The 72,089-nt window shown below is 35.3% G+C and overlaps 5 protein-coding genes across 12 annotated transcripts in view; 1 reads left to right on the top strand and 4 right to left on the bottom strand.

Annotated features, from left to right (window-relative positions):
• Positions 1-9,512: 9,512 nt before the first annotated feature.
• LOC132103718 (FXYD domain-containing ion transport regulator 11-like) lies at positions 9,513-12,608 on the bottom strand. Of its 3 annotated transcripts, none has more exons than XR_009423446.1 (6): positions 12,521-12,608; positions 11,068-11,109; positions 10,396-10,590; positions 10,110-10,184; positions 9,987-10,011; positions 9,513-9,837 (listed from the first exon to the last, which is right to left on the bottom strand). XR_009423446.1 is itself a non-coding variant. In XM_059508810.1 (6 exons), exons 1-6 carry the CDS (start codon positions 11,099-11,101, stop codon positions 9,810-9,812), a joined length of 210 nt encoding a protein of 69 aa, XP_059364793.1. In that variant the 5' UTR covers positions 11,102-11,112; the 3' UTR covers positions 9,513-9,809. The 3 variants fall into 3 exon arrangements, 1 of the variants encoding a protein (XP_059364793.1); XR_009423445.1 differs by having other exon boundaries at positions 11,068-11,112; XM_059508810.1 differs by lacking the exon at positions 12,521-12,608 and having other exon boundaries at positions 10,396-10,410; positions 10,558-10,590; positions 11,068-11,112.
• Positions 12,609-20,502: 7,894 nt separating this feature from the next.
• Positions 20,503-34,910, bottom strand: LOC132103376 (serine protease hepsin-like). Its single transcript, XM_059508439.1, has 13 exons — positions 34,583-34,910; positions 33,746-33,849; positions 28,391-28,492; positions 28,269-28,310; positions 26,719-26,848; positions 26,472-26,588; positions 26,072-26,112; positions 25,818-25,983; positions 25,212-25,408; positions 23,909-24,004; positions 21,347-21,489; positions 21,030-21,194; positions 20,503-20,945 (listed from the first exon to the last, which is right to left on the bottom strand). The coding sequence occupies exons 2-13, from the start codon at positions 33,762-33,764 to the stop codon at positions 20,892-20,894; spliced, it is 1,272 nt and encodes a 423-aa protein (XP_059364422.1). The 5' UTR covers positions 33,765-33,849; positions 34,583-34,910; the 3' UTR covers positions 20,503-20,891.
• Positions 34,911-39,945: 5,035 nt separating this feature from the next.
• LOC132103719 (sialoadhesin) lies at positions 39,946-42,997 on the top strand. 3 transcript variants are annotated; one of them, XR_009423447.1, is made up of 4 exons: positions 39,946-40,063; positions 40,221-40,616; positions 41,948-42,299; positions 42,385-42,997. XR_009423447.1 is itself a non-coding variant. In XM_059508813.1 (4 exons), the coding sequence occupies exons 1-4, from the start codon at positions 40,009-40,011 to the stop codon at positions 42,389-42,391; spliced, it is 558 nt and encodes a 185-aa protein (XP_059364796.1). In that variant the 5' UTR covers positions 39,946-40,008; the 3' UTR covers positions 42,392-42,997. The 3 variants fall into 3 exon arrangements, 2 of the variants coding, with proteins under 2 accessions (XP_059364796.1, XP_059364795.1); XM_059508813.1 differs by having other exon boundaries at positions 42,200-42,299; XM_059508812.1 differs by lacking the exons at positions 41,948-42,299; positions 42,385-42,997 and having other exon boundaries at positions 40,221-40,746.
• Positions 42,998-43,440: 443 nt separating this feature from the next.
• On the bottom strand, positions 43,441-50,815 carry si:dkey-33i11.1 (B-cell receptor CD22). 2 transcript variants are annotated; one of them, XM_059508815.1, is made up of 12 exons: positions 50,540-50,815; positions 50,406-50,455; positions 49,819-50,175; positions 48,603-48,860; positions 47,783-48,052; positions 46,215-46,484; positions 45,456-45,725; positions 45,045-45,126; positions 44,911-44,959; positions 44,725-44,823; positions 43,987-44,088; positions 43,441-43,868 (listed from the first exon to the last, which is right to left on the bottom strand). In XM_059508815.1, exons 2-12 carry the CDS (start codon positions 50,446-50,448, stop codon positions 43,803-43,805), a joined length of 1,866 nt encoding a protein of 621 aa, XP_059364798.1. In that variant the 5' UTR covers positions 50,449-50,455; positions 50,540-50,815; the 3' UTR covers positions 43,441-43,802. The 2 variants fall into 2 exon arrangements, with proteins under 2 accessions (XP_059364798.1, XP_059364797.1); XM_059508814.1 differs by having other exon boundaries at positions 43,964-44,088.
• An 8,929-nt stretch (positions 50,816-59,744) lies between these two features.
• Positions 59,745-72,089, bottom strand: part of LOC132103377 (ral guanine nucleotide dissociation stimulator-like 2) — a 22,740-nt gene continuing 10,395 nt past the window's right edge. The window contains exons 1-20 of one of the 3 annotated variants that reach the window (XM_059508442.1): positions 70,350-70,472; positions 70,028-70,120; positions 69,476-69,523; positions 68,646-68,732; positions 68,397-68,563; positions 67,544-67,597; positions 67,260-67,453; positions 66,894-67,003; positions 66,542-66,757; positions 66,358-66,461; positions 65,607-65,691; positions 64,970-65,029; positions 64,202-64,288; positions 63,914-63,946; positions 63,708-63,829; positions 63,541-63,630; positions 62,920-63,013; positions 61,858-62,085; positions 61,539-61,653; positions 59,745-60,805 (exon numbers count right to left, since the gene is read on the bottom strand). In XM_059508442.1, coding sequence (XP_059364425.1) covers positions 60,624-60,805; positions 61,539-61,653; positions 61,858-62,085; positions 62,920-63,013; positions 63,541-63,630; positions 63,708-63,829; positions 63,914-63,946; positions 64,202-64,288; positions 64,970-65,029; positions 65,607-65,691; positions 66,358-66,461; positions 66,542-66,757; positions 66,894-67,003; positions 67,260-67,453; positions 67,544-67,597; positions 68,397-68,563; positions 68,646-68,732; positions 69,476-69,508 — 2,061 coding nt within the window. In that variant the 5' untranslated portion in view covers positions 69,509-69,523; positions 70,028-70,120; positions 70,350-70,472 and the 3' untranslated portion in view covers positions 59,745-60,623. Of the gene's footprint in view, positions 60,806-61,538; positions 61,654-61,857; positions 62,086-62,919; positions 63,014-63,540; positions 63,631-63,707; positions 63,830-63,913; positions 63,947-64,201; positions 64,289-64,969; positions 65,030-65,606; positions 65,692-66,357; positions 66,462-66,541; positions 66,758-66,893; positions 67,004-67,259; positions 67,454-67,543; positions 67,598-68,396; positions 68,564-68,645; positions 68,733-69,475; positions 69,524-70,027; positions 70,121-70,349; positions 70,593-72,089 lie in introns of those variants that run through there. The other 2 variants (XM_059508441.1, XM_059508440.1) reach the window with 2 other exon arrangements.

Below are 72,089 nucleotides of genomic sequence, written 5' to 3' on the forward strand. Positions count from 1 at the left end.
ACTCAGTTCACTTCAAACGACTCCGCATCAGTGTGGAAAAGCCTAAAGAAGATCACCAATTACAAGACACCACCCCCCAGCACTGTGGAAAATCAACGACTGGCAGACGATCTGAACGAGTTTTACTGCAGGTTTGAAAGAACACCCATCACCTGCCCTGAACACCTCTCCACACAACCGTTCACACCAATAACAACTCCTGCAACCAACCCTGAATGCCTCTCCAAACAAACGTTCACACCATTCACAGCTCCTGCAACCAACCCTGAATGCCTCTCCACACAACCGTTCACACCATTAACAGCTCCTGCAACCCATCCTGATCACCTCTCCAATCAACCGCTCTCACCATTCACAACTCCTGCAACCAACCCTGAATGCCTCTCCAAACAACTGTTCACACCACTCACAACTCCTGCAACCCACCCTGAACACCTCTCCAATCAAGCGCTCTCACCATTCACACCTCCTGCATCCCCCCTCTCCCCCACACCTGCAATACAGATCAGCGAGGATGCGGTGCGCCAGGTCTTCAGGAAGCAGAAAAGGAAAAAAGCACCAGGCCCAGATTGTGTTACACCAGCCTGTCTGAAATCCTGTGCTGACCAGCTGGCCCCCATCTTCACAAAGATCTTCAACAGATCGCTGGAGCTGTGCGAAGTCCCTTCATGCTTCAAACGCTCCACCATCATCCCCATCCCAAAGAAATCCAAAATTACAGGACTAAATGACTACAGGCCTGTGGCTCTAACGTCTGTAGTCATGAAGTCATTTGAAAAACTGGTGCTGGCCCACCTGAAGGACATCACTGGACCCTTGCTGGATCCTCTTCAGTTTGCCTACAGAGCAAACAGGTCTGTGGACGATGCAGTAAACATCGGACTGCATTATGTTCTGCAACACCTAGACAGACCGGGGACCTATGTGAGGATCCTGTTTGTGGACTTCAGCTCTGCCTTCAACACGATCATCCCAAACCTCCTCCTGCCCAAACTAACTCAGCTCTCCGTGCCCACCTCCGTCTGTCAGTGGATCAACAGCTTCCTGACAGACAGGCAGCAGCTAGTGAGGCTGGGAAAATACACATCCAGCACCCGTACAATCAGCACCGGAGCTCCCCAGGGCTGTGTTCTCTCCCCACTGCTCTTCTCCCTGTACACTAATGACTGCACATCTAAGGACCCCTCTGTCAAGCTCCTGAAGTTTGCAGATGACACCACACTCATCGGCCTCATTCAGGACGGTGACGAGTCTGCTTACAGACAGGAGGTTAAAGAGCTGGCTGTCTGGTGCAGTCTCAACAACCTGGAGCTTAACACGCTCAAAACAGTGGAGATGATCGTGGACTTCAGGAGAAACCCCCCTGCACTCCCCCCACTCACCATCATGAACAGCACTGTGACTGCAGTGGAGTCATTCAGGTTCCTGGGCACCACTATCTCTCAGGACCTGAAGTGGGACATTCACATTGACTCCATTGTGAAAAAGGCCCAGCAGAGGTTGTACTTCCTTCGCCAGCTGAGGAAGTTTAACCTGCCACAGGATCTGCTGAAACAGTTCTACTCCACCATCATCGAATCCATCCTCTGCACTTCAGTGACTGTCTGGTTCAGCTCAGCTTCTAAATCGGACCTCAGAAGACTACAGAGGGTAGTCCGGACTGCTGAGCGAATTATCGGTACAACCCTCCCATCTATTCAAGAACTGTACTTATCCAGAGTGAGCAAAAGGGCTGTTAAAATCACTCTGGACCCCTCACATCCAGCACACTCCCTCTTTGAACTGTTGCCATCTGGTCGACGCTACAGAGCACTGAGCACCAGAACGACCAGACACAGGAACAGTTTCTTCCCTCAGGCAATCCATCTTATGAACAGCTGATAATAACTGTGGGACACACTACACTATTTATATTTATATACACTACACTTTTTATCCAACACACATACTTAGCGTACACGTACATCTTTTGCACATAATATACATGTACATACATGGAACACACTATACTACTTATATTTATATTTATATACACATACACTTATTTATCCAAACACACATACTTAGCGTACAGTTACAATTTTTCCACATAATATACATGTACATACATAAATGCTCTTTTTAATATACCTGCCATACATTGTCAATTTGTATATTGTCAATCCTTACCCACCTATTTGTATTTTTTTGTATTTTTTATTCCTTATTGTGTTTTTTGTTCTGTCGCTGTTATGTTGCACTGCGGAGCTCTGTCATGAAAACAAATTCCTCGTATGTGTGAACATACCTGGCAATAAAGCTCATTCTGATTCTGATTCTGATTCTGATTCTGATTCTGAGCCTTGGACCCTAAACCTCTTGTCTGTTTCTATCAGGCGTCCTATTGGGACTTTTCTGCAGAAGGAAGGTGGTCACGACAGATGCCTCCAACTCGGGTTAGGGAGCTATGCATGAATGCTCCTGGTCAAATCTCGGAGTAGTGCTTACACATCAGCTGCCTCAAGATGATGGCAGTTTTTCTGACTCTAAAAACTGTTCTGCCTACCTTAAGGGACAACATTATGGTGGTAGCCTATATTCATCACCAAGGCGAGTTTATTATGATGGGAGCTCGGAGATTGAATCTGCCTCGCCCTTATACTGTGTTGACTTGGGACTTATCTATAGTCCTCAGGACCCAATGGGCCCTCCCTTTTAACCACTCTAGTGGGCCAACTTGCAGCCCCTGTTGCTTAAAAACACACTCCATTTGGCTTGGTCAGTCAGAGCTTCCTGTCTTGAGTTTGGGCCTAATATATGTAGAGTACTCAATAAACCGAGAAACGGTTATGTGCAGAAAGTGCTCTCCACTCCGTTAAGTCATCACCCCTCTAGTGTTTAGAGCACAAGTCATGACCCCAATCCATATGGTAAGCAGGGTCCCAATCCACTCTGCCCAGTTTGGGCTTTTATAGTGTATGTTGAGCACTCTGGCCTGTTTAGGCACTCAGAGCAGCTTTTTGTGTGCTTTGGAGGCCCCTCTAAAGTGCTGCCAGTTACAAAGCAGAGAATATCTCACTGGATAGTGGATGTTATAGCCTTGGATTACGCCTCAGCAGGCTTGCAGTCTACCAGAGGAATGGCCTCCTCCTGGGATTGGTCCGGTGGGATATTTGTGCAGCCACTGGCTGGTCGTCGTCATCTACCTTCACCAGGTTTTATAACTTGGAAGTCCCTGCCCTGCAGGCGTGGATATTGTCCACTTAATTCTACCTAATACCATTTGGAAATGGAGAGGGTTATGTTATGTGGTCCTATGCCTAAAAGGCCTGGGTGTAATTATTGGCTCTTGCTTACAGGGGTGGGCTCACAGAGTGGCTTTGTTCTGCACTTGCACATAGCACGGTGCTATTGGACGCTATCCCCATAAGCATGTCAACACAACGGGAGACACCATTCGAAAGGGAATGCTCCGTTTATTAACCTAGCCTCAGCTCCCTGAGATAAGGAAATGAGTGTTGCATAGGCTGTTGTACTATAAGGCTGCATGCAAATTGGTAACAGTCGCTTCAGTCAAAAGATTATGACAAAATGGCACTCAGAGCCAATTTATATAGAGGTCAGCTCGTCCCCTTTTCACAGGTTTAAGTGTCATTGGTTCAAGCAGCTACACAAATGTGAACAAATCAGACTTCAGTATCAGAGTAAACAGGAGTTTCCCTTTTCTCAGGGAATCGAGGTTACATTAGTAACCTGAGCATTTCTGGGAGTAGGTAAGTTTGGTTAGTCCGCAAAAAGGGCAGATTGTTTTATGGCAGCAACAAATTCACATGTACAGCAGTGATCCACTGTAATTATGACTTAACTGTATGGGGTTCCAAAGTCACATAACTATATACAGTTGATTTAAGCAAAAATTAATAACTTGTTCCACCTCTCAAATGACTTTCCTTTATTGCTGATGTAAACCAAGCCCTATTATTTTTTTTTTATACCTCCACTCCAGCCACCAGGATTTATGATCGATTCATTTTCAAAAGCATTTTTTTTTCTCATTGAATATCCTTTTTTCTCTCTGACATAAGTCAGATTGACTAATGTCAAATGTCTTAATTGTAAATTTTTCGAAATTGAGATTCATCTGAAAGGTGAATAAATAAGTTTTCCACTGATCTATGGTTTGTTAGGATTGGACAATATTTGGCCCGAGATACAACTATTTGAATATCTGGAATCTGAGGGTGCAAAAAAATCTAAATACTGAGAAAATCTCCTTTGAAGCTGTCAGAATTCTTAGCAATGTATATTACTAATCAAAAATGTTTTTTTATATATTTACAGTAGGAAATTTACAAAACATATTCTTGGAACATGATCTTTATTTGATATCATAATGAATTTTTTCTTTTTTTTTTGGCTATTGCTAAAAATATACCTCAGCAACTTAAGACTGGTTTTGTGAGATCTGTAAAATTTTCACATTTAAACAAAAAAAATTATACTGTTATGATCAATAAGAAGATTGTGTATCAGTTGTGTACATGAGAGCTAATTATGCTCTAAATATAACATGATTCCCCTTAATGCCTGAATTATTGTCCTCTGTCAGCCTCACATCAACAAAATGGGGGTAAATCAAATTATCACAATCCCTGCCAATGCATCTGATCTACCGGAACAACAAATATCAGCTCTGAGAAAACAAAGCAGACCTGGATCAAATTTCAGCAAAGGCCTGGGACATCTCAGCAACAAAACATTCATACACTAAACAAAACAGCTGCCAGGAAACGCATCAAAACACTAAACCCTTTCTTACAAAAGATGATTTTGAGCACATTCTCAAAATGCTGGACATTTACATGACTTGTCAGATGTAGATGCTGACTTATGTCTACATCATAATTAAAAGTGCATTGTGGAAACATGCTGGAGCACCTTTTGAGCTTAGCTAGGATTTTCCATTTCGTTTCTGAGAGACCAGAGGGAATTCTGTGCCCATCCCTACCAACACAAGATGATGTAACAATCTCCACCTTCAACTTCCAACCATGGTGGCAGAGAAGAGGCAAAATAAAGGGTTCACCAGAGACATTCTGAGACAAAATAACATCCAGTATTTCAGGCCTTTCAGCAGAGCAGCCTGGCTAAGCGTGAGGAGTGAACAAGGCAGCAGTCAATCTAGCTTTTCAGAGAGGTTTAATAAATCCCTGTGTCTGTTTTATACCCTATTCTCTTGACTTGAATGATTTAATTTTCTTCTTCCTGTAAACATGGATGCCAGATTCTTTTTTGTGTCATGAACAACTTATTATGAATTGAATTTATTATATAGTAGGCCTTCTCCATTAGATTAATCATTGAAGCCTGACCAGTTTGTTTATGTAAATCAAGTCAAATTAGATTCTGCATGCAGAACATGAAATTTGCAAACAGGTGCTTCTCTGATGGCGCTAGGAGTAGTGCACAAATTCTGTCATAATTTACTGATTCTCAAATATGGTTCCAAATGTTTATGCTGTTATTTTGTCTGTTTAACACAAATAATGTCTATGTACATTTTGGATATACCGTAGTTCAAAACTGTAGCCCTACTACTTATGTCCATTTTTTGTTCCTTTTTTGAGTTGGCAGATGTGGTTATTATGAACTGTCAGCATTGTGGTGATGTTTATTGTCTGCAGGCTATGTGGTTTCTTGACGACATGTGACAGTATTTTGTTTATTATCATGATTCATCCATTCATTTTCAACTGATTTGTTCAAAAAGGCTGATTCATCCATTTGATGCTTCCTCGCTTCCATGTTTTCTCATTTGAGACAGACGGTTTTGTCTTTTAGTGTTTTTACTAGTGAATATTTCTGTAAGTTGCATAATTAAACCAGCATGTGATGACAAGTGACTGTAATTTGGGTATTATTACCAAGCCACTGAATCAATCTTAACCCGAGTCATTCAAAAACAATGATTCATCCCCGACCAGGTACAGTATGTAACACCGTGCTCTTTCTGGGAAATGCCGATCTACTGTACCTGTTTGGATTAGTCTGAAATTATTTTCGGTGGCATAACAACAAAAAAAAAATAACTGTCAATATTGTGTCTAAAATGTAAGAAGATTATGTTGTTTATTAAATGACATACCGTATTTATCACAATTCTGTTTGCCTGACACCAAACTGCTTATCTACTATAAAGACTTTCCTTTTTTGAGCAATATATAAAAACTGATTACTGAAAGAAGAAAGTTTACTGAAAAAACATAGGCTAATATGTAGGCTCGTAACGTTCTGTAATGTCTAGACTACTAGGCTACATCCAATAGGTTAAGTGAAATAGCAGATAGAGATAGTTCTTTATCCAGTACCAAGGAGTGCAAAGATAATTCTGCCAATAATCTGGCAAGAGAGGCTGTCTTTGTATTTTACAATCATTTCAGGGGAGTCTTAGAAACACTTTTTAAATCATTATACTGTACAAAAAAGCTGAGAGAAAAGGAGAGAACGTTTTATTGCATGATTCTTGTTTTTGGCTTGGATGGTTTGGCACCTCCTGTCAGGCAGAATCACCCAGGGTGCATGGAGAAAATAATGAAAGTCTTGTAATAGGCAATGGTCATGTTGGCTTGCCAGTAAGTGTGTGTGTGTGTGTGAGAGAGAGAGAGAGAGAGAGAGAGAGTGTCATGAGAAAGAATGAGGAATCACATCCTCATCTCACATTACAAACCGACCCTCTCTTTTTCAATGTAATGTTTTGTTTCTTTCTTGACTGTTGCCATAGTACATTCATTCTACTAACAATACTGTCTCTTAGCCCTTTTTGCTCCACACTTGAAACATTACATCCTTATTCAGGAAATGAGAGATGTAAACGAGAGCCTAGGAATATTACTTACTCTAAGTGTCTGTCTTGTGCACTAGAAAAAAAAAATAGTTTTACTCAGTTTTCTTGTTTTCCAGTACAAACATCTAAAACATTCATAAATCAAGTAATTTACTTGAGAAAAAAAAAATTCACTATAGGTTTCTGAAAAAAAATATCAGGTGAGTTTATTCTTAAAATTGACCCTAAAAAAGTAAATAAGAAAAATAAGGGATAACAGGATGAGAAAAATAAACAAAATTCAAAGAGAAAACAACTAATTTTCTTAAATATTTTTTTCTAGTAAATTTGTCTTGAATTAAGCATTTTTAGACATTTATAATGGAAAACTAGACAAAAATGCTAATTGTATAGACTGTATAATGTATATCTTTAAAAACCTTTTGAATTGTCAGGTAAACTATGAATAAAAACCTTTTCATCTGCCTCATAAATACTGGAGTAAGCAGCAAATTGTGCATTTTATTGGTTTGAGATCTAATCAATATTCAATATTTTATGGACACACCTCCTTCTCTGCACTAATCAGTCTAGTAATTATTGCAAGCAACTGCTGATGTGAATGGTGGGTTGTTCTGTGCTGAAAAGATGAGAGAGTTATATTAAAGTAGCTACATATATAAAAATATACACTACTGTGCAAAAGTCTCAAAAACGTGCTCCAAAAGGCCATCTGTATTTATTTATTTCTATATATACATTGTATAGTGTGTGAGTGGTCGGTGTAGTATAGTTAAGTCACATTTGTTCTCACCTACTTTTTTATCCAAACAGCCCAACTATATATCCATATAAGACCATATACTTATACTTGACTCCATATACTTGACACAATCACATGGCACACAACGGATGCAAGCCATGTACACAGGAATCCAGACTGCAGCTATATTAGGAACAGGCTGTGAACTTTGAAGTATTGTATGATTATACACTCCAGCACAAACACACTGACAGATGCCCTTTAGTAACACAGGCCCTTTAAAATTGAGTAAAACCATCTACTGTAGTTGAGCAATGTTTTTACAGATTCACCTATCCAGAAACCTCTTCAGTATAGAACTAGATTGGCACTGAAAAGTACTTTTAAGCTCTTTGCTGCCCACGTGCTCAAAGTGACGCAGGAAGGAATAACACATTCTGTTGAAATGAATCATCATTCCAAAAATTACGATCACGCCCTTTCAAGTAGTTAAACTAATGCTGTCTTTGTGCTCCCTTCAGCTAACAAACATCAGTTTCCATGAGCAGATCATGCAATAAGCCTTAAATCTTTGCCTGTTACAAATATATTTTAGACCATTTTTAATTAAAATATGGCCATCTAAATGTAACCCTTTCACATTTCAGTCTTTCTCTTTGTGTCATGGAAAACTAGAGGAATCTGATTATAAAAGGTAAGAGGTTAACCAATCAAAACATGCTTTGATACAGGCTGTCATGGTTCATCTCAAACTTTAAACACCATGTTTATTGAAGGACTGGATTTCATCCACTTTTTATAAACAGCGAGCTCATAATTTGTTCTCCAAGATTTACACTCTTAAAACTGAAGCTTCCAAGAATGGGTTTTTGCTGCGATACGAAAGAAGAAACATATTATAGGTTCCTCAAAGTGAACAGTAAACAGTTCCTAAAATAAATGTTTTTCAGTATGAAGAAAATTGTAATAATTTGAAGAACCTTTTTACACTATAAAGAACTTTTTGTGGAATTGAAATATTGCATAGAATTTAAAGGTTCTTGGTGCAACCATAATTATTATATTTGAATATATGAACTTGACTATCCATCAGCCGTAACATATGTGTTACTATATAAACATTCAAATGGAATCAAAACTGATTACTTACCTTTTTCAAGAATAAAGAAAGTGAAATGTTGATGTTTGAAACGTGGTTGTGAAGGAACTACCCGTAAAGATTTGATCTAGACAGACTGAAACCAACACCCACCATCCGCTCAACAGGTTGGCTCAGTCCTGAGTGGGTTGAGCTTTGAATGAAGGATCTTTTCTCTGGGAGAGCAACGCTGATAGTTTTTAGTTTGTCATGCACGCTCGGGCTGAATTAAATCTGCTGGTGAGTGAACACAATTATCTAACAGAAACTGAGTGATGGAACTCTCAAAGAAGTCTGAAAAAGATGTGTATAATATAATATAAAGGAATTTTCAGTATAACTTTTTTTGTTGATGTTGTTGTTTTTTTAATTACACATTGTATTGTGTTTTGTTTTAGGTTTGGAGGAAATGTGCGTAAACATAAAGGAAAAGATACAGGTAATTTTATACCTGGATATTACCATTCTATGGATTTCACATTGAGAAACATGTCAAATCAATATAAAAATTAACAAATTTTATCTATCTATCTATCTATCTATCTATCTATCTATCTATCTATCTATCTATCTATCTATCTATCTATCTATCTATCTATCTATCTATCTATCTATCTATTTAGAATATTCCCTCTATGTTTTGATGATACATTTCAGCAATTGATTTTTCTTTGATTCCTACAAAAAGACATTTGACGTTCATCTTGCACAAGGCCAGCCAGTGTTCTCATCCAGCCAGCCAGCCTACAAATCTCATCCAAAATATATATATACTGTATATTCAGGCTTAAAAATGACAACAAATGCAATTTTGCAGACCCATAACTGAGAATCTTTATTACAGTAAAGTGCCACTTTGAGAGATTGCTCAAATTTATAGAATGAATCTACAAATTCAAAAGCTCAGTTTTTTCGGAAAGGGACTGTGATTAATGCACAAATTAAGTGGTTGAAAAATGTTGAAACTATGGAAAACCTACAGTAAAATACAGATGAGACGTGGAGCTAGTTAGTCATCAGTAGTTAGTATCAAGACTAAGAATAAAACAGTCTTCTACTCAATTAAAAACCCATTAGAAAGTTTCAGCAGATGAAGTCCCTGATCCTCAGATTTTGCTCGCGTCTTCAACATGCCTGTCAAAGAGATGTGGAACTTTTTAAATAATACCATTTTTTGTTTGTTTGTTTCTTATAATCATAAATAATATGTTTTGATTTCAAAGTGTACATAATTTCATTGAGATGTAAAAGTGTGAATATGACAGTGAGATCAGGTGACCTACTTTCTTTTTGGTTTGCACTGCCCCCCTGTGAAGAGAACAATCTGTTATTCTTTTTGCATAAAATGTCAAACAAGGTTTTTATTTAGTCAGAAAATGCATTTGTAAAAATTCAGAGCTCCTTACGACACAGAATTCCAACCCCTCCAGCTACTAGTACGCCTGTGAAGACCAAACCCCCGATCCTTAGCGCCTCATAGTCTAAAAACAGAAGCATTTTAATCTAGCTTAAAAAGTATTCAAAATTGTATATATCTTTATACATTCATATTTACCATATTTATACAATATATATATATATATATATATATATATATATATATATATATATATATATATATATATATATATATATATATATATATATATATTTATATAAGGATATCATGAGCATCTGCTTTAGAGTACTTACTATAAACAAAAGGATCTGCAAAGGCAAAAAAGAGGAGAAAACTTAGACTGCAATTGAAAACAGCAAAATGCAGCCATAGATCTTAATGTTGTCAATGCATGAGACTGGCAAGATTACACATTGAATAGCGATATAAGAAAGGAAGAAACTTTTCTGTCTTACTCGCTTCAGCTTGACTGAAGAGTGCCAAGAAGACTGTAAATGAAAAAAAATAATAATAAAGCTTTATGAAAAGTCATAAACATACACAAAGAATAAAATAATTAATGGAATTAACAAATGAATAAAATATAAGACATTTGGGGGGAAAAATAATACTCTCAAAATATTGCACTCTTTTTTTAAGATTTTAAATAAAAAATATTCATTTTGTTCTATAAAGTAAATAAGCAACTGAATTTTAAAATCATGATTTATGTATGTCATAAACTACTGTGTGCATATAGCTACTGTAATGAGAACTTAATTTTGAATTTTGAAAAGATACTAATTTTAATAACCATAATTTTCAATAATAATAATAATAATAATAATAGTAATAATAAAACAGTTAAAGTCAGCAAGTATACTGTAAATGTGGACTGAAAGTCTTTTTGGAATTCTTGACCTTCAGTCCCAAGGGCACAGATCAGTGTGTGACCTTTGCTTTGAAAATAAATAGTGATGACTTACCTGTAAGGAGAACTAGTTCTGTGAGTTGGCTCATTTTTACCCCTTCTGATCAAGGACATGCGCACACACACACACACACACACACAAACACAAACACACTAAATGAGTCATTACATTTTTTGGTCTTACAGTAATAATTCACTCAATTTACTCCCCCCTATATTTTTAAACCCAATATAGTAACAGTAAATGACTGGGGTTCCAAAACTGACTTGAAAAGTAATAAAAGATTTCATAGCAATGTCAATGTCAAAAGTAACCATGTTCAATATGTGAACCAATCTTTTGTGTTATATTTTTTTAACAAATCAGTTGATTCCGATCACACAACAATTATTGAATCAGACTGATCCAGTTCTCTTAAACCCACTAAACATAGTAAACAGGTTTAGTTTGAAGTCATTTTTCAGTATTCATCAACATAATGCCAGTGTCGACTACTTTCAGCACATATAATTAGATCAAATATGTTCCGTTCCCATGTAGAGGTCAACAGTGAGACGCGGCCTACGAGACGAGGAATGTTTGTGAAGAAACTCCAGCTGTAAGTGCAGCTGAGAGAAAACAGCACTTGTGTTTTGAGAGTAAACATAAAAACGATGGGTCGACACAGTCGGGACGCAGCACGTTCCTGGACACTGCTGTGTACCCTTGAGTGCCTGGAGGTGTTTTGGAAAGTTTGCCCTCCCACCTTCTCTGGTTATATAATCATCTTGAAATTCTTTGGATCTGTTGCTCACTCACATGGGTCCTGAAGTCTGGATGCCATTTTTGGTATAGTGAGGTATCTTTTATTTGAATGAACGATTGAATAGATTTAAAGTGAGTTCATACAAGAATGAAAATTCTGACCATTCTCACACACAAGTTGTTCCAAACTTGCATGAGTTTCTTTCTTCTGTTGAACACAGAACGTATTTTGAAGATTGTTGATAACCCTTCAGTTGCTGGTAGCCATTGACTTCCATAGATTTCTTTTTATTATTTTTTTCAATGCTACCAGCAACTGTTTGGTTATCAGCATACATTCAACAGAAGAAATAAACCCATATAGGACACTTAAAGATGGGTTAATGATAACAAATATTTAATTTTTGCTTGAACCGAACAAGGCTTCCTCTAAATTCAGACTTTCAAGGGAATATTTACAGGACTTTCATGTAAAACCGTTCTTGAAAGGTCCACATATCCAAAATGGCAGGTGTGGGGTCACCTTCATCTAGCGACCTGATTCTAAGACAGAATCTTTATCTAATCGCTGTTAATTTTTACTTAAATTAATAACTCATAGCTCGGATTATGTATTAAATCATAAATGGCATTGAATCAAACATTAATGAAGAGTTTCTAAAGATTCACACTGGCATGCAAGCTAAGTAAATATTATTATTCATTGCATCATTCCCAAGTCACATTTAGGACAGTCCAATATATCAAAAGACCCTGATCTTACCTTAGCAGAGGAACTGATGGCTTTCTGAACAGTGGATGTTGGATGATGCTCCTCAGGTGTGCTAATCTCACAACCTTTCAGTATTTTCTATAACCTTTAATGAAAACTCCTCCTCACTGTATATATATAAACACAGCACAACATATCAAATTGATGCATTTTTGGTGTGTCTATCATTACGTCATCATGTCCACTGTTTAGCCCAAAACATGAACTGTGTGTTGATGAATTACAAAAGTTGTTTAAGAGTTAGCATGTTTAAGTTAACATGCGAACACCTACAAATCAGTGTCTATTAAATGTTCTTTCATTGACTAGGCATTAAAGCTAAAGTCCTTTATCCAGCAGTCACCAGTAATGTGACACTATGGGCAGAAGTGAGCAGAACTTCGAAGGGCAGAGCACATTATGTGAACACTTTGAAGGGTGCAAGGCATCACTGTCTCATATGTTTGGTTTTCCCTATACAAAGGCATAAATCATTGCTACATAGAATTAGAATGTAACCTTGATAAGGCAGCAGCAAAATTCATGTTTAAAAACATTTTAAAAACCATTTGAACCAAATATTGCAACTATTGCAAAAACATGAAAAATGTAGGAATATTAAAAAATCTCTAATAATAGTTACAAAATATATATTTTTATATCAAATAAACATTTATATCATATTATATAAACATTTATACAATATATAGTATACGTTCTAAAATGTTTTGCAATATATGTATATTGTATATATACAGACATGTGTATGTGTACATGTGTGTGTGTGTGTGTGTGTGTGTGTTTGTGTGTGTGTGTGTGTGTGTGTGTGTGTGTGGACATAGAGAGAGACAATATATATATGAGATTTGTACATTTCTGTAGAAATTTTGTTATTACATTTATGAAAAATATAATAATAATGTAATTATATGATCTACAGTATATACATATTTTTTGCAATGTATAAATAGGTAAATTGCATCATGACAATGGCAATTATTGTGTATGTATTAAATTATATATACTGGTGCATTGTATATAATATGTATCATACTTTTTTGTATTCTTAGGACCTTTCTACAAGAATGTACACTAATCTTTTGAATTTTATTTAAAGTCATATATTAAGGATTTTATATTTGGCAGTATGAAAAAATAACTATACCTCAATGTTTTGTCATGTAAGTCTGGCTAAAGTCTCTAGAAAGGCTTCAAGTCAAGTAAACAAAGAAGTGCCTATTAGAAAAATAATGCCTCTTTTTAGGGTGTGTGCATGAAGAATCATCCTAATCACTGCAAAGAAAATTTAGTAAAATTATGTGCTTTTGTAGTAAAGGAATATTTATTTATTAACAGTACCGATTACAGTCATATATATAGAGAACAACAATCTGCCCTACTGCACCATTCCAGAAGAAATGATATACCCTAACCGCAGTATTTAAGCCTGCACATGCAGTCAGGGAGCTGCTCTTTATAGGGCATCTCCAGCAAACACATGAATCAGGAGCAGACATCTGAAAGACTCCAAGGAAAAACTAAGCTTATGCGACTCTTTTATAAATGCTGTGCTGATGTCGTGAACACCATCAAAAATAATAAAGAATAAAATTTAAAAAGTAACGTATATCAAGATGATAAGATCTAGTTCTGCTAATCGATTGAGCTTTAAATGTTCAGCGTAGGGTGACTTCTCCTAAATAACTTTTTTTTTTCTCCAACATTTGATAAAATATCTTTTAGAAACACCATTGGTAAATATAATGAATTTTCACTTTTATTTATTTATTTTTTGATTGGTGTACACACTGTGGAAACACACACCTGCCACTTGTTGATTTCTATTTGTTTTATTGTGTTATTCTAAAATATATTTATACTTGGGTCAAACTGAGCCCAAATAAAAGTCTCTATACAAGATAATCACCTTTATGAAAAGTACATGCTGATAAAACAGAGAGTAAAAGCCTCAATGATATGTCAGTTGAACATATTACAAGAATTTGAAACGAAAATAATAGGTTAATTAAATTACTCTTATTAAGAGTAATTTTTATGTATTTGAGTCTCTAAAGAAAACAAAGCATTAAAATAAAGGCAAAATAAAAATAACAAAATAAATGGTTTAGATTTGACCGTCTAATCTGATTGAAAATGTTCTCATCTACATTTCAGATGTTTACAATAATGTTTACAATTTTTTTAATTGATATAAGCATATGGTTAAAATATCATACAACATTAAACTTAAATCTGACTGTGAGCTAAAGCAGATGGTTGTTGTGTGTTTACAAATGCTGGAGAACATACAGTATGCAAATAGTCAAAGCTTCAAAACAGGCTTAAACGTACTTTTTCAGAGCCAAACTTTAAAACTAAATGCTCATGGACTGAAAGCATAGTAGAAGAGAAACACGGCCGTTCCAGGGTGCAGCCAACCACCTGTGTCAATATTGACCCATCTACTATTGATCTACTCAATGCTACCCTCAGTTTGTGTGCTGTGAATTTTGTCATTCAGCCACTTGTAGCAGTATAAAATGAAATTAAATTAGTCAAAGTTGTGCATAATTTACATTAAATTGAAAATAAAAACTAACTCAATTAAATGTATATTGTAAACAGCATAACAATGACACAGAGTACTTGACTATTCATTGAACATCAGATCCTCAATTAAATAATCCAGTCTTTGCATTTGTTAGATATACATTATTAATAGGTGGAGTTGCTTGATGATTAAAGTGGATAAGCCAACAGAACATATTCCTGGATCCCTCTGACTTTAGTGTTAGTTAGGGTTAGAAACTGAAATACAGTTATGATAGTAAATTAAAATGTTGCTCAATGACCAAAAAAAAAAAAAAAAAATTTAACCAAGAACATTACCAGAGAAGTGAAGACGCCCTCTACTGGACAAGACTGAAACCTGGGAAACACCGGCCTTTCAAATCATGCTGTATATTACATATATTATATTATGGTGTGTGTTCTATATTATAATTATTATTGTCAGATCCACATTTTTTCATAAGGGGAATGAGAGGGGTTTCAATATTGCTTAGATTGTGCAGATTGCATGTCATCTTGGATTCCACCCACCGACCCTAAAAACAAGACCAAACTTTAGAAACTATCTGTCTTTAACTCAATATCTCTTCATGTAAATCAGACATATTTGACCTTGGACCACAATACCAGTCATAAGGGACCTTTTTTTTTAAAATTGAGATTCATACTGAATATATAAGCTTTCCACTGATGTATGGTTTGTTAGGATCAGACAATATTTGGCCGATTTGAAAATCTGGAATCGGAGGTTGCAAAAAAATCCAAATATTGAGAAAATCACCTTTAAAGTTGTCCAAATTATAAGCAATCTTAGCAATGCATATTACTAAACAAAAATTAAGTTTTAATATATTTACAGGAGGAACTTAATATCTTCATGGACCATGATCTTTAATTAATATCCTAATGATTTTTGGCATGAAAGAAAAATGTATAATTTTGACCCATAGAATGTATTTTTGGCTATTGCTACAAATATACCCCAGCGACTTAAGACTGGTTTTGTGTATATAATGTGCAGTACATCTGCAAGTATAAAAGTAATAGGAAACTCACTGAAGCAATGCTGTACTTTCTCTGATCTTTTCAACAGGATATAAGCCACAACAATGGTAATGAGGGCAGCTAAAAATCCCCCAATCACGTATCCAATGAGCTTTGCATAGTAAGAATCATTTGCTGAAAGGAACACAGAGAGACATGAAGACAAGTGGCTGTTTACATTCACACACACACACACACACACACACACACACACACACACACACACACACACACACACACACACACACACACACACACACACACACACACACACACTTAATTGCTAGTAACATACCATACACATAAAGATGTCCAATTTTGTCATTTAAACCATTGACCTTGCACAAAAAAATTGTGCTATTGTCATCTTCTGATGTTCCTGCAACTTCCCAAGCAGCTACATCTCCACTAGATTTTGTATAACAGTAAGCTTTCATTGACTGGGGAAAAGAAAAGAGTTATGGTCAGTGTAAGGGTATCTTTCATTTGTTAAATATAATAATTATTATTATTTATTATTAGGTATAACAATTAAAAAATAAAACATTCTATAAATTTATAGCACCTATGAAATTACATCATTTGGAAATATTCTACAGTGGAAAGTGGAGTAAATTATATTTGTATATATATATAAAAACTGTGGTGTCAGCTACTTTTTCAAGCGAATCCATTTAAATGTCATTGTAGAAAGTAAATGCTCATTAGTGACTACAAATGATTTCAAGAAAAAAAAATTAGACTTTACTCAACTCATCTGCATTTTTAAAAATAAATATTCTTTTTGGCATTGAATGTTCCATGAATAACTTTTCAAGAGAACCTTTCCATTCCACTAAATGTTCTTAATAGTGGATTCTGAAATGTTAATGTCATAATGATAGGTGTGTCCAAACACCAGTGCTAGTTTACAGTTTGTGCACCATAATAGTTTAAGCAGAAGTCACCTGAGCGGGTAAGTATTTGGTTTTGTCTCCTGGACAAGCCATAGAATCATTGACCTTTGAACCCATAATGTAAAACCAGATTTTTTGCCCATTCAATCCACTGACACCACATTCAAAGGTGACAGTTTTTCCGGTCTCTGAGGTCAAATTCTGAGGAACTATAAAATGATCCAGACCTAAAGCACAGGAGAGAAGGAACAGCATAAAGAGGAGGGTTTCACTCATTTGACTAAGAAATTATGAACTTGACTATTCTAATGACCACACCTGTACACAAACTAGCCAATAAAGTCTAAAAATGAATAAAGAAATTTTAAAATCCTCTCATTTTGAGCCAATTAAAATATAAAGTTTAGAAAATCCAACCAATTTACCAACAGCTATTTGTATTGTCCTATTAAACACAACAGCTTATTCAATGGAAGTTAAAAAGTCGAGGAACATGAACTATCCAAATCTATCACAAAAACTGCCATTTTCTTTAACCATAAGCATTAAAATGAAACCTGAAAACACACCTTTGGTAAGCGAAGCAAACTGCAGAACTAAAATCAGGAGCCACATCAGATGGACAGCGGTTTGGGTCTTCATCCTTCTCATTTCATCAGTTGTCACAGGGCCACGAAAAGCCCTCTCTGCTGGTCCAGTCCCTCGAGCGATGGCTCAGTAGTGGAGCAGATGAGAGCGGTGCTCTTTCTCAGTAGAAGCTGTGCTGAAAAACACCCTGTCGGATGGAGGATGCTCATTTGCAAGGACCTCTTACAAGAAAGTTTTAGGCTGGGCTGGGACATACCCTATTCCAACCTTTACAGCCACGAGTGTCGCTCTCTTTCCACTTCCTTGTGTGCTTAGCACTGATTTCTTTATGCTTTCCCTCCATCCTAGCATTACTGAACTGCCATTTGAGTATAAGGCATTTTACTGCCAAAACAAAAATTTACATCAGCCAGAAAGACACATTTTTTCCACCCAGCAATGATTCCATGGATGCCAAGTTTTTATGAAGGAAAGAGTTATCCTGTAAGCATTCAGATTTGATATGTGTTATATTAATTTGTACAAACCTATAATATCATCAGAAAACTGTGAAAATTAAAGCGGTTTACAGGATTGAAACAACTACAATACACATTATAATACAGGCATATAATAATAATGATACAATTAAGGACAATTATAAGCAAAACATTTTTGTGTATATACATGTTGAAATTAAATTAAAATAAACTTTTAACATGAACATTTACACATTTATTAATGTAGATAATTAAATGCTTAGATGTTTTTTGACCATTTTTAAGTGTTTTTAAGCACAAATAAAAATAACCAAATTTGTTTTATTAAAAATAAAATTAATTACTTTATTTCAGTATTTAAAGTCATGTATATACAGTAAAAAGTACTGTATAAGTGTAAGGTCAGAATTTGCTATATTGTACATTTATTCAACATTAACATAAAAACATAAGTGTGTGTGTGTGTGTGCGTGCGTGCGTGTGTGTGTGTGTTATTAACACACAGCTAAGTATGATTTATATATAAAAATCATTAAATGCATAGATGATTTTATGTCAAGTTTCTAAAGGACAAACAAAAATAACCACAAAGTATTACTATTAAAAAAGGCTTTATTTCAGTATTTAAAAGTCATATATGGGTGCAACACAAAAAAAAAATGAAATAGAAAAGTGAGATTACTATGTCAAAGGTCAGAAATTCTGTATTGTACACATATTCATATCAATTAGTTTCATGAACATGAAAACAGAAAAATAAGCATATTTATATATCAAAAGCCAAATGCTTTTTGAGATTTATTGTTGTCATATTCAACAGGCCTAAAGAGCTACCAAATTACTACAAAATGTTACTCAGAAGGTTATGGTACAAAATCTGGATAACAATATAGCAGCTTATCATAAAATTAGACATACAATTGAATTAATCAGTGCATCGCATTGTAAGGAAGCTATTCATATGTACAACAATATAAGCAACAATACTGACTGCCACGGTTTATTCACACTGCTTTCTAAACCAGTCTTTGGTTTGTAACTTTACATTTTGTGCATGTGACTTCAATGCTTAACCCATCTTTAAATTGCCCCTATTATGCCATTTCCAATATTGCTTTTCATGTATTATGTAATGTAGCTGTATGTGAATGTAAAGGATCAGCAATATTGTAAAGCTGAAAGTGCATGATAAATAAAGTTATTATTTCCAAAAATAAAGAATCAGCTCTCTAAACGAGTCGTTAGGAATTCGAATCCTACTTCCTTGACGTGGGTAATATATTTGTATAATGCACGCCTATGTTCTATGTTGGCCGGCCGTGAACAACTTGACCCTGCCCACAAACTTGTCATTTTACTGACAATTTCTTCTCTAATCTCAGGGAGTTCAATGCCAAATTCATGAAACGGTTGCTTTTGAAAGATGGCTAGGTACCCTGTTTATCTGGACCAGCTGCTTCACTGAATCACAACCTGTAAGTGTTATAAAAAATAGATGTTTATATTTTCAGTAGAGCGTTCAAAATACAGAACTACTGAAAAAGGCGTAGCATTTCTGACACCGCTGTACGCCGTAGACCAATTACAACAGACTGGGCCATCTGACCAATCAGAGCAGAGTATGCTCACAGAAAGGAGGGGTTTAGAGACATTGAATCTTTGAACTGCTTCAAACGAATCGTTTGAGAATCGCTGGAAAATTAGGTGATATTAAATGCATATTTTGAAAAAACAAAAGCGTTTTTTTGGCCTTGCATGTATGTAATACTATTGTAGGAGTCTGCCAAAATAATATTAGGAACTGTAAAAATGGCATAAAAGGGGCAACTTTAAGAAAAAAGAAGAGAAAATATAATATAATACATGTAAAATACATCAGATGTGTAGTTTTCATGAAACATTTTCAAATGTCACCATTCTTGCCATTTCAATTCATAAAACCTATTTAAGTACACATTTAATCATGGCACATCTCACAGAGGCCTGTATAATTCGGTGAAATGTTTCTTACAAGTACATGCACTACAGGTTTTGACTGGACCTGTGCCACTAGTAAACAAATTTGATATAAATACTGTAGATTGATATAAAGTTGTTATAAAGTTCTTGTCAGATTTAGGACTGTGATAAAATTGTATTTGTGTGTGTGTGTTACTGTCTGGAGTCCATGTTATGCCTGTTTGTATAGCATTATATTACTTAAATTAATAGATTCTTTTTATGTTTCTTTGTTTATTTTTTTTTTAGTAAATGAACTAGAGCTGAATATCAACATGGATTTAATTTGTTTTGCAATAAAGTAGGATAAAAATACCCTATAGCCTGAAATTATCAACTGGTTTTGTGTGTGAAAAAAAGTTTATATATACACACACACACACACACACACACACACACACACACACATATACAAGCACACAGGTATGTATGTATATATTTATGTGTGTATATAAATATATAGATATATATATACACACATATATTATGAGGGGTTTTGGGTTTAGCCAAAATTGCTAATTTGATTACCTTATATATCGTATTATACAGATTTTCAGAGAAAAATAGCATGTTTTATTGTAATGTTAATAAAACATGCTATGTTCATAAACATATCAAACCCCAAAAGTACAGCATCAGAAATTGTTCTTAGCCTCCGTGGGTAAGATATTGTCCTTGAGACAGATTGATCATCACAGAACATTTGATGAACACCAGAAGTCTGATCGCAGACTGATGTGAGCAACACATCTGACCTCAACGGGCAACATTTCAGTCTTATATTAAGCATTTGTCCGCTCTGAATGGCTATGGTGTAACCGCTCGTGCCATTTTGTGGACCCCTGGGGAGTTTTCATACATCTATGGAGAAAATGTTAGAGAATGTTTGTTTTGATGATATGTAGATATGCTGTTGAAAGTGTGACATCATCCTGCATCACTCACCCTCGTGGCTGTGGATAACCAAGGCAGAAAGCGTGACACACGTGTGTAGACGCCGGGCTTTTTGGCCATGGCGCAGCCTGTACCCCAGCTCACCACCCCCAGCAAACGATAACGGCTGGTCTTAGACAGGACATCTGATGCTACGAAAGGACCACCACTGTCCCCCTGACATCATATGAGAGACAGTATCACATCTCATATCACTTCACAATTCCACACAGCCACATCTTGCACATTAGGTATGAATGTCGCCCTCTAGTGGACATGAGATGCTCTTTCCATCTGGACTGATGATGTCATAGCTGAGTGGCGGATACCTGGCAGGAGTCGGTTCCTCCTTTCTCATAACCGGCACAGAACATGGTGGTTGTGACCTGGTTGTCATAATAATCCGGGCCATTGCAAACAACATCACTGATGATGGGCACATGGGCTTCCTGGAGGATGTTGGCTTGAGTGCCTTCAAGAGATATAAAGAGAAGTGAAAGAGGGTGTTTTTGTGAAACAGAAACTTTTCTGAAATCCCTTAAAAGGAATATTCATGCTTTTTCAAACGAATGTCTACTGTTGACTTCAAGTCTTGTTGGAATTATCATATTTAAAGGGATAGTGCACCTGAAAATGAACATTTTTGTCATCATTTACTCAACCTCACATCATTCCAAATCTGTATTACTTTCTTTGCTTTGGTGGAACATAAAAGAAGTTACTCTGAAGAATGTTGGTAACCAAACAAATTTAGTTACCTTTAACTTTGAATGTAAGTCGTTACCATCATTCATCAAAGCAGAAAAAAAACTAAATCATACAGATTTGAAATGACAAAATGGGTGAGTAAATAAAGACAGATTTTACATTTTTGGATGAACTATACCTTTAAAAGCATTGTTATTTGTAACAAAATTACATTACTATTATAAAAATCCATTAATCACAGTGTGTTGCATTGTCCCTTTTTATTGAAAGTAACTTTTGCTTTACCTTTTCTCACTGTTGGGACATAATACATAGGACAAAGATATAAAACATAAAAAATATATAATTGTGAATGCCATGACATATACTCAGCTAACAGGGAATGTTCTCACTCACTTTGGGTTTTTGCACAATTTTCTCAAAATTATGAACAAATGTTTATCTAGTAACATTAACAGAACATTTGTTCAAAGTAGGTCTTTAATAACATTGGCATTAAAATGGGCTGCAGCTAGATACCATAACCATGATGTTCTACGCTTTTGTGGGATTGAAAGGGTTAATATGCCACCTAGAGGGGGAGATCTTGAATTATTCTTACAGAATTAATACAAAGACAACAATACATGAACCAGTGTTATGAACAAACAGCAAGTGGGTAGCATCATAAATAAACATGCAACTTTCTAAGAGTATAACTATATTTTGTACAATTTCTTAAAAATTTAACCATAACTGAATAATGCTAGAATGATAATGATGCAGTGCTATTTATTATTATATATTATCTTAATACTTATTCATATTTTGAATAGGCTTTTATTTTTATTTAATATTTTTATATAATAAAATTTTATTCTGTTTAGATTTAATCTATATATCACTATTTTTCATCTAATATTTATAGTATATTTTACTTATTGTATTATTTTAATTAGCAAAGTTCTAGTTAATCTTGTGAAAAAGAAGTGCACTTTAGCATACTTTATAAAAGATTGAAATGGAAATAATATACTTTAAAAGAAAATACTAAAGTGTGAATCGAATGTAATATTTTCAGACTGTTAATTGCATGTTATTTACAATTGATTCGAATTATAGTTTACATTTATATTAAATGTAATTAACTGAATGTAAGAGTGCTTTTTTAAACCACTTAAGTAGGACTTCTTTATATGTGACCCTGGGCCACAAAACCGCTGGGGTATATTTGTAGCAATAGCCACAAAAACATTGTATGGGGCAAATTATTATACATTTTTCTTTTGTTAAGATATTAAGTAAAGATCATGTTCCATGAATACATTTTGTAAATTTACTACCGTAAATATATCAAAACTTATTTTTTTGTTTAGTAATATACATTGCTAAGAATTCATTCGGACAACTTCAAAGGCAATTTTTCTCAGTATTTAGATTTTTTTGCACCCTCTGATTTCAGATTTTCAAATAGTTGTATCCCTGCCAAATGTTGGCCGATCCTAATAAACCATACATCAATGGAAAGCATATTTATTCAACTTTCAGATAATGTATAAATCATAATTTCGACAAATTGACGCTTAAGACTGGTTTTTGTTGGTCCAGGGTCACATATGTAACTTTATAAATACTTCTTGTCTTTGTGTACTTTCTAATATACTTGTAATTTTAATTGAAACCTGTATGTCATGCTTTTAAATATATATTTGTAAATATACATTTCAACACATCAAGTGTACTTCTTAACAGTTTTACAAAGGATTGTTGAAATTATTTCAAATGACCTTTAAATAAAAAAAAAAATTCATTTGACATCATTAAAGTGCATTAAGAAACAGTCATTAATGTGTACTCTCTTTAAATAGACTAGTGTTGTGTAGTGTAGTGTTTTATGTCTTTTTATATCTTATTTGCAAGTACCTTTTTTATAAAATATTCTTAAAGATTTGTAGATTTGTACACCACAAGGGCACATTCAATACGATTAAGCACACTTCTTTTTCACAAGTGATAACAACACTGGAATGATGTGATACGCCTGTTAGGTTTCTATCACAAGTAAGTGTATTGACTCATAATCACTCACACAGCTCACTGACAAAAAAAGGCCAAAGCCAGACAGACAGACTAAAAAGAGACCATAAACAGTGGAATACAGCACTTCTGAGACGGTATGACAGCATGAGATTACTATTACTAACCATAATACTCCATGTTACCCCAGCCGGTTACTGTACCCATCTGCCCATCTCCCAAACGCTGGCCATAGGTAGGAAGACACACTGGCTGGACATAATCTAAAACACCAAAACAACTGATGTCAACTGAGAAGAAAACCATTTCACACGGTCAAACACAACACTATAAAAGTACACTAGAGGGAACGATGAGCAATTTTTAGCTTCTAATGCTCTATTTCTTTCAATTCACATTGGGAAAAGATACATTTTCAGAATCAAATCCAAAATATTCCCTACAACATTCTAGTTAATGGTTACAGAACACTGTGGAGATGAGGCAAAGCTTTGTCCTTCTAGAAAATTCTGCCTGTATTATCTTGTTTCAACTCAAGGCCACTTGGAAATAGAGGAGCTTTGTTCTCAGGACGAGCAACCTGAGACCGGAGCGAGGTTTAACTATAATGCTGTGTTCAGTCAGACAGACCTGTAACATACCAGAACCTAATGAAAAACAACTCATAACAGACTGTGATTAAACTGCTGCCAGTAAAGATTTGTCCATGTTCCACAGAGCCATTTCTTTTATGAATGTATTCTTTTATGCAAATACTTGTGTACTGAAATGCCTGGACACAACACAACACAACACACAAAAAAACTCAACATGACATTTACAGTAACATTTAAAAGATAAAAGATAAAAGATTTTAACCAGAGAGTAAAAAAATAAAAGTTTCCAATCATTTCTCTGTACAAACTGAATGCAAATATGCATAGTCACAGCCAGTCAGAACACATGTGATGTTTAATTAGGGTGACCATACATACTGTATGACACGTCCTGGCCAGAATTTCTAAATTGCCTCAAATATTTCAGTTTTGGCCCTGTTTTCCTGATTTCATACTTGCTGAAGGTAATGATCAAAAATTAGTTAGACCAATAACATGCAAGCATTGTGCATAATCAACCAATGTGTGTGTGTGTACAGTGTGTGAGCAGGTGGGATCTCTCAAAGTGATGCAAATACGCACACATATTAGGTGTGTTCAACTTAAGCGTACCGTGAGAGCGATTTGAAAGCATAAGTAGCTGTCTGCTCTCTGTAGCTCTCACAGTACTTAGATGTCACCATTTGGTCTGTGCAGCACAAACAAAGCCAAAACCTGGATATATTTGGCAATATAGAAATCCTGGTCAAGATGTGTCAGGTAAAAAGGACATGGTCACCCTACTTTAATATGCATCTATATGGAGCTGGATTTTGGCCAATGAACTTTGTAAAACTCAATGTAAAACTCAATGTAACTGAATGTAAAAACTTGCCAGTGAACTGCAGAGGTTTTGTCAGTGCCAGGACTGCTATGTCACGACTGTTGTCATCAATGTTGGCGTCGACGAAGGGCAGGTAGCTGCTGTGGTAGACAACCGTCTTCACCTCAGCGATCACAACGTTCTTACTGATGGGAGTGTTGTAGATCGTTCCCATCAGAACCCGCCAGCGTGAAACATGACGATACCTCCTGAGGATACAGGCACCAAATTTTGGTGTTGGTTTGAGAAAGCCTAGCCAGAAAGTGTGAAGTAGTTTAAAAATGGGTATGGTTAATGTTTTAAATAATTTTAAGATGAAAGTAATTTAAGAACAATGAAGTTTCAAGGTATTAAAGCCATGCAATCGGTTATTCTGTCATCCGATATCAGAGTCTGATAGCCCCTCGCCCTCCATTGCGTAACTAAAGCTAAACATTCCAGACTTCGCTTTTTTATGTTAATTAAGTGCATCATCGGGACATTTTAAGTGAATTTTCTTTTTACATTTTTCTATTATTATACATACTAAAAACAGCATAAAATAGTGTATATGTAGACAAATTGGGACACACCAGCATGTTTTAGAAAAGCTAGTAGTAAAAAGTGTATGTCACTCACTCAGGAAAGCAGTGTGCAGCACTGATGATCCAGCGATCTGAAATGATGGATCCACCACACTGATGAACTCCATCATACTGTAAACTGACCTGCCACGGCCACGAACCCTGGCGGGCATCCACTCCCCCCACGATCCGCTCTTCAGGCAGCATACGACGACCACAGTCTACAGCGATGGAGAGCAAACAAATAACAAACCATTTGCAGTGCAAATATTCAATATGCTACAAATATGCTTGTGTTGTAGCACTTACCCTGACAAATCACCGCAATTATCTGACCTTTGTCACATTTACTGTAACAGAAATTAAACAGAATGTTTTAGAGAGCTTACCGGTTTTTAGCCTTTAGTTATTGTTTAGTTTTTGTTAAAATTCAAAATGGAATTTTAAGCAACCATTACTCCAGTTGTCAATGTCACATGATCCTTAAGAAATCATATCTAATATGATGATGGATTTGATGGCCATTTAAAATTAGCTGTGTATTCTGATGAAATACATTTTTTTGCAAGCAAAATATTACTAAAAAAAATTTAATTATATTAAAACAATAGTTGATGGGGGTTTCAAAGTAGATTTTTTCATTTCAGTTTGGTAATGTCCATGCTGTGTATGTATTTAGTTTTAGTCATATGAAATGGCAATGTCTCACCAAGGATATAGGGCTGTTTTTATCTTCTTCCCATATGTTAACTCACTCTCTTTCACGCAGAAAAAATCATTGTCACCACTATTATCAGGAGCACATGTCACTGAGAAATTCACTGCTCTGAATATGGAGGAAAACACAAATCAAGACATGACTGAAACAATTATCAAATTCAGTCATTAATTTAAACCGGCTTGACAAAATTTCTCACAGTTAGCTGTGAACCTGGTAGGTGTTGTGTGTTTGTTACCTGACGAAGCCCATCTCCTCACAGCTGATGTTGGCTATGAGCTGGTTGGCGCTGGATGAGCAGATGTGTTTCCACCTCCGCTGGGTGGAGTCGAACACTCGCAGCCTCTGGTCTGCTGCGCTCACCTGCACTGCAAAACATGATCAAGACAGTGAGCATGTTCATACTGTTAAAGATGACCGGACACACTCTCTGTGTTGCATGGATATAGCATACAAGCAGAATGCACAGTGTAATACTGCATCATACGATGCAATGCACACTGCATGACCTCATTCAACATTTCCACTGTGATTGAAAATGTGAAATGCTATTTTATTTCTGAGATTATAACTGGATGCCATTTGTTGAATTATACTAGCAAGTAGTAAGTATGCTACTGAAGTAGACATAGTGATAACCATGGCAATATATGGGACAACATATGTGAAAATGCATTAAGACTAGAGCACATCTAATTTCAGAAGCACCCTCAGTGATTATTTCTGGAATCTGGTTGATACACTAATTGGAAAACTATATACAAAAACAACAAAATACAAATTTCAAATTGCATGCAAAATTGCATGCAAAATTATTGAATAAATCCATATTCATAATTTCAGCGCTTAACTAAAATAAGTAGGCTATTAATAAAATAAATAACTAGAGAAGGCTGACTATAATCAGCTCGCTTCCATAGTGAGATAAGCTTACTCCTCACCTGTATTAGAAAAAAAAGCTCTTCTGGTCTTCAGTAATGCGAAGACAATGTTTGAGCATGTACACACAATATCTGAGTGAGAGCAGAGCCAATTCATAAAAGAACATTGTATATTTAAAAGCACATGACCAGTTTTGTGAGAGTAACCTGGGGTTTCATGGGGGGCCAGTGCCACTCCTGACCACCATGTAGACACGCCCAAAATTATACATTTAAGAATATTAATTATACATTTATACATATACATTATACAAAATGTTAAATTATTAAATAAAATATAAATATAATAAATATATTATTTTCATCTACAGACTGGGCAGAAGGTTTATCTTCTGACAGGACAGTGACCCTAAGCACACAACAAGCGTGGCTTATAGACAACTCTTATGAATGTCCTTGAGTGGCCCAGCCACAGCCTGAGCTTGAACCCAATCACATATTTCTGGAGAAACCAGAAAATGTGCACCTGCCTGCCCCCATCCTACCTGACAGAGCTTGAGACTTAAACTTATGCAATGTACTTATTTCATTTTTTATAAATTTACGAATTTGTGACAATTCTGTTTTGCTTTGTCAGTATATGGTGTGTGGAGTGTAGATTGATGTGGGGGGGAAAGGTAATTTAAAGAAGTTGATCATAAGAGAGCAACATAATACATTAAATTAAATTAATGTTAAATTAAAGTTGTTATTGTATTTCAGAATAAATGCAGCATTATTTAAAAAACTAAGCAACATAATGTATATATCTTAATTAAATATATTATACATTTATATAATGTATATTAAATATAATACATATTAAATAGATATTATTTAAATATGAGTACAAATGAACAATGCTTACCATCAAATAATCCAGTATCTTCTGTTGTTCTAAGATACGTGACTGAAAAAAACAAAATCACATGTAAAGTGTCTCTGGAATGACTGCGGTATTCCATTAAATCAGCAAGCAGAAAGTCTCACCAAGGGCCCAGATGGCAGCTCCCAGCCCTCCCAGTATGATCAAGATCAGAGCTACAGCAGCTGCCACCCGACACCGGCTGAAGATACTCATCCCAGGACCTCCTGTAGGACAGAAACCAACACTTTCAGTACAGGACAAAACATATATTTAAAGCAGCAGTTTAAAATTTTGTGAATGTTAAAATTCATGCCTGTGCGCAAACACATAAAGCATGACAGCTGATGAAAGAAAAGTACAACCATGAATGAGATCAATAGTCCAAAGTCATCAATTCCTCATTGCTAAAGTAAACATAGGACATCATCTCAGTGCCATGATCAGCTATCTCTCCACAAACACACACAGACCAGCGTCAGCATGTTCCTAAAGATGTAACCAAGTCAGTGTTAAGTGACCAAACAATACATCCATTCCTGCATGCACTGAGCATTCACCACGGCTACTGTTTAAAGCACTGACCAGTATTGCTCATTCATAACCATTATCATTCCAAATAAAACACATCCACACATAAATATGACTTTGATATACAAATGACGTATGCATCCTGCTTCTTAGATGTTTATCCTGAAATAAAAAGACCCACATAATCTCACAAGAGTTTTCTATAAGATGCTATAGGTTCAGAGAAAATGTCAACAATGTCCTAGAGGCAACTGTGTTAAGATTTGCCAAGATACCAAAGTCTGGAATCAAATGATTTCAGTATGACCTCGAAGATATTCATAAAATTAAATTAAAAAACTATATATTGAGTGTGTGTAAACAACTTTTGTTTCTCCTGATTAATTTTTATTTTCTTGATGTGAATCAGTAAAAATGAAGGGGAAAAATTTTCCTTTATCTCTTTATCAATTATACAAATCAAAATTATTTAGGTATATATAAATAAATATTATGTATGTAATATATTATAGTTTTATATTGTAAAACATTACATATAATATTTTATATAATATATAAATATAATGTATTATTTCCATTGAATTATATATGAATATGCACATCTGACATCATAAATGCATATAATCCAGGTAACACTTTAGAATAGGTAACACTTGTTAACTATTAACTACGACATTTCTCTCAATAAATTCTTAATTTGCTGCTTATTAAAAGTTAGTAAGGTAGTTGTTAGGATTAGGCAATGGGTAAGATCAGGGATGTAGAATAAGGTCAAGTAGAACAAGGCATTAATATGTTCTTAATTAGCACTAACACATAGCTAATATTCTAGTAATATGCATGCTAATAAGCAAGTAATAGGTGTTACCTATTCTAAAGTGTTACCGATATGACAATATAAGGAGCATGACAGGTGGATTTCTGAACCAATTAGCCAAGGCTCCAACTAAACTACATTCCATCACAAGACTGATCAGGGGTAATCAGAATTAACTTTATATGGGCTATTTAATACAACCCGAATTCCGGAAAAGTTGGGACGTTTTTTAAATTTTAATAAAATGAAAACTAAAGGAATTTCAAATCACATGAACCAATATTTTATTCACAATAGAACATAGATAACGTAGCAAATGTTTAAACTGAGAAATTTTACACTTTTATCCACTTAATTAGCTCATTTCAAATTTAATGCCTGCTACAGGTCTCAAAAAAGTTGGCACGGGGGCAACAAATGGCTAAAAAAGCAAGCAGTTTTGAAAAGATTCAGCTGGGAGAACATCTAGTGATTAATTAAGTTAATTGATATCAGGTCTGTAACATGATTAGCTATAAAAGCTTTGTCTTAGAGAAGCAGAGTCTCTCAGAAGTAAAGATGGGCAGAGGCTCTCCAATCTGTGAAAGACTGCGTAAAAAAATTGTGGAAAGCTTTAAAAACAATGTTCCTCAATGTTAAATTGCAAAGGCTTTGCAAATCTCATCATCTACAGTGCATAACATCATCAAAAGATTCAGAGAAACTGGAGAAATCTCTGTGCGTAAGGGACAAGGCCGGAGACCTTTATTGGATGCCCGTGGTCTTCGGGCTCTCAGACGACACTGCATCACTCATTGGCATGATTGTGTCAATGACATTACTAAATGGGCCCAGGAATACTTTCAGAAACCACTGTCGGTAAACACAATCCACCGTGCCATCAGCAGATGCCAACTAAAGCTCTATCATGCAAAAAGGAAGCCATATGTGAACATGGTCCAGAAGCGCCGTCGTGTCCTGTGGGCCAAGCCTCATTTAAAATGGACTATTTCAAAGTGGAATAGTGTTTTATGGTCAGACGAGTGCAAATTTGACATTCTTGTTGGAAATCACGGACGCCGTGTCCTTCGGGCTAAAGAGGAGGGAGACCTTCCAGCATGTTATCAGCATTCAGTTCAAAAGCCAGCATCTCTGATGGTATGGGGGTGCATAAGTGCATACGGTATGGGCAGCTTGCATGTTTTGGAAAGCTCTGTGAATGCTGAAAGGTATATAAAGGTTTTAGAGCAACATATGCTTCCCTCCAAACAACGTCTATTTCAGGGAAGGCCTTGTTTATTTCAGCAGGACAATGCAAAACCACATACTGCAGCTATAACAACAGCATGGCTTCGTCGTAGAAGAGTCCGGGTGCTAACCTGGCCTGCCTGCAGTCCAGATCTTTCACCTATAGAGAACATTTGGCGCATCATTAAACGAAAAATACGTCAAAGACGACCACGAACTCTTCAGCAGCTGGAGATCTATATAAGGCAAGAATGGGACCAAATTCCAACAGCAAAACTCCAGCAACTCATAGCCTCAATGCCCAGACGTCTTCAAACTGTTTTGAAAAGAAAAGGAGATGCTACACCATGGTAAACATGCCCCGTCCCAACTATTTTGAGACTGTAGCAGAAATCAAAATTGAAATGAGCTCATTTTGTGCATAAAATTGTAAACTTTCTCAGTTTAAACATTTGCTATGTTATCTATGTTCTATTGTGAATAAAATATTGGCTCATGTGATTTGAAAGTCTTTTAGTTTTCATTTTATTCAAATTTAAAAAACGTCCCAACTTTTCCGGAATTCGGGTTGTAATATTTAGCAAACAAACATGTACATGTAGGAGTGAGACATGTAGGATTTTGTGATTGACAGGCTTCAGATTCTGCTTAGATGCACAGGAGGTTCTGCACATGCGGTTGTCTTGTGGAACATCACAAAACATGTGTTTTCCTAACTGTGAAGAGCTTGTGCAGAAGATCTGGTGTGATGATTAACAGTCATCCCATGCGACATCAGACAACAGCAGAGACTGTGCTGTCTGATAACCCCAGAGCAAACAAACACACACAACAGGTTGCTGCAGCTCTGCATCTGAACTGACAAGCCTTCGGGTCATAAGGACCTATAACCTAGAAACAACTCTTTACAGTATTATGATCCTCATGAATCAAACAAGCACAAAAAAAGTTATACAAATCTCTAATTCCCTGAAGGTGTAAAATTAGTCTGTCATAAAATTCTGTCATAATTTTTTCTTCTGTGGTACACAAAAGAATATATCTTGAAGAAATTTGGTAACCGAGCATTTTGGGTTTCATTGTATGGAGCACCACACATGACATGCAAGAAAAAATAAATAAATTGTGCTCACGATTTACTAATTCGATCCCTCGATTTACTAAAACATGCAAATGAATTTACTCATTTGTTCTCTCTATTTATAAATTGTGCACATCCTTTATAAATCGAGGGAATGAAATAGTAAATCGTGCGCACAATTTATAAATCGAGGGAACGAAATAGTAAATTGTGCAAACAATTTATAATTCAAGGGAACGAAATAGTAAATTGTGCGCACAATATATAAATCGAGTGAACTAAATAGTAACTCGTTCACACAATAATACTATTTTTTTCTGCATCCCGTGTGTGGGGCTCTGTACCACTGTCTTCCAATGTATGGACAAAAAAAAATACTATAGTAGTTAATGGGACGCAAAACTGTTCCATTGCCAACTTTATTAAAAATATCACCTTCTGTATTCCACAGAAGAGAGAAAAGCATACAGCTTTGGAATGACAAAGTAAATGAGTAAATGATTATATAATCTTCATTTTTGTGTGGACTATCTTATTGAGAACAAGGTGTGATGTGTTTGCTGGGAAATTCGTTCATTATAGAGATTGATGATCTATACTCTCTGAGGGAACCACAGGTCATGGTCACAAATATTACAGAAGGAAAGTGATGTTAGACTGATGTTTCTCACATGATGAGAAAAATGATGTTGGGCTTCTGTTTTTACTTTCTTTGAATTTAATTTCAAACACCAATAGCTGAGAGAATTAACTAAAGTCACTAACGTTATTTCTTACATACACTACAGTACGTAAGAAATATTGTACGCTCACAAAAAAATCGCACCGACCCCAAACTTTTAATTAATAGACCTTAGTCAGATTAATAATTGTAAAGGAACTTACAATCTATGGCACGCACTGTAAAAAGGTCCTACATTATGTCATTTACCCTAAGTTGTATAATGCAGAAAATAATTTGCGTGAATTATGCTATTAAGCGGCTTTCCAGAGGGCATCTAATAACACAGCAAATTTTAAATCTAGATCAGATGTTGGACTGAAACACAGCATCAGTTACAGTTCTAGTTGTTAAATGTCTTGGTCATGGATGCAAGCTAAAAAACTATGTGCTTGAAACACCAGAGTAACAAGTAAAAAATGAGATCATCCATATCACACCTTGGTTCTCAACTGACCCAGCTTTGAATAGTTACATTAGAGGTCAGAAGAAAACTGAAACAGTATGATGTTTTATTTTTATCTCTTTGCTCTCTCACATTTGATTCCTGAGAATTTCCCAAATGCCTCAGAACGTTTACAGCACCTGCCATGACCCATGTGACCAGAGACCAAGTAGTACTTTTGTCTGAGTCGGGGTTTGTATTCTTCATGGTACACTGCTCTCTCGCTCTCACCGTCTCTCTCTCTCTCTTGGTCGTACCTGGATGATTTGAGTTTTGCAGCCAAATTAAAACATCACAGCAACATTTACCTAATGTATCAGCACTGAAATGTTCAAATCTGGCATCTACAATGAAAAGCATTCACTATAAAGAACTGTTTTGGTGTAGAACATATAATCCATAATCCACAAATCAGAGCAAAAAATATTGACAAGTAAAAGTATATACAGTATATAAATTCTAGTCTAAGAAAAGCTTTTCTGTGCAGGTAAATAGCTGTATCGGCACATCACATCATGTCTTCACACCTTTTGGCCTTGTGGCAAAGTAATACACAGATCAATACTGACCAAAACAAATCGAGTACATGACCCATCACTGTTAATCTTTAACACAGCAGTCGTATGATGTCAAAAAGGAGAGAAATAGGCCTACTCACCGATCTTCTTCTCTGGCATCTTTATCCAAAATAGAAAACTGGAAAATAAGCTTGGAACAGATTCCTATGATTCCTCCTCAAAACCTTTTGTTGCTTCTTCAAACCTGAAAATGTCACGGAAAATGCTTTTAAAAAGTAATCCGACCTCTGTCATGGACAAAGATGGGTTAAGCAAGTTAAATAAACCAAAGGGCAAACTGAGAAATAATTCAGAGAGTTACAGTCAGTGCTGTTATTAACAATCACTGTAAAAAAATATTTTCAACGTAATAATAATGATTATAATACATAAATAAATAAAAACTTTGCATGCCCTAAACTTAACTTGTGCATTCATGAATGTCCTTGCTACCAACTCCAAAAAGTTTCTTCATTAATGGTTCAATTAAAACTGGCTGAACCATAATGCATTACTTAATTATTTATAACTTTACATTTTGTTTCAAATTAAACAAGACTGAAAGGTGTTTAGTGTGTAATTGTGTTCAGCTACACATTCACTTTTTGTCTCCGTTTCCAAATATTAGCCTAACATTTATTTTCTTTATTTTTAATAAAATGTAGGTTAAAAGTTTTTAAAATAATAAATAATTATAAAAATAATAATAAAATATCCAGTATAAAAATGAAAAATCCAATATAACGAATTCCGTTCTGATGGTCAGTTACATAAAGAAGAAAATATTTTCAAAAACAACTGACCTCATAAGTAATTGTTTGTATCATTATTGTATGGAAATGACCATAATGGGAATATATAAAAGATTAATGTTTCATTTGTTTAATTCCAGTTTAATTAATGCTCTTAATAGTAAAAAAGTAAGTTATCACCTTTACCTCTCCGCTACAGGTTCTGGGATAAACTCCTGAATATGAACCAAACAGATGAAGAAGAAAATCAGTGGTTTCTTCAAGATATTCGCGTTGGTATTTCACTTTCCCCGGAGTCCTTCGCCCTTTTATTGTGTGTTAAATGAAGCTATTCTCCGGTATGCAGGCAGGACAGCGCTTCACCTCACTCTCCCTCTGCTCTTTCTTCACTGGTATAGAAACCTCCCTCTTCCGGTCAGTAACGAGTCTCATGAGAGCGCAGGTGTGTAAGTGTGTGCAGGCGTGCGCGCGCTGGACAGGTGAATCTGTGTACGCGCGACTCACCTTCAGCAGGAGCTCATCTGATAAAGCACGTCATCGAGTGATTCGACTCTGTCTGCGATATGATGCCATGTGGAAAATGTGTATAGGCCTATCTTGTTTTATTTTTTCTTCCGAGTACGAAATTGACCAGTAGGCTACTAATAAAAATTATTAATAATAATACCATTTTCAAAGAGAAAATTAATAGTTCATAATATTCATATTATCAAGGGTGTAGTTTTGATTTTGTCATTGGTGGGGACTAGAGGTCAAACAACAGATTAAAGAGTTATTCCAAATTTCACAAAAAGCTAATGGAAGTAATTGTAATAGTCAGACATTGAAGCGGGTAGCTGTTTTTGTCACTCTCCTGAGGAAAATGTTATTCACTTGTTTGGCAATGAACCCAGCAAAAAAAAAGAGAATAATAATAATGTACAATAGCTGAACCACAGTAACCAGTGTTGCCAAGAATTGGCCTGCCGGCATTTCAACGTTAAAACAATGTCAGCATTGAATTACCTTTCGATTTTGCAAATTGGATCAACACATAACTTACCAGCAAAACAACAACATCAGATAAGCATCTGACTTGAGCATCCGTGATAAAGCAGGTTACATGTCCTTTACCTATTTGTAAACTCTGTTAACGTTATACTTTACTATTTTCAAAAGATAATAAAGATAGTGATTTTCTTATCTAATTTTGCCAGGACCTCGCAGAACACATCTGACCCTTCTTGTGTTCACATTACAGTTGCTGTTGAACAGGAGCGTGTCTAGAGCATTTTCAGTGGGGGGGCCATGCTGGGGCACTGCCTCCAAATGGGGTGGCCACCAGCAGTGTTGGGGGTAATGCATTACAAGTAACGCGAGTTACGTAATCAGATTACTTTTTTCAAGTAACTAGTAAAGTAACGCATTACTTTTAAATTTACAAGAAAATATCTGAGTTACTTTTTCAAAAAAGTAACGCCAGTTACTTTGTAATCCCATTTTTTGACTGACAAGCCTCCTGTTCCCATATTGGGAGAAATTGGAAGTATGGAGGCGTTGTGTGCGCTGTGTGAACATGATGTTACTGTAGTTCTAGACTAAATGTTAATGTGCATTAATTCATCCCACTCACAAAAAAACAAAAAACAAAACAGATTTAGTATTCATCAAAATTAATCAAAACAGTGAAATGCAAACTCAGAATATGACGCAAACCTGCAATAACTAAATATATTAAATAACACAAATGTATCTATTCCCATTTTATTAACAGTGTCTTTGCTGCTGACCTTTAATGATCCAGTTCAACCATACTAATAATTAAAAAATGACTTTAGATAAACTAACAATTGTGCTTCATTGTTTTTTTTTTTTTTTATTGCTTAGAGTGTTGAACCTTCTTCTCCTGTGTTCTACTGTACAGACGTGAATTTACTTTTCCTTCAGCCTGAGGTTTATTCATTACACTTTTTGGTGTGAAAGGGCTTTTACATTTGCTATAAATAGAACTTCTTATATTAAAAACAATCAAGCCCTGCTCATATTTAAAAAGTAACGCAAAAGTAATGTAACACATTACTTTCCATAAAAAGTAACTAAGTAGCGTATTTAGTTACTTTTTTAGGGAGTAACGCAATATTGTAAGGCATTACTTTTAAAAGTAACTTTCCCCAACACTGGCCACCAGTGACCAAAACTTGGATAAAGTTACTTGTAAACAAATACAGTATTAAAGCAAATTTTTGATTAATTTAGTTTTTTGTCATCCCTGTATATATCCATTAAGTTAAATTTGAGAATACTTTTTTTTTTTTTTTTTTTTTTTTAAAGAAACTCCCTACATCTTTACTTCTTTTCATGGCTTGGCACTGATCTCTTCCCTGCCTTCAAAAAAAACACTTATGTGTGTCTGTTATTCTTAATCTTAAAAAATAATTTTCCAATTGTGAATGAAATGCACAGGATGCATCCATGTCGTTTCACGTATAAATGACTAAGTTAGGCCTGACAATTTAACTGACTATCTAACTGACTTACTCTCATGCATTAACAAGTAACGTGTCACCAGACAATTATTATTATGGAACATTCGGTGCATATTATCATTTGGTGCAATCTTGCTATGTGGTCACTGTCACAAAATAAACTGATACAAAATATGCAAATCACCATGACTGTTTATTGTTTGATAGCACCCAGCGTATTTTACTTTTATTGTGTTTTATTAAACGTTGACTTCCCATCACTAGTGTCTCGACTTCCCACACTTGATAAAGTAAAAGTCCAAGTCCGCGACAAGCGTTGTTTCGCTGCACTTCTTTGAATCGCGATTCGCTAACTTCAGTAGAGTCTATAAAATGATTGGCCATAAAATGAACCAATCACAAGACATCTTATAGGGGGGGCACCAGGGGTGGCCAATCGAATTTCAGGGGGTGCCCCCCCTGGCCACCACGTAGACCCGTCCCTGCTGTTGAAGACATTAAGTTGATTCAACATACAGATATTATTTTTTTTTTAATGTTGATTTACAAGTGTTTTTGTTAACCTTTTTCAACCATTTAGCATTAAACATTACCAACGTTGTTTCAACGTTGAAACAACAACTGACCTTATTTCAACCATATTTCAACAGGTCGGTCATGTGCCGGCTGGGGGGCTACTTTAGCACTGTTGCAGCAGATTGTTTTTCATGTCCGCGGGTTGAAGCGACTCCAATAACGATTATGATATTATCATAATAATGATATTTATACCCTGGAATGCAAATTTTAGCAGGGGAACCCCACAGAATGTGACTTTTAACTGGGGACTCCCTTAAACAAATTTGGACTAGTTTTGATAGCAATTGGGTAGATTTATTGTGAAAACCTAGCAACCCTGATGGTAACCACAAATTATTAAACTCAAGATGGCTGTGTATGGCTGCCTCAATGAGGAGCTCTCCAGTTGTTTTAATGTTTTTGTAAAAAAAATGTCCTGTCTATTGTTTTTCAAACACAATGCGTTTTACTAGGGATGAACTGCTGAACAAACAATCTTCTACTAGTTTTTGATTACTCAGAAGTTTTGCTGAACATTGTAACTGACAGAGCAGCGGTGCTGTTCAAGTGTTTTAAGACATGCAAGTGTGGAAATCGAGCCAGTGTTGTGCAGAATTCTGCACCTCTGCCAGATTATGCAGCTGTTCAGAGCGAATCGTGACTCAGAATCAACACGGAAATCACATGGCAGTGGAACATGCTTCTACACCTACCAAAGCCTCACACATGAACTGCTAAAATACAGACATCATGTTACATGTCCTGCCAGAGACAATAATATACTAGACCACTGTTAGACCACAATAGAGGATGCATATCACTCTGTCCCACAGGCTCTCCGATCACTCTCTGGTTCATCGTTTACCAATGTACAGGCAGAAACTGAAATCAGCTAAACCTGTAATAAGGACTATAAAAAGATGGACTAATGAAGCAGACTGCTTTGACTGCACTGATTGGAGTGTTTTTGATGCTGCTGCCACTGATCTGAACGAGCTCACGGATTCTGTTACATCATACCTCTTGTTTCTGTGAAGATATGTGCATCCCTACCAGGACTCATTCGACTTACAATAATGACAAATTGTGGTTCACTGTAAAATTGCCTAGAGGAGTGGGGGCAGAGTCTTGTATAAATAGGAAACACACAGAAAACACACAGATTAGAGTGGCTAATAGGAACTAATTTGAAAAGCTGAGAAATCAGTTTTCTGCCAATGACTTAAAACCATTTCAGGTTACGCACAGAGACACCTGCTAAGAAGGCCGCCACACCTCTGGTCGAGTGAGATCCGGTTTTGGCTTGAAGGCCCCCAACGGGAAGTTGTGGCCTAGTGGTTAGAGAGTTTGATTCCTAACCCTAGGGTTGTGGGTTCGAATCTCAGGCCAGCAATAACACGACTTATAAATTCACCCAACTGCTCCCCGGGTGCTGCAGCATAAATGGCCGCCCACTGCTCCGGGTGTGTGTTCACAGTGTGTGTGCACTTTGGATGGGTTAAATGCAGAGCACGAATTCTGAGTATGGGTCACTATACTTGGCTGAATGTCACGTCACTTTCACAGATTGCTGCTTAGACCAACAGTCCCGAGATGGGGGAGCATGTGAGGCGACGCTGTGTTTTTGTTTCTCCCTGTACGAGGAGCTGATACTTGGCGGAATTAGAGATCGACGATGGAGGAACCTGCTGGAACACCGCCGCCTTTTTGCGAGCCTCCTGGTACCTGTCGACGATGGAATTAACAGCGGAGAGAAAAATCAGCGGTCCTCCTGAGCTTCGTAATATCCATCCTCCGACACGCACCAGCCTGACCCGCTGCCAAATACCCCTTGCCCTCCAGTGCTGAGGTGGCTGGCAGTGGCTTGGAGGGCAATGCCGGAGCCTTAAAGATGATGCTGTGCCGGGAGCATCGTCTTATAGCTGAGCTCACTCATCCCCGGTGTTCAACTTGGGCACAGCACGAGTTACCACCTCCAGTAGCTCCTCATACTGGGGTGACTGAGGGGGCGAATCCTCATCGACGTCTACCACATCAATCTCCCCGGAGGAAGACAGGTGAAGCGCCGAGCCCGCTCCCCGGGCTACAGTATTTAGTCATAGATAGTTATTGTTAATAAAGTAACATAATACTGGGAATTATGTAGTAACAAATATGTTTAACAAAATCGTGAGACGTAACTGGGAACATAACTGAATAATATCAGTAATTATTATTATTATTGTTGTGTCCTTCAGTTCTTAAGACTACGAATAAATGTATGCTTTATGCCCAATTTAGTATTTTATAATACTAATAGTAATAATAATAATCACAGCTATTATTTACATAACGTTACAAAATAAAAATAAAAAAACTTAACATGAAATATTAGTTAAAATTAATTTTAATGTAAACATTTTTTCATAAGATACAATAACATGGAAATGTTGAAATATATATACATCACACAACAACAGAAAATAAGTAACTGGCAACATGCAGGAAATAATGACATACTAAATGACGCAAAAGGAGGAGGAGGAACTAAAACTAGACAAGGGTGATGTTTTCGCATCTGCACTGTAAGGAAATACTTGTGGCTGTAACATGATGATAAATCTCCATACCGCCATATGGACCCTGACGTCCTTGATTCTGTCGGGTAAGACTTCCTGCACAAACGACACATCAGATGTTTTGCTTCTGCTGCTGAGTATATAATTTGCTTGAGAAGGCAAATATAGGAATGCTGTTTACATTGTAGAACCAGTTGTTTCTGATTAAATTCCTTCAGAATTACTCATATGCTTCAATTTCAGGCACTCTTGCTGCTGACTGGACAGTGCGTGTTCCTATGGATCCAGTCTATGCTCCTTCTGGTTCTTCTGTAGTTTTAGAGTGCACCTATGACTACCCTGAAGAGTCTGACCAGGGAAAACTGCACAAAGTACTGACAGAGATGTGGTGTCTGAACGAAAGACGCTGCATTACTCCCAGATACGTGTACCACAGTGCAGGGATATTCCCTGAGCCCTCATACCAGGGCCGAGTCAAGTACTTTGGGCAGACAGGGAGCAAAAACTGCTCTCTGATGATATCTGATCTGAGGTCAGAAGACAGCGGCGTGTACGTGTTCCGGTTCATCACCGACCATCTGAAGGCCAAGCTACCAGGACAGAGAGGAATGAATCTACAGGTCACACATCAGATAGAAAGTAAGAACAGTCTCTTATGCTCTGGACATGCAATATTTCCTTTCATATTGCACAAAGATGAGGATGTTGCACAGAAAAAAGAAATTGGGTTCCCCAAAGAACTTTTCAGTGAACAGTCCTTAAATTAACTTTTTTTCTCTCTCTCTCTCTTAGTGTGAACATTGTGCATTTGAAATATTTCCATGGATGTTAAATGTTCTTCATTGAACTATAAAAAAAATAAAAATAATAATAATATTATATATATATATATATATATATATATATATATATATATATATAGGGATCTTATATATTTTTAAATATTAGATATATATCTATATTAGATATTAGATATAATATATATATATATTATATATATTATTGAGAGTGTAAGAAGTGCATTTTAGTTGCTCATTTTGTTCAATTAAAGTTTTCAGTCATTTGTCAGTAAGGTATAGTTTAAAATCATTTTAGGAAGATGATAAATAAAATAAAATAATATTAAATATTTCAGACCCAAACATCTAGTAAAATTTTCATTCTAGGCCTGGAAATCACAACTGTAAAATCTTCTAATATTTAAAAATATATAAGATCCCTTTAATAATTCATAATATATCTTTATTAATTTATAGGTCACATAAAATATAATACTTTTATATAAAACAACAGCACTAACTAGTATGTCATTTATATAATCAATATGGTATCACTTTAGACTAAGGTCTTATTAGTTACTATTTGTTAATGCATTAAGTAATATTAAATAAAAGATTGCTAATTTATTTTTTTCAGTGTTTATTAATTTTTGTTAATACAAATACAACTATTTATTGCTAATTCATGTTAGCTCAGGTTTATTAAATAATAACTTTTCATTTTAATCATTTAATAGTAGATTCTTAGTTTAATAATAAGATTATTGTTATTATTATTGTTAGTTCATGTAAACAAATGCAGTTAACTAATGTTAAATGGAACCTTATTGTAATGTTACTGTTCATATTAATAACATTTATGGATTTAGCAGACACTTTTATCCAAAGCAACTTTCAGTGCATTGCAATGCTCTACCAATGAGCCACAGGAACACATTATAATTATTGACCAGGTTATTTCTCTGTATTATAAAATAATTATTTTGTGTTTAGGATTTTATAGTTTACTACCCCCCACAACAATGAAATCTAATTGTTTAAAAATCAAAATAATATCTAAAATGAAGCATATTGTCAGTTGACATAAACGTGTGTGACGTGAGAAAAAAAGGCCAAAACAAATGGATTGGCCAATATCTTTTGGCTTTTTTCTATATTTCAACTCATAAATAGCAAAACTTCCTTTTTTAGTCCACAGCAAATGTCAGCTCTTCACAAAAAGACGTATCCACAAAGTTGAGGCACTTCCTCAGAGAAACCTAGCTTTCATGACTTTGACTGTGGGAGATTCATTTCGAAACCTGTGACCAGTTTACGTGACATTATTTAGCACTGATAAACAAATTTGTCAGCCACATTACTGACACTTTAAAATGTGTGAATACTGTGGTATAGTCATGTGATTGTAAGCTGTTTATTGAAATTGTCTCAAATTCTTCACAGCAAGAAGTGCATCTTCATCCACTACTGGCATTGTGCTTGGAGTAATTATCATGGTTATCATAATAGCAGTCATTGTAGTACTCATCAGACGCAAGTCACGGTAAGCAAAGCATTTACTCAATAAATTTCTTGTCTGGCATAATTTCTGATCTCAGAAACTAATGGAACATTGCATTATTTTTCAGGGGATAGAGTTCAACATAACACAGAGGATGAAAAAGAGAAAACTTTTGACTGTAAACAAAACAGAGATGTTAACAAATAGTTCTGTTTTTTTTTTTTTTACATTCATTTTATGCATTTTTGCATCCATTACAGTCTGTATTATTTATTCATTCATATTATTTCCTGCACATCAAACGGTATGTTTTATTCTCATATTTCACTTTTTGCAGTCATATTTCACTTTTTGTAGTCTATTGCATGTCATATTGTATCTTACTTTTTGCATGTCACTGCCGCTGTGTTGCATGTCAGGGTGACCACACTGCTTTCAGCCCATGAACTGGTAACTGAACAACACATTTTCTTGACAGAGTCTGTAAAAAGAGAAAATTATGGTTTTGTATAAATAGTAAGAAACTTATTAAGCCAGCAGAAAAAAGAAAACAGGAAAGAAAACCTTGTTCTACGATCTCGTTCTCCCCTCTTCTGCACATCAAAAAAGCATGGTTTAGTTTACAACACCTCACTTCCTAAAAATGAAGCAATTGGAGGAATATTTCACCATAAAAAATGACTATCTATTGCTATTTACTCACCCTTGAATCTATGAAGAACCTTCATACAGTTCCAGGTTGGGAATATATATATATATATATATATATATATATATATATATATATATATATATATATATAATGCTAGGGTCAATTTTCTTGAATAGAAGCAGATCAGTACTTAATATTTTGATAAAATGTTCAGTAATTGCATTAAATTGTGTATTATTGTTAGACAATAGATGAAAACAGACTTTGTTGGCATTGTAATAAATTATTATTTATTTGGATCTTCTCATGAAATTATCATGTCAGTTAAACTGAAATTTTAAGTGGGATTTTTTTTTTTAATGATGGGCTTAATTGTGTTACACTCAAACATATAGCAGATACACGACCATTCAAATGTTTGGGGCCAGTAAATTTTTTTTTAAATAAATGTTTTTCTGCAAGAATGCATTAAATTGATCAAAAGTGACAGTAAAAACATTCACATTTCTATTTTTCCAGTTTCCACAAAATTATCAAGCAGCACAACTGTTTTCAATATCAATAACAAAAAGAAATGTTTCTTGTGCACAAGAGACTTCTCGTAAAAACTTAAAAAAAATCAAAATAAGTTTTGTGTCCGGCTGGATTTTATTAAAGCAAACTGCAGCCGGACACAACTGAACAGAACATCCAGTGGAGATTTCACTTGTGTGGCCTGTTTTCAAGTCTCTGACATTAAGGCTGCATCACGTGGTCCATTCATGTGCTGTAAGTACATGTAGTTAAAAAAAATCACTGTGGTTTCACAACTTCTTCCAACATTCTTCCTGCTTTAGACTCCAGACTCTTCCATCTCCCCTCTCGGATGCTTGGCAAGAACAGTATAAACAGCATTAGGACCATCTTTGAGCTTCTTCTCTCCATCTAGATGGATGTTTGTGACCTTTGCCTTTTCCCGACTGTAAATAAAGAAGACAAACACAACATCTCTGGCCTTAATATGACAGAGGACTGGTGCAAACCAGCACACATGTACTGTGTAATTGTGTTTAACCTGGGCATGCGAGAATAATGCACCGTAATGTAGTTGATTTTTCCCTGTTCCTCAGCTCTCTGAGCAGCTTCTTTCAGGGGCACGATGGAAGGGTGGCTGCTTTCATAAATCTCCTCTGGCTCCTCCTGAACCAGGCACAAAATAAAACCCTCATGAGTTTGGAGAGTATGACTCAATTCATATACTATCCATCCTTAAAGGGGACATCAGATGCAAAATTCACTTTAACTGTACAGGTTGCTTGCATATAAATGTGTCTTAGCAGTGTGTGGACACAACCACCCTACAATGATAAACCATTCACTCTTTTTTTAATTCCCAAAAAAACCAATAAAGTCTCATTTATCAAGCCATTTTGATTTTGTGAGCAGTATGACGTCATAGTGCTTAGGTCCCGCCCATTACAGTTGACGGACTGTCTCGTATTAGCATATTTATGCATATTTGGGCTTTCGATGTCCCATTTAAAATCAAGACTACAATCAGTGCACCACAAATCACAGAACATTATACATAGTAGGGTACAGTTCCTGTCATGCAATACTAGTATACAGTAGATCTTCAAACTTTTGAAACACATGATTGTTTTTGGGCTAATGCTGTTATTAATAAATTGTGCAATGGAAGAAGATGAGACTGAGACTTCATTGTTGAGCAAAGGTGCTAATTTTTAAGTATAAACCTAAAAACTTTGAGATAAGAAATTAAACTAATGATAAAATTGACTTCTAGTGTACAAAGATCTGAACCAACAAAATTACCGGAATGTCTGACATTTTTGTTCCCTTGAGGAGAAACGTCTCTGAAGTTGATTCCCGAAAGAGAGTATTATCAACTGGCAAGTCAACTATTGGTGAACACTATATTTTTAAGAGAAACAAGGCATTCAATTAATTTGAAAATTTAAGGTTAGATTCAAATCAAGCAAAGACAGAATAAGAAAGGACCTGCTTTTCTTCTTCAAGGTTTTCAGTGTCCACGCGATGCATGTTTTTACTGCAAAAGAGATGTGAAATGTTGTGTGTAAGATTAGATGAGAAGATCAGATATTTAATACTAAAGCCAGCAGACATAAAATCACCTGATCATGACAACCACGGTCAGTGAGATCAGTCCGACAGAAACAACCACTGCAGATGCCAATGCAATCACCTTCAGTCGTCCTGAACATTCACATCACAGCATCTCAATGATATCCTTACAGTACATGCAAATCCTTCATCTGATGAACAGTAAACGGCATCAGGAACTAACCATATTTATGTCCATATTCACACACACCACTAATGCCTAATACTTAACGGTAGTGTGTGCATATTATATTTATGTGATATATGAAATGTGAATGCATGTTAAATGTAATAATTTTTAAACAGCAATAACACTAATTTTGAAGAAACAATACAATATCATATTTAAAAGAGGTAGATGTTTGATGCTCAGACAAACAAACAAACAATAATCATGTTGGTGAACTGTGTAATGCACTGACCTCGAACTTTCACCGTCAGAACTGGGGAGCTGTGTGCTCCGATGCGGTTGCGGGCCTCGCAGTAGTACTGGCCGCTGGCTCCAGAGCTGACCTCAGCAATGGTGTAGCTGGGACCCGATCGAGTTTCCCAGGCGTCAGCCGCATTGATCCGGTGCCAGGTGTAGTTCTCCACCGCCGGATTGGCCTGACTGATGCAGGTCAGCGTCAACGAGCTGCCCGCTTCGATCACAGTGGAAGGCCGTGCCAACACAGAGGTGTTTTTGGGGGCATCTGAGAGTGAGAGAGAGATGGAGTGGCGTAAAAAAGTGCAGTAAATGGTTAAACTATTTGCACCACAAACCATTGAGTATATTACGGAAGCTTAACTTGCAATAAACTTGCAATTCTAAGTTTTTTTCTCTGAGTTTTGAATTTACATATTTTATTTCATTTTTTCTTCTTCTCTGAATTGTGAGAAAATGTTTTGCAATTTTGCTTTGTTTTTTAATTCAATGGCGGAAACAGGCTTCCCCAGAATTGCAATTCTGAGAAAACAAACAAGAAATTGAGAGATATAAGCTCAGAATTCTAACTTTTTTCTCACAATTCAGGGACATATCTCACTATTATGACTTTTAATATCTCTTAAGATAACTGGAGATTGATGACAGTGGAAGCTTCGCACATTCAAATGGCCACAAGCACTCTTAGATTAAAAATAAGGAGGACAAACTTTATAATATTATTTCTGATATACATTTACAATAAGTATAAACTTACATAACACTGAAAGGGAAATAGTGGGCGATGTCCCCATGCTGAACCCATTCCACACAGTACAGTAGTACTGTCCGGCATGATGGGAACGCACGCTAGGGAAGGTGAGATTTTGTGCATTGCCTTTGGTCCAGGGCTGACCGCTGTTCACTTTGTACCAGGCGTATTTCTCTATGGGAGGGTTAGCATTGCTGCTGCAGGTCAGATTGACAGCAAACCCTTCCAGGATGTCTCCTTTAGGACTGATGAGGATTCTTGTGTTTTTTGGAGAGTCTGAAAACACATGTAAATATATTTTACTATACATCACGTACTGAGCAATACATACTGTTCAAATGATTGGGTAAGATTTTTTTTTTTTTAATGAAGGCTGCATTTACTTGATCAAAATTAAAAACAGTAACACTTTGAAATATTATTACAGTTTATTTATATATATATATATATATATATATATATATATATATATATATATATATATACTTTTTTTTTTTTTTTTTTTTTTTAAGTAATTTATTCCTATGACGTAAAGCTGAATTTTCAGCATCATTACTCCAGTCTTCAGTATCCTTCGGAAATCATTCAAATGCTGATTTCCTGCTCAAGAAAAATTTATTATTATCAATGTTGACAACAGTTATGCTCCTTATTATTTTGATGAAACCATGATACCCTTTTTTTTAGAATTCTTTGATGAATAGAATAGAACAGAATAGAATAGAATAGAATAGAAAGAATTTATTTAATTTAATTTCAGCATTTATTTAAAATAGTAATATTTCATAACATTACAAAGATCTTTACTTTCACTTTTGATCAATTTACTATTGAAGCCTATTTCCGAACTGAATAAAAATATAAAAAAGGTAATTGTGACTTTTTATCTCTAATTCTAACTTTTTTTTCTCGCAATTATGATTCATTTTTTGTTCCGAGAAGTTCTTAACATCTTGCTACGTGATTCCTGTTTTAGTTGGTCCATCTCTAAAACATCCCACTTAGATATAGTATGGTTCCCTTTTTCAACATATGCCATTGTTTTATCATTTACAAGTTGATATTACAAAATTTTGAAAAGAAGTAGCTTATGTGTCTTACATAAACTGCACAATGTGAGGTCTCAATCATGCCCATAGCATAAACAATTTGGGACAAGTCATATATAACTGAAACACACCCCTAACTCTTAGTATGACCAATGCTAGTAGTGATGTTTGACTTAAATGAAAACAGGAAGTAAATACTCCTATCGTGGCTGAGCATCATGTGGTTCTCTATTTGCCCTATATTTGTACTCTTGATTTAAACTTTGATCTATTGGAGGGTGGCAGACAGAGTGACATAATGTCCTGCCAAAATAAAAGTTATTACACAAGTACCAGTAACTGAATAAATCTGCACTCACAAAGAAAACAGATCAGCACCACATGTCTGATTAGGGAAATGAAAAGTTCAAATGTCTGGTGACATTTCCAAAACAAGCTGTCATTTTGACCTATTCACTTAAAAAGCTTCAATCTTTAGAAATGAAACCCCCCACTCCTGGCTGCATAAAAATAGAGGCAACCTACAGGTAACATTCAGTAAAATCGGTCTGGACCGGTCTGTGCCGAGTGGGTTGCGGGCCACACAGAAGTACTCTCCATGGTCCCTGTAGTCCAAACTCCACAATCTCAGCTCAGGTCTAAAGCTGTCTGGCACACTGCCACTCTCTCCTTCTTTAAACCAGGCAAAACTTTCTGCTGGCGGAGCTCCATCACTACTGCAGGTCAAAGTCACCGAATCGCCCTCTCTGACTGCCTCTCGAGGGGTGATCTGTACCGTGGTGTAGCGAGGAGCATCTGATACATAGAGAAAGAGAGAGGTGAAATGCAATTTCGAATGGGAGAGGGCGGCTGACAGTAGAATTCAGTTGGAACACATGGCTTTAATCACTGTATTTACCATTTTATGTATTTTAATACACAATATTTAAAGCAGAGTTGATTCCTTGAATAGTTTTTTCTACTTGAAATTAAATAACACATGTATAAAATCAGCTAATTTAGATGTTACCACATGCTGCACATTTTATACATTTTCACAGTATATAAAGTATATGTCTTATTCAATAATGTTTTGTTGAATGTGTATTTCTTTTTTCTTATGCTCACCAAGGCTGCACTTATTTGATAAAAAATGCAGTTAAACAGTAATATTGTGAAATATTTTACACTTTAAAATAAATTGAATTTATTCCTACTGTGACAACACTGAATTTTGCCATTACTACCATGTTCAGTGTCACATGATCCTTCAGAAATCATACTAATATGATGATGATGAAGAATATATATATATATATATATATATATATATATATATATATATATATCCATACACAATACTCACATCCAAGAGCCAGGGTGACTCCCGGTGACTGGACGTTTTGAGGTGGTATTGGACGGCAGGTGTAGGTACCTGCATGCTGACTGTCAAAGTTATAGATGGCTGGCAGCTTGTCGGACTGACTCAAATTGATCCCATTCCGATAAAGGGCAAAGTTCCTGCCAGGGGCAGCACAGCCTCGCGCCACACAGCTCAGGAAGACCGTCTCACCAGCAGCAAACATGTTGCCTATTCTCGGTGGATGTATATGAACCTGAAGCTCTGGAACCAGGATAACATTTCACTACATTAGGTCCATGCGACGTGCTAAATTATTTTAGGAACAGAAAAGTTGGTTTTCTCCACAAAAATAGTTTAACATTTTTCCGTAATTACTAGATTTTTTTTTTGAGAAAATGTGTGCAAAACTTTTGCTACAATTAGAGGATGTTGTCAGGCTGTTGCTTTGTGGTTACTAGTGCATTTAAAATTAAATTAAATTAATGCATTTAGCAGACACTTTTATCCGAAGCGACTTACAGTGCATCAGGCTAACAGTTTTTACCTAACGTGTTCCCTGGGAATCAAAGTCACAACCTTGCGCTGCTAATGCAATGCTCTACCACTTGAGCCACAGGAACACTCTTTCCACCATTGGTCTAATAATCAAGTAGCCCTGCCCCCCAAAAAACACTGGCTTACTTAAACTAGCACTCCATTGAAAAGTTTAGGGTCAGTAAGATTTTTTGTATTATTATTTTATGTTTTTAAAAGAGAGCTCTTGTGTTTATTTAAAAAAAAAAATCAGAAACAAATAAAAATAAAAAATTATATTGTGAAATAGAATTACATTTTCAAATAGGTATTTTGTATTTGAATTTATTTTCAGATGTAACTTATTTCTGTGATGCAAGGCTGATATTTCAGCATCATTACTCCAGTCCTCACTGTCACGTGACCCTTTAGAAATAATGATACTGATTTGCTTCTCAAGCATTTCTATATATTATCAACACTGAAAAACAGCTGAGACACCAACAATAAAATTCACATTTATTTAAACATAGATTTTTTTTATGCAACATTACAAATCTGACACTTTTGATCAATTGAATAAACAAAAGTAGTGTAAACAGTACTGACCCCAAAGTTTTGAACTGTTGTGTATAGTTGCATCTACATATTAAACTAGTTTTTATATTATTTAACATAAAAAATCACCTTTAAAATGTGGCCTCACCTGTGACGGACAGTGTGATGGCATCAGGAGAGGTCCATCGGCCCTGTGGGTTGTCAGTCTCGAATCTGAAATGGTATGATCCTATATCGCTCAGCTTTATGTTCGTGATCTGCAGACTGCATCTTTTAATGCCCCCCAAGTATTTGATCCTGTCCCTGTACGAGGGGCTCAATAGATTCCCATCAGTATGGTAGGCGATTTCACGTCTGCCTTCTGTAGAGATGTGAAACCATGTGACCCGCGTGGAGCTGAAGGGCGAAGGGTAATCATAGTGGCACGGCAGCGTTACGGTGGTCCCGGCCCAAGCACAGATGTCCGTCCTGGAGAAATACACCAGCCATTTACTTGCTCTGACTCCTGTAAAGCAACATAAGAGTAATCAGAGGCCAGGTATTGACCTTATTAAGGTGTGCGCTGTTGACTGCAGGGGAAAAAAACAAAACAGGAAAAAGCACAGATCGATACAATATAAATAACCTGTGCACCAAGGGCACTCAGGTAACCTAAGAGCACAGAATAGAGTCAGAGTAGTTGCAATATGCATCCATTTATATGTATTAAAACACATGATACCTGTCCAAAATTACCTGACAGGAGAAGCACAGAGGCCACCATTATGTGCACCCACATCTCAGCCCTGTTTGTGTGTAAAAACATGAAAGACTCTAAGTAACTTCAAGAATAATCAAGATATTAGTACCTGGTTTTGATGTAACACTACCTGGTTGATGTTCTTCAGCAGGCGCTGCCAGTCGTCTGTGGACACATGGACATGCACATGGGTTGAAGAGGGAGCTGTATGGCACCAGACACACAGTGTGGGATGCTGAGCCAGAGTGAAAGCAGAAGCTGAAGGGGTGGTGACAGGCTGGCCATCCCACTGTCTCTCCTCCCGTCTCTCTGAGCCTCTAAACTCGGTCTCTGTCTCCAGTGAAACTCTATTCCACATTCAGCAAGGTGCACAGGGCAATAACCACAAGTTGCTGACATCTACATGCCTCTTGTTCACACACACACAAAACATGCTAAGGGGAAGTGAGGCAACAGGAAACATGTCTTTTAAAACACGTTCACTTTGCCGCGTTCCTTAATTTAAAAAAAATCTGTATGTTCTTATGTTAAAGGCTAGAAATGGTTTCTTAGCCCTGGCATTTTTCAGAAAGTTGTTGTTTTTGTGAAGACATGAACATTTTTGTGCTTAAAATGTTTAATTATTAGGGCAAATTAAAAAAAAAATCAGTTTTGGAGGTGTCAAGAGAATAAAAAAAAATAAAATGTAACGACAGATTTTTCATGAAAATTAACCATGGGTTAATTTTAACACAGCAATCATATTTTAACTAATGTATCCACACTAAAAAAAAACAGTAACTATAATACTGAACTACAATTAACTATGATTTAACTACAGAAACAAGAGTTTAAATCTGGTATTTATATAGCTGAAACCTCAAGTAAAACTTCCTTTTACTACTGTAAAAAATCCTGCACTGTATTTTATTGAAATCTACTAATATTTTACTGCAGGAACATGTTTAGTTGTGAGATTTGTTGAAAACTTATATAAGTAAAACTACCATTTATATAAACTGTGGTTTTATTACAGGAACAAGACTTGTACTGTAGTATATGTTGTGAGGGCATAGTAACCACAAGCACAACCCTCTATAGGAAAATCAGATTTGCTGTAGTGTGCTCACGGTTATGAATTCATCAATGTAACTAGGACGATTACAGCCTCAGGGGTGGGATGAAGATGTAAGATAATGTTTTTAAAACACCTCAGCGACCTCTTGTGGTAAAAAAAATAAAATAAAAGTAATAAATAAATCAAACACAATTTCAAAAGAATAAAAAAAAAAATACATTCAAATACAAAAGAGAAATATTCGTTAAGAATACATAATGAGTATGACGTTAAATCTTTCAAATGGGACACACTGATATACATTTTGTCTGCTTAAATCAACTAATATGAACGATTATTCAAATTTAGGCCTATATGTTTACATTTTCTTAGTATTAAAATATAATAGCAGAAAATGCAGTCTAAAAGCAAGTGATTCGTGATTAACGATGGAAAGGGGCGAAACAGACTCTGCCACACTCTACCTTTCTGAGGACAAAAACTAATCCTAGAAGAGAAGTTCAGAAGAAGGAAATTAATAAAGAAACCACCACTTTGATGAATTAGCTGCTTAATAAGCAGATCAAGCTTGGCTTCAAACTGCAATAAGCATTAATACATTTATGACATGAGGTTGAATATGGCGTAGTTTCAGACAGAAACACGGAATCGATTTTGAAGCATTTTTCTTAAAGTTACAAAATAAAATCTACTAAAAGGACAATATATTTTCTTATAATTGTTCTGTAGATTTCCCGTGTTTATGAATATTAATTAGATCAATATCACTTCCAGAAGGACTCTGCTTATCGCTTCTGGTGTTACAGTTTTTTTCAACTGCTTACATTTTCCAAAGTTTTCCTCTTTTTTTCAAAACTTAAACACACAAATTCAAGAATTGCACACACAAGATGCAAAATGCCTCACGTCTTTCAAAATGAAACACCACAGTCAAAATATCACAAACATATTTCAAAAGCAAACATTTGTCTTACTTTGTAAACACCTTTACCATAATGTTATATTTTTGATTATGTCATATACACACGGTTATTCAAAACCTAACACTCTTCTTTTAAAAGCTCACATGTACATGATTGAATGTAATTGGGAGAGAGCTGTTGAATATATAAAGTAAAAACAAAAGCAAAATTGAAACCAAACTTTTTATTTATGTTTTTATTTTTTTGCTCTTTGCAACCACAAAGTAAATGTAGTATTAGTGTACACCGTTTGAAAAGAAAAAAAAAACACATCAAAAATATGTAGTGTTGTAGCATGTAGTGTAAAACCAAACATAATGTGTGTGCTTGCATGTGGAGATGGTTGGGTGTATCTAGGCTCCATCTCTCCTCCGGGCTGGGTCCGTGCCACAATACTTCATCCACGTCACATGCTATATTCTCTCTTGCCAGACACCGTGGAAAGAACCTTCTTGTATGGCGTATCCAACCTTGGATGGAGGCAGCATCAATGTCTCCACATGCCTCCTCCATTGCCTGGAGAAGTGTCATGTTAACATATGGAAGACGATCGTACACTTTCCAGTGCAATGTGGAGAAAAATTCCTCAATAGGATTTAGAAATAGTGAATATGGAGGCAGGTAGACAACAGAAAAATGGGGATGCATGGCAAACCAGTTTTGGACCTGATGGGCATGATGAAACCTGACATTATCCCAGATGATGACAAATCTTGCCTGGTCTTCATTCTGCAGACCCTGAACAAGGATGTCATGAATAGTTTCCAGAAATTGTATGATGTGATCAATGTTATAGGAGCCAATTGTGGCGTGATGGTGCAGGACACCATTTTGTGAAATTGCAGCACACATTGTAATGTTTCCGCCATGTTGTCCAGGGACATTGACAATGGCCCTTTGTCCAATGACAGTCCTTACCCTTCTTGGTTTTACTAAGATTAAAGCCCACCTCATCCACATATATGTATTCATGGACAATGGCATGGGCATCCATCTCCAAAACTCTCTGTAAAAGACAAATGAATGTAGATCAGTATATGCACAACCGAGTAGCCTGGTTTTGTAGGTGCAAGTCTGATATATTGGAGAAATGCATACATTCACAAAGTCATGTCGAAGATACTTGACTATGTCACAGTTCCTTTCAAAAGGGTCCCTGTACAGCGGTTTCATTCTCATTTGATTTTTCTGGAGGACGCGATGTATTGTTGAGGCACTCACAGCATTTATGTCCGCAAAAACTGTGGCTTCATTAAGGATATGGTTGCGTATTTCACGGATTGTAATAGCATTATTGGCCAAAACCAAATTCACAATAGGCGTCTCCTGCACTTCAGTGAACATGTGACCTCGCCCACCATGAATCCTTTGCCTTTCCACTCTGTAACAGATTCAGGAACAGTAAGTGTGTGTCTCTTTTTGTTCCTTGTCCTCCTCCATTTCTGACTTGTCCTCTTCCTCCCCTTGCTCCCCTTCCAACTCCTCTTAGTCAAACTCGTCCTCTGGCTCTCCCTCCAACTCCTCTTACTCTGTCTGCATTGTTTGCATCCATTGTCCAAAAGCTAATACTTGACCTTCGGCCTATTTATAGGCCAATACTAAAGTTATGATTGGTTGTTGTTAAGTAAAGCAACAAGTGTTTGCACATGTGAGGAGTTAGTGTGAGGCACTGATGAATTAGTGTGGCATTTTGATTGGTTGTTTATAAAAGGAAATCAAGAAACTTCCTCTTCCTCATTTTTGTGTGTTGCATAGAAAATTGTGTGTTGTGTTTTGCAAAAAGTGTTTAATGAAATTGAAAACTGAGTAAAAGGCCAAAAATTTGTGAATGGTTTTCCAGATTTAGTGTGTGGTTCTGGTGTTTGAGTGTCAGGTTTTATAAATTGTGTGACAAGTAATAATTTTGTGTGTAAGCAGTTGAAAAAAACTGTAAGATGCAGAGCTCTACTTTTCTGTATGACAGTAAATAAAAAATGGGCTTCCTTCAGGAGGCGCAGTGGCACTGAGGATGCCGAGCACTCCATTGACGCCATTCAAAACTCAGAATATTTTAGTGCTTAATTAGAAACAACTGTACAGTGAAACTCTTGCATATTTTAAATACATAAATTCCAAGGATTTTCATCTGGCATGCAAATGGAAATCCGCCACAGCAATCGCTAAAAACATAATAAAAAAAAGAAAAAAGAAAAAAAAAGAAAAGAAACCTGATCAACTCAGGTAAACAATCGACTGTGATTGGTTAGTCGAGAACAGTTACCTAGCGACAAAGTCTCCTTCGTACTGTTTACCAGCGCTGTGAATAATATTAAATACACAAAAAAATCACACAGAGAAACTTTAATAGCATCGAATTTATAATATTTAATACGCAACCCACCAATAAAATAATGCCCAGTCACCAATCCCCTCCCATTACGATTAAATGTAGCCTAATAGTACTTGTGATAATATTTAAAATATAACATTTTTATAGAAATAAAATGTAATATAATTTATTATAGGATTATTTTTTTCTCTCTTAATTTACAGTATATAGAGAGATATTTTATTGTTATATTTGGTGATTCACTCTGAAATTTTTCACTTAGAAATTGCTACTAAAGTTCACAAATAAATACACAGAAACCACAAGTAACATTGAATTTGACATGAAAGTCTGAAGTAGAAAAAAAATTAAATGGTGTCTTTTTTTTTTACAGTGTGGGTTAATACATGAATATAGTCTATGTAAAATGTAATCATTAATGTGGAGGGTCATATTTCTATTATTTCTGTCTCTCCTTAGCAGGTTTTCCTTGTACAAACTCCCACACCCGCATCATGAGCCTGTGCAGCAGGGGCTGAAGTATCTTTTCATGGATGGATAGAGTGAGGGATGGATGGATTGATGGGAAGACATTAGTTATTGAGTCAAAGTGCTGTTGTTAGAACAGTAAGGCCTTTATATGAGGTACAGGTCACACTCTTTACATAACATGAATTATCTAAAAAAAAAAAAAAAAATGAAATGTTCAGATTTGCTTAAACCATCTTCTGTTCTTCTTTCATTATCAGTAATTTTGGCTGATTCTAGAGAAGCTTACTCAGCTTACTCAGCAAGGTTTAATTATAAATCTTTGTAAAAGTCTAATGAGATTTAGAATCACATTTAAAAGTTGCACAAGTCAGATACCAATCTATTTTTTATGTTTGTACACATGCAGCAAGATCAAACTGAAACTCAAATTTATGGCTTTAGGTGCACATACATATTTTATAATGCTTTATGTCACATGCTTTAGGAACTCAGGCTTTAGATAAAATGCTCCTCACAAGGCATCTGATCCATTATTGTCTTGTGGCCACACCAAAGGGGCTGTTTTAGTGCAGTTAACTGCTAAAAATGCTATTAATTGAACACAAAAAAAAAACATTTATTGGAGGATCGTGTTAATATACACACTTTTTCTTTTTTATGCATTTACTGAGTCTAAACACAGGGATAGTCCACCCAAAAAAATCAAATATTCTGACCTCATGTTGTTCCAAACATAAAATAAGTACATTTTTATTTTTGGGTGTACTATCCCTTTAATTCTATAGTTTTAAACCAAGTATGAATCATGTGTGTTAAAGTGAACAAGATTAATATGATCCATGCATGTTTCATATGCTTGATTTAAAGTGAGTCTGATGTTGGAAGTGCTGCTTGAAATGCTTCTCACCTAACCTTTTCATGTGCAATTTCTAAAGACAAAACATTTATGGGATGCAGTTGCCATAGTGACTGTTAGAGTAATCCGTCTGACACAGTAACCATAGTGACAACACCTTTCACTGTGGTGCTCTTTAGGTCCATTTTGTCTTGTGGTTTGTCTTGTAAATCACAGTATAATCAGACTTTCCGCTAAAAGTAATAAAGAACTTAGCCAGTATGAGGAAAACCAGCAGTATACATTTTAAACTATTCTTAACCAAACACCAGACATACCTGGTTCAGCTCATTAGCTTGTCACTGGAGATACTAAGACCTGAATATATGGGTCAAGCTTATTTATTCTGTAAAACAGTAAGTAATATGATAATTAACACCAAAACGTTTAACAAATTTTTTTAATTATTATTATTATTAGCTTGGATACCATAACCAGCCTACAGTTATTATTATAATTATTGTTTATTTTTATTTATTTAATTTTCTGCTGTGGTTTGTCTTTCTTATGTAATAGATTTTTATATAATGTAATTTATTTCTCTGTAATATATTTCCTCATTATTGTTGTTGTTAAAATTAGTTGTTATATATATATATTTATTAAACTTCTGTTTTTAAACAAATGGGTAGCCAAACCTCAGACTTGAGACAGTGCAGTTAGTTGTCTTTAGTGGCACACATTAGCTTGAACCTCAAGAAGCCAGAAGTGCATTATGGGAATTAGGCTGGGATGTGTATACAGTAGAGATGTTTTTAATCCTTCAGCTTTTGTTGCGTTATTACATTGAGGAAAATAAAAGCACTTCATGTGTCTGTAATACATTTTCTGCTTTAGATTTTCACTAATTCAGGGCTACAGCAAAATATGCTGAATTACTCAGGGTTACTAAAGCATCCACTAGTGAGCTCAAAAATAGTCGTACATTAAACGTCAGTAAAACATTAAAACAAACTATTTCACATTAAATTCAGTGTTGTTTGTTTGCAAATTTTGCCATTTATTTATAAATAAAAAATTTTTTTAATGTAATGATATATAATATACATACTGGTGTTTATCATATTATAATATTTTATTAAAAAACACTAGAAAAAGTACATATAAACATGTAACACATTTCACTTTTCTTGTAAAAAATACCCCAAACATTTTACAGCTTCTTTACAAATATATTAGAATAATCTTCACAACTTCAAAAAACTATATTTTAACAGTGTAATAATTATATAATTTATTTATTTAAATAAATACATTTTTGTTTTATAGCTGCAGAGAAGGAAAAATGAGCAGAACACTAATAAACCAGCTGGCCACAATTGTGTACTGGCTAACACTGAGAACCCTATCATCCCTTTCTACCCCAACACAGCTGCTCATAATCAGCACTTGGGAGTTGTCATTGGTGTAGGTGGAATAAAAGTACACACACACACACACACACACACAATGCCTTCTCTCTCAGATGCCAACCTAAACAGGCCATGGTTTATGTACAGAAAACTTTATTACTGTGGTACCTTTTAGTCAGTCTAGTCAGCATTTTTAGCAATATGTTCTTATTAATATGTCCAGCAACAATAACTTACATTTAAATTAAATTAAATGTATGCATTTAGCAGACGCTTTTATCCAAAGTGACTTATAGTGCATTCAGGCTAATATTTTTTTACCTAACATGTAGAATAAAAAAACATAAAAGCCTTGACATGTAATGTAAATCAATAGAATAAAAAAAAAAACTTACATTTTTTAGTCAGTATAAATGTTTTCATTTCTGCTTGTTGTGAATGCAGTACCTAGAAAATAATTTTTTTACAATCCTTAAATTACATGTGACATATCATTTATACACTAGTTGGTTGTGGCAGGTAGATAATGAGATCTTGAAGGCAAGAATCAGGTCTGAAAGCTGTCAGTTGTATCAAAATTAAAGTTTATTACAAGAAAAGGAGGTATGTAGTGCATAAAGGTGTCAGAATACAGATCTGACGGTACATGCTTTTCACTGCGCAACACACCAGAACAACAATCACACAAGAGCACCTGATAATAAGGCACTTAACAAACCAGTGACCAAAATCAAAGATCTTGATCGGAATGGAATACTAGCTTACTACTTACTCAATATATCTACAAAGAGTAATTGAAATGGGCCATTTTTCCAAGATAAGCTCTCAAACCTGTAGTATCCGACATTTGTTGTCACATGACCTCATCACATAGCATGCGCCGATCAGTTGTAATCTTAAAAAAATAAAAACTATTTTGGCAAATGTAGTAGGTATACAGACATTTGCATACTATATGTGAGTGTAGTATGATAGTATTCTATTCTGAGCATAACCAAAGACTGAAATGAAACTGACCCCTCTTCCATGCTGAGAGCTCTCGCATGCCTCAGGTCCCACAGAGACATCAACAGCACACGAGAAAGAGAACGCAAGGTTCATTAGGGTACGAACAACGGTGTTGTTTTCTATTTTTGATGATGGTAGCCTTATGCATTTGCTGGTACAAAAAAAATGTCACAGGCTCAGCTTTGTTGCATTTTTTAAAGGAGTTGATTTGGTATCGGAGAACAGCCAGAGCTGGAGACCTGCAGTACAACAAACTTTCGGCTCTGTTCCAAAACCTACATAGGCAGCACTTTAAAACATTAAAGGTGCTTCACACTCAACACCTGTTCCAAATGTAGGCTGCCTGATCACGCTTTCCTTTGACTTATTTTTATGTACACCCAGAATGTGGAAACAATTACATTTCATTCAATACTGAAATGTATTAATAATAATAATAATAAGATGAAGAAGAAACAGGTAAATATGATTAAAGTGTACAGTTTTAATCAATATTTTTGTGCTGCTTTACACATATTACCATTTTAAAGTGTGGAGTCAGTAAGATTTATTTATTTATTTTGATGTTTTGAAAGAAGTCTCTTAGACTCATCAACGCTACATTTCTTTGAACAAAAATACAATAAAAACACTAATATTCTAAAAAAGATTTTTTTTTTATTATATGTTATAAAGTGTAATTTATTTGATCAAAGCTGAATTGTTTGCATCATTTTTTTCATGGTTCTCTGATGCATAGAAAGTAATAAAAATAATAGAAATTGAAATATTTCTAACATTATAACAACATTTGCAACATTTTAAATGTGCTTGTGATAAATTAATTAAATTTTGCTGTTATTTTAGCATCACTGAGATACTGTTATTGTTTTTATTATTCATATTTTGAATCAGTTAAAAAAATTCTATATTTATAGTTTAGTAATTTAGACGGTTTAGTAGTTTTATGTCTATGCAATTTGTATACATTTTATTAAAATGATAAATATTGCCTTTCAGTTAGCTGATACACACATACATATATATATATATATATATATATATATATATATATATATATATATATATATACAGTACAGACCAAAAGTTTGGAAACATTACTATTTTTAATGTTTTTGAAAGAAGTTTCTTCTGCTCATCAAGCCTGCATTTATTTGATCAAAAATACAGAAAAAATATAATATTGTGATATATTATTATGCATATTATGCATATATATTCCATTTTATTTAAGTTAAATGATTTATTTGAATGAAACTGTTTTTATGGTTCTAATTTTAGTGTCCAATTTAGTGTAGTTAACTATTTTAACCTTGCTGAATAAAAGTATTATTTTTCTTTAGAAAAATGTTACTGACCCCAAACCTTTGAAAAGTAGTGTATTATTATTCTTACTAAATTATTGTGCTGTTAACTCAGAAACCCACAACTGAAATCAATTGTGAAGTCTCCCTTGTTCAGCCTACCAATGAAGAGTGTTTCAAATTGGTCACTTATGAGTTTGTTGCCTAAGATTGTTTTACACAACCTTTTTACTAGGTTTTTGGAACAGTCACCATAACCATATACCATAGCCATAATTAATTCTGGATAAATATTCAAAGAGAAAGCACATAGTAAGCAACTATCAGCTGCATACTTGGTGAGGACATTCGAGAGCGGCAGTGGTTTTTGCGACTCATCTTCAGGTAGATGACCGTTTTGCCCACGCAGAACAGCTCAGTGTTTTGAAATGTTAGACAGGTGTAAGTACCTCCTGTAAGTGTTTAATTAAAGCTGGGATCTTTTAGCTGCTCTATCTCCATTTGATGTTCATTAATGCAGAATTTTGAGCAATATTCTTTAACCAATGGACTGCTAGCTTTAGAGGTAGACGGGGGAAGCACTGGAAATGCTGGCATCAGCAAAAGGTACGCGATTCTGTCTTGAAATTCATTATGGATTTATGTAATGTAAAAACAGTGCAACGTTTAGCAGTAACTAACATCTTACAGCCAAGCTTTCACTCAAATTACTAATATTAGGACTTATGAAAATGACTTATTTGAGTCAGTTCTACAGTTAAGCCAAAGAGCTCTGAATGAAATATTTTGTGTTTTTTCTTTTGAAAGCACTTGGACGTGAATATCCTGTTTTTATGTTAAAATAGTGTCCGGACTAGTCTTCTGCCCTTGGCTTTGATTCGTGGAAAGGTTGCGCTGGTTTCGTTGCCAAGATTCGGAGACCCTGTTGGTGTATTTCCTCCTCTTCTCCTTAACAGGAAGTCTACGCTAGCTGAAGACATGGCATAGAAGACATTTCCTGTAGGAGGTATTATTAACTCTGCAGAGGGAGAAATGAAAGACAAAGAAATACTCAGAAAACCATAAAAATAAAATAGAAAGTGGTATGCTTTTTTCTTAATCAGTTATATATATATATATATTTCTATACATTTCTATTAATAAGTAAAAATAATTAAATTTGTATTAAATTAAATATTTTTAATATGCATTTATATACTGTATTTATACACTACTGTTCAAAAGTTTGGGGTCAGGAAGATGTTTTCTGAAAAAAACTTATGCTCACAAGGCTACATTTTTTTAATTAAAAAAATGTCTTAAACTAAACTTTAAAGAAATAACTGTAAAAAATAAATAAAAAAATAACATTATTACAATTTAAAATAACTCTTGTCTTTTTGAATGTATTTAGGTGCCACATGATCCTTTAGAAATCATTCTGATATGCCGATTTGATGCCCAAGAAACATTTATTATTATTATCAATGTCAAAAACAGTCTTTAATGAATAGAACGTTCAAAAGAACAGCATTTATTAAAAATATGAATATTTTGTAACATTATACATGTCTTTACTGTCACTTTTGATCAATTTGATGTGTATTTGCTGAATAAAAATATTAATCTCTTAAAAAACACGTGAACAGCAGTGTTCATATCCATTTATATTGTATTTTTTTTTATCATAAGTTTGCAATGTCACTATGTCCAATCAGCATTTTATGGTGTGTTTTCAAAAAGTTTACAACATGAAAAATGTGAAAAATCACCTTTCCCTTCCGGCAGCAGTTGGATCAGCTCGTATTTGGAGGCTTCTTGAGCATTCTGGTTGTGCTTGTCTAATGCAGAACTGATTACAGTGGGTGTTTTATCATTACTGGTGACCTGAGGCGGCACAGAAGAGAAAGTATACATTAGAACAAAGAGCGACTGCATCCATATTAAACAGAAGCTGACATGAAATGCAAAAGATGGTCTGATGTAACACTGGACTGGTGCTGTGAAATACAGCCATTTCAAAGGCCAAAATTGTAGAACATTATTGTTGTTTTATAAATTAATTTAAAAAATGTGCATTTGCTAGACAACCAGAATGCTTCTGTATAAGTTGCCGTCGTGTAAATCCATCCGTATCCTGGCGATTCTCATCTCAGGCCCCGCCTCTCGTTTGTTATTGGTGGGGTTGTTGCCACAGGAGACGGACCTCCGATGTGATTTGACAGCTGTAGAGGGTGTGGTCAGGAGGGGGGGCGTGGCATCATTGGGCGGTGGTGATGAATCAACATCCAGACAGGAAACAGATGGGGATTTCACATGCTGAAATAGTTAATTATGACAATATTCTTAGGAATAGTTGAACAAAAAATATTAATTATATCATCATTTGCTCACTGTCATGTCCTTCCAAATGTAATATTTCTCAAAAATAATGATACTTTCCATACATTGGTAACATTAATTGACCACAACCTGTCAAATACCAAAAAAAAAAAAAAAGGGTGTTGCAAAGTTTTAAATCAAAAGTTATGTTCTGGTTCCTCATTCAGTTTAAGTCTATGGATTATTCAATCAGTTTTGCTCCTAAATCTCATGTTTGCTAACATATATTCTTAAAGCTCTGACATTCTGCAAAACATCTGCTTTTCTGTTCCACAGAAGAAAGAATTACATACAGGTCTGGAGAAACATAAGTGTGAGTAAATGATGAATTTTATTTTTAGGTGAACAATATAGAATTCATTTTCCGCCAAAAGTACTGCATTCATGGATATTAGCTCATCCATTTAAAAAAATATATATTTCTCTAGACTTCTATAAAATTATTTTCTGTATTCTGTAAAGCTCATTTAAACGCAAGCCTTGAGATTAAAAGGTTTTTGGATCAAGGAGAAGCATACATTGTCAAATATGTCCTAACTTTTATCTGCTAGTTTGAATTTTCATGCGAGAAAACTTTTATCTGGCAGTAAGAAAAATGTGTCGCATAATAAAAGCGTGGCATGGTTCAATTCGAAAAAGCAACTTGCTTTGCTATAAAGATCCTCAGTGAGCTCTCAAATAATAAATCTTTTCAAGTTGCTGATAAAAGCCGGGCTTTTAAAGACCCATTACTGCAATGTAATCAAAATAAAGCTCTTTATTCACCCTAACCTTGTAAAGCTTGGAGAGCAGGTGATTGACAGGAGACGGGAAGTCAAATATCCCATCAGCATCCATGGTTGTATTTGCCACGGCTGAGAGAGCACTGTAACGCAAGAACAGAGCGATCATGTCACAAACTGGAGGCTCTTTGTCATGTGCTGCTTATGACAGATTTTTTCTGAATAGACTGAAACCCTGAGTATAAATACAAAGCTCCAAACTCGCAGCAGCAGTAGCTTTGAAGTCACACGCTAACTGCAGATGATAAGTGTGTCTTTGTCCTGTTTTAATACTTCATTTCTTTCAGCTCAAGCAGCATTATGGTGCTTAAGAGCTCATGAAAGAAACATCTGTGTGTGCATGTCAAGGATTGAGCCTGATCCTCAAAATAGCCAACGGGAAGATTGTAGTTTGAATAGTAGAAGAATTGAGCCAAGCATTCACAAAATAAGAGCATATCATACTATATAAAAGTGTTCTCAGTTGGTGGGTCGTGACCCAAAATATGTTTCAGATCAGTTCAGCAGAGAAAAAACAATGCTGAATTAGGAAATAATATATTTTCAAAAATTCTAAATATTACTAATAATGTTTCATTTATTTTTATTTCAGTTTTCAGTTATGTCTTACTCTGGACACTGTGTGATGATCACTGTAGGGTTCAGGCCACGGCCAGGACTCGGCTCGCCCGGTGCCTCAATCTGATTGGACAGCTTGTAGCTATTAAAAAACATACGGACATCTTATATAATTAATCAGGGCGTATCTGAGATGTTCAGAATAGAGTTGTCACTGACCTTTCCTCTTCACACAGAGTAGGTGCGCTGTGATACCACTGAACAAACGTCTCATCCGTTCTGAAAATGCTGTTTTTACACGAGGACTGAAGGAGGCGAATTTGAGCGATGACTTCAAACTCCTGAAATCAAGAGAATGTGATGTTAATACTTTTTTAAACAACTTAAAAGAATGACAATCAAGTATATAATCACCATAAACTCACCCGTCGTCTTTTATCGAAGTTGATGAAGCCATTCTGCAAGACAAGAGACATTACATTTTGGTTTATATTACAATCTGCTTTGGCCAATGCAACACTGACTTATAGTTTTGTTTGACACATCTTGATTCTGTCAGATGAGCTTTGAGAAACATTGTGAAACCACTGCTTTCTTATACTTCACAGCTGGATGAGCCAAACACCATCTGTTTTATCTCTCTCTCTCTCTCTCTCTCTTTTTTTTTTAGTTGTGTTAGTCGTGTTTCATGGCGGGCTATGACCGTACATCACCTCTAATCTGTCTTTGACTGCAGTGTCCAGCATGGTGAGATCTCGGAGGAAGATGCCCAGGTACGGCACAGTGCCTTGAGCGCACGACTACAAGGATTCAAATACATCAAAGATTATAAACTATATCACACTGTCATAAATATGTGCATAGTTTTTGACACACACACACATAGTACAAAGATTTTTTAAATGCTTTTGAAAGGGGTTTCTCATGCTCACCAAAGCAGCATTTATTTGATTAAAAGGACAATAAAATGTTAATATTATTGCAATTTTAAAATAACTGTTTGCTATTTGAATATGTTATAAAAAGTAATCAATTCCTATGATGCAAAGCTGAATCTTCAGCATCATTAATCCAGTCTTCAGTGTTACATGATCAGTGAAAAAAAACAGCATTTATTTTAAATAGAAATATTTTGTAACAATATACAGTTTTTCTTTTCTTTTTAAATGAAAACTTTCATTCAGCAGTAATTATATAATAAAAAAGATAGTAAAATTTAAAATGTACTAATTTCCACAATATTACTGTTCTTACTGTATTTTTAAAAGACATTTCTTTAAAAAACATTTAAAAAATCATACTGATCCCAAACTTTTAAACTTTTAGTATATATTATCATTATTTATAACAATATTTATATAATATTAATATATATATATATATATATATATATATATATATATATATATATATATATATATTCTATGAATATAATATATTTGAAAATATTATTTAATATATATTTATTAAAGGATACTTACCCCTGTAAATCTCCTGTTGTTGATTTTAGTGTCAAGGTTTGAAGATTTTGATGTCCCCTCCTGTAAAATGAAAAATGCTTTTATCACAGGAAACTTTCTAAATAGTTTAGCTCCCGTGTTCGCAAAATGTTTCTCTGATGCATTTAAATCTGCCATGTTGTGGAATTCTAATGTGATTTCAGAGCTTCAGTGGACATGTTGTTTTTTGCTTTTTGGAATTATACAATATTGGTCATTATGAACGGTTAAATCTTAATTTCTCCCTTTGTGTTCCAAAGAAAAAATAACAGCATAATGACATGAGGATGAGTAAATAATGACAGATTTTTCAATTTTATGTGAAATATTTCTCAAACAGCAATAGACAATGAATAACACAAGTTTATAGTGTGAGGCTGTGTTTTAGCATGGCTGAATCTGATATTACTCATTCTGTTCATGTCATTAGTTGCTCCCCTCAGGCCGTGCTGAATTGATGCAGTGCTCTACAGTGATGAAGCACATCCAATGAGAATTTGACACAGAGAGCCAGAGAACATCGATTGGCCTGATATTTTCCCATCAATGCATCGCCATGCTCTGTAATAAGATTAGAGAAGCGTTTGAATTGGCTGCTTTGTGTCGTCATGTGACTGACCTCTTTGAGTAGCTCGCGGCTCTGGGAGAAGTTGTCTTTCTCTGAGAAGATGTCAGAAAGTTCCTCATATCTCTTCACAGCTTCTCTATCAGAGTAGAGAAAAGGACTTTCGGTTATTCTGCACTGCTACTGTGACGTTACATTTTCACATAACAAGCATATTTTTTTCAGATTTCAATGTAAATTGGAAATATAATTGAAGGAAATATTCCAAATGAAATTCAACTAAAATATTATAATTTTTACATTATGAATCATATCATTTTATTAAGAAGATTGTAAAAGTATTGTGATCCTTTTACAATCTTATACAGCATAAAAAAAAAAAAATCTGACCTATTTATAGTTCAAATATACATGCATTCAAATAAAAAATATGTTATGTTTAAATCTGCAAATGATAAAATATTTTTGTAAATGTACTGTTCAAAAGGGCAAGAAAATACAAAGCATTCTAGAAAATTAATTTTTGGGTAAACGCAAATTTTTTTATTATATTTTGGACAATATCAATATATTTAGATTGAAAATATGTTAATGCAAACAAGAAATATGACAAATGAAAGAATATAAATTAAACTTGTCTAAATATACAGTATGTGTGGATAGATAGATAGATAGATAGATAGATAGATAGATAGATAGATAGATAGATAGATAGATAGATAGATAGATAGATAGATAGATAGATAGATAGATAGATAGATAGATAGATACTGATACTGAAGAAGTTTTGTAGGTAAAGCCAGACCTGTCTGTCTCCTGCCAGGTCTTTCTGAGTCTGTGGATGGGGTTACTCTGCAGTGCTGATAGAATGGCGTACAGTGAGGAGAAGTTCTTCCTGCTTCTGCAGGCCTGTTTGGGAAACAAACCACACGTTCACGTGTGTCCTTCATCCTGACTGATGACATCATTTACAGTAAAACCGCTCTGACCTCTGCGACGCTGATCCATTTCTCCAGCAGTCTTGCCCTCTGTTGGCTCTTCAGACTTGTGTTCCACAAGCACGAGGCTGTGACAGCGTTTGCTAAGCGATTAAACTGCTTGATAGTGGCTCTGACCGACCAGCACGCTCCTTCCCGGCCCTTCTTATCTCTCTGAGACCACAGAGACCCCAGACAGTGATAGGGCACCAGCTTCAGAAATAGATCCTTAAGGCAAAACAAACGCATTTCATTTAAGGGTGTTACCAACAGCTCTGAGATGTTTCAAGAGACACAGTTTGCTATTGCTGGTCTTTTCCACAGATGTAAAGGTAGCATTTGTGAGCATTATGATCAAACTCACAGTCTCAATTCTGGTCAGCTGCTCTGCGATCACACTGGATGGAAACCCCAGGATGCTAGTGGCATCAAACTCTGAGGGTTCAGGAGGAGATGCCACACCTCTGGTAGGATCTGTAGGAAATCAATTCATCAGTATAGAAAAATATACTTAATTTCTTAATTTCAGAACCATCAAACTTCATGTTGTAACATTCCCACCACTAAAATGAAGTAGTTAGGTACAAAATCTGACACATTGTTCTTGTGACAGGTGTTGACAGATAGTTGTACACACAAACTGCCAAGTTTGTGATATAATATAATAACCTGCACTGTCTGTCAGAAATGTACAAAAAACTGTGAAAGGTAGCCTTTGTCATATCCTGACCTGAGAGCGAGCCGGACAGCAGGGCTTTCTCACTCAGCTCCTCGGCGATCCTCAGCAGTCGGCCTTTGATTTCTGCGCCCGAAGTGTCTGTGGGAAGAAGGGGGGCCAAGCGCAGAAGGGAGGAGGGATCGTTCAGAGAGCGGAAATCCTCGGGATAGTCACTCAGCCATGTGCTGAACACCATACACACCGCCCTGAACACAGCAAATGTGAATAAACACTCCACAAGGCAGTTTAACAGACACATATATTATAGCTTGATGTCTATCTATAATAGTACATACTTGTTGAACATCTGACGTGTGTTACATTTGCTCTCCCCAGGAGGATTTCCCAACCTAGAAAATAGTTCAATTGGAAATTAGGAGTTAATTTACTGTAATGTAAGTTAGTATTGCATAGTATTATATATAAAATAAATGTACACTACTTAATAATAAGTGATAAAAATAATAGGCAAATAAAATATTAATATTATTCTTTACACACACACACACACACACACATATATATATATATATATATATATATATATGTATATATATATATATATATTGTATATTTAAAATAATATAGACAGATAGATAGATAGAAAATATGTTTTATTTACATAATATTAATACACACATTCATTCATGTGAGTGTGCATATATATATATATATATATATATATATATATATATATATATATATATATAACAAATGTAGATTACTTAATTTATTGTTCATTGATGCTGAAATTCAAAATATTAAAAACACATATATTCTATTTTGGAAGAGTTAGGTTTGATGGTTTAAATTGTTCTGTTATGTACGAGTATAACCATACACAGCATTATAATATATACCTTTATATACCTTTAGTAAATAATTATGATACATATAAAATACTGCACAGGGATTGAATCATTCAAATGAATCATTAAAAGTTATAGACTTGATTTATGCAATTCACTGAAAATCAATTACATTTACAAACTCTAGTTGTACTGAATTTTAAATTAGAGATGTTTTTCCCAAAACAAAAAAAGGACCATGCAACAAATTTTAATCTTAAAACAAATTTTATCATGAACAAATTCATTGCAGATGTGTCATTAGTATTCAATATTTGAAAAACAAGAACTTTTTTGGTACTTGTCAGTCAGGATGTCCAGCACTCTCTGGGTGGAGGTGAAGGAGCGATAGGTGGAGAGGAAGATGGAGATGAAGGAGGAGTCGCCCATGGAGAAGGAATGAAGGAGATGGAGGACCAGCTTTTCCTCTGTCCCTGCTTTGACATGCTGAGAACGGGATACTGTGGACTGGGAAGAGATGGGTGAAGGAGTCAGGACAGAACCTCTGGAACACATAACACTGAGCATTACTCGGGAAGATGGGGCTCACCTGCGGGCCGGTGGGGGGAGAACCGTGCCCTCGTTTCACCACCACAGTGTAGATGATACCATCTTCCTCCGTTTCGGACACAGTGGACTGAACCAGAGACAAATCAGAGAAAACAAGCTGTCATTTTGTGGATATTTTTTCCAAAGCGCCTTCCAGTACACTTATTACAAGCTCTTCAGGTTAAGGGCCTTGCTCCTGGTCACAATGATTATTGCTCGTTCTCTGTGGGAATCATTTGTATAGTACAGCCAAACTCTTGATTAAAGGCATAACATCTGCTTTAGTTTATTTAGGCCAACATGAAAATTTAGTTTTTACTTCCCTTTTATACAAATTTACATGCAATAAGTTAAGACTTGTGTGGGAAAACTCATTTCAGTAAATGCACACTGTCAGTTGGCAAAACACAGACAACATTTGTAGAAATGTGTGTAGACTGATTTTCAATCCATCCAAAAGTAATAAATAATCATTATTACACAGACATACGGTATACTACTCTTCAAATGTTTGGGATTATTCTTTAAAAGTCTCTTATTCTTATTTAATCAAAAACTCAACAATTTAAAAAGCTGTTTTACATTGTATATGTTTTAAAATGTAATTTATTCCTGTGAAGCAAGGCTGAATTTTCAGCATCATAACTCCAGTCTTCAGTGTCACATGATCCTCCAGAAATCATTTGAATGTGCTGATTTGCTGCACAAGAAACATTTCTTCTTATTATGAATGTTAAAACAGTTGTGCTGCTTAATATTTTTGTTGAAATGATGATATGTTTTTTCCAGGATTAATAGAAAGAAGCATTTCTGTTGGCAGAAAAGTCTTACCAGGTCCAGTGGACAGTACCATGTGGTCTTCATCAGGGTTGGCTCCCCCTAAAAAAAATAAAACGTAATATATTTTCAATGTAAACACTGTTTAGACTGATGATACATATGTTCAAACATTAATAATTGAGATTAAACAATGAAATAAATTACAATGTGAAAACTGACTGTTTTCCAGAAGGTTTCCTGAACACTCCCCATGTTGCCATTAATTGGACAAACACACAGTCCCGCCCTTAAACTCACGCTATTGGTTGAGCTGCACTTCAATTGGGAACTCTAACCTTGACCCTTATCTCAAAACAGCTAAATATCAGCTTAATTTTTAAGCTTTGCTAAATCTTTCCTCACAATGGCTGCATTCAGAGCAAGGTGAGATTGCACAATGGCAGCTGTGTAAGGTTTGACATTTATACTGTAAACTCTCTGATAAGGCATCACATTTACATGTTATCTCCAACAAAACTTAATGTATGAGCGAATTTAACACAACACATTTGACAGAGATTTTCCGACATTAAAAATGCATGAGAGAACAGGCCAAAAGCAAACCCAGTGACACAGTTATGAGTAACTGTCTGAAACGTCCACATGCTTTCCGGCAGACTGGCACACATCAATCACTTACTAGTATCAATGTTCAAACTGAAACACAAATTTGAGATATTTACTTAAAAACCTGCTATTTCTGCCTGAGCATGAAATGCTAAATTTTTTCAAAGCACACAAGGTACTTTATAATATAAGTCTTGAGAAAAGCCATAACCCTAAGCAAACCAAAACATTCATTACCTCAGTTGCAGATCACTTCCTTAAAATCATTCATTGTTGTATTTGCTGCAAATCGAAAAACAACTCAAGGAAATAACACTACCTTCAAATCAGCAAGTCCAGACAGGCAGAGATCTGCCAACTTCCTTGAAATCCTTATAGATTGCCAGAGAACTCCATCTCTTTCAGGCCTTTTCATCTGTTCGATTTAATCTATTTTTCTTGCTGCTGCTTACAGAGGAGTGTTAATTTCATTCAGCGAGACTCTTAGTCTATCTGTCTTCCCCGCTCAAATCTCACTCTCTCTGTAATGGAGCCATGCAAACACACCTGAGCTTGTCGCTAGGCCAACCCCCAACACACACACACACACACACATACGTCACAAGGGCACTCCTGTTACAGACTCACACACATTCTTTATTCCTCCTTCATTCATTTATGGTTGAATCTCACAAAACCTCCAAGTCATACCCCTCCCCCCAAAAAAATGTATATATGTGTGTGTGTGTGTGTGTGTGTGCATGTATATGTGTATATATATATATATATATATATATATATATATATATATTGTCAATGCAAAATAAAATAAAAAATGTAAAAGTGTACTTTATGTACATTTGTCATTGAAAAATATTGAAAAATTAATAAACAAAACCTTTAAAACCTAAAATATGTTTTTATTCTTTATTCACATGTGGGTTTTTATTTTCATTTTGGGGAAAATATGGTTGTACAAATAATATGTACAAATAAATAAAAAATGAAATATTACTTTAACAGACTTTTTATTGTCCTATTTTGTCATGAAAATGTCAATTGGAAAAATATTAATGGACCCAAAAATAGGCTTCCTTTTCTTTATGCACGGTTTTTATTTTGATTTTGGGAAAAAATATGATTTTGACAGGTTCTCATAAGCCTTACACACTGTAAAAAGTCAGTCAGTAAAAATACAGTACAATATACCGTAATAATTTAAAGGTCCGTATTTTCTTTTTACAGGTGTTTCTCCGTATTTTTTTAAATTTCGCTTTGAATTGTGGGTACAAGAAGCTCAGTCGACAATCAGCGCGAAACCAGTGCTTGAGCAGGCGCCATTATTCACGAAGACAGTCTCGGTCAAAATCTCATTTTAAAGTCAGATTTAGGATTTTGATAATGGTTCCTACTCTTCCTTTGTAAATTATGTTTTGTTAAATGTAACAAACTGTAACGTTAACTTAGTTGCTGCCTGGCTTGTTTGGCAAATGGATGTCGGAGCCGTCGCATTCAACATTTTCAGCATACGTTAATTTACCGTCTCATCTTACATTTCTAACGTTATACAGCGTGGAGGTACGTGTTACAGTACTCACTTTCAGTTTTATAAATAAAGGTTTATTAACTTTTTATTGTTAATGCAGTGTAACGTTTTTTTGTTAATGAGCATCTCGTAAAGCATCCGGAATATTAACGTTACTGGGGTGATATTTAGCAGCTGTGATAACGTTAAATCTGAAGTGCGATAACTTGCAACTGTGTTTAGAGCGCTTTATGCCTTCAACAGGAGCTGGCAGAGTAATGGGCAAGAAAAGAAGACACCATTAACGTTACGACTCTTTATTTAAAAGAGATTATCTGAAAAAAAAGAAGATCTAAAAGAGAAGATCTGACATCACGGAGTTCTTCGAGAATAACACACCTTTTCTGCCGAATGAAGTAGGTTTAGACATTTTATCGGCTTGTTTATGTTAAACACACACACACACACACACACACTCGATAAGTTAATTCTGTAACTTTACTCGCACACTGTCCGTGAACGCACACGTCGTGCACAGGCAGAGAATGCCGCTTC

This window comes from Carassius carassius, chromosome 24 (assembly GCF_963082965.1).
Source record: "Carassius carassius chromosome 24, fCarCar2.1, whole genome shotgun sequence".
Classification (NCBI taxonomy): Eukaryota; Metazoa; Chordata; class Actinopteri; order Cypriniformes; family Cyprinidae; genus Carassius; species Carassius carassius.

Coding starts and splice junctions, on each gene's coding strand:
- si:dkey-33i11.1 (XM_059508814.1), bottom strand. CDS start 50,448: ATGTGGGTGCACATAATGGTGGCCTCTGTGCTTCTCCTGTCAG. Junction 46,485..47,782: donor GATTTTACTGAATGTTACCT/GTAGGTTGCCTC, acceptor ATGTGTTTTCAG/ACTCTCCAAAAAACACAAGA. Junction 45,726..46,214: donor TATTTCCCTTTCAGTGTTAT/GTAAGTTTATAC, acceptor TCTCACTCTCAG/ATGCCCCCAAAAACACCTCT.
- LOC132103376 (XM_059508439.1), bottom strand. Junction 21,490..23,908: donor GGGTAACATGGAGTATTATG/GTTAGTAATAGT, acceptor TATCTCTTGAAG/GCACTCAAGCCAACATCCTC. Junction 21,195..21,346: donor GAGGAACCGACTCCTGCCAG/GTATCCGCCACT, acceptor ATATGATGTCAG/GGGGACAGTGGTGGTCCTTT.
- LOC132103719 (XM_059508812.1), top strand. CDS start 40,009: ATGATGATAAATCTCCATACCGCCATATGGACCCTGACGTCCTTGATT. Junction 40,064..40,220: donor GACGTCCTTGATTCTGTCGG/GTAAGACTTCCT, acceptor CTTCAATTTCAG/GCACTCTTGCTGCTGACTGG.
- LOC132103718 (XM_059508810.1), bottom strand. CDS start 11,101: ATGAGCCAACTCACAGAACTAGTTCTCCTTACAG. Junction 10,591..11,067: donor AGAACTAGTTCTCCTTACAG/GTAAGTCATCAC, acceptor TTTCATTTACAG/TCTTCTTGGCACTCTTCAGT. Junction 10,012..10,109: donor AGGGGTTGGAATTCTGTGTC/GTAAGGAGCTCT, acceptor TTCTCTTCACAG/GGGGGCAGTGCAAACCAAAA.